Here is a 72,089-nt window from a genome sequence, read left to right as displayed (position 1 = left end):
GGAGAAGAAGCATACTAACGTCCCAAGGGGATCACGCGTGATCATCATCCTCCTCATCATCCTCATCGCCCTCCTCCTCATCATCGTCCATCTCCTCGTCCTCGTCCTCTTCATCGTCGTCTTCGTCTTCAACTTGGCCCTTGCCGTGAGGTGGTGGAGAGGGACGAACAACGCGCTCGGGGATGGAGTCCTCGGAGCTCGACCAAGTAAGCTTGGACTTCCATTCACCGGGAGGTGTGATGTTATCCTCGGAGCCCTCGGAGACGGGAAGTTGCATGTGCCTCATCATTGCCTTTTGGCGTTGGCGGATCTTCTTGTTGTCATGGTGCGCTTGGTACATCCTATCTTCAAGGTCCCTCTTGAAGCAAAAAGACTTCTTGGGGTGAGCGGTGAGCTTGGCGAAGAGGCCCTTGGTCTTGACGGAGTTGGGCACAAAGTCGGAATCATCACTATCGGCTTCCTCTTCTTCCTTGTCCTTGGGGGCATTCTTGCCAAACCTTGGAAGATCATGATTCTTGACAAGGGGGCTCTTCTCCTTATGAATAGTGATATTGGGACGGCATTGATCTAGGAGATCTCCACGGCCCTCTTGATCCCATTTGAGGCAAATAAGCCTCATGATGTAGGGAGCATACTGAGGAAGCTTGCGAAGGAAAGCACAATCACGCATCTCATGCCATATGTAATCCATGACGTCCAGTTTCTTACCGCGGCCCCTCATCTGATCAGTGCGCACAAGAAGGTTCACAAGGAACCCATGCACTTCATCATGGTTGGTGTGCTTGGGGTTGATAGTGCTGCTGTAGATGCGGTTCATGATGTCGTAGACGGGAAGGAGGTGGTAAACACTTCCACATAACATCCTCCCGGGGATGTAGAGGTTGTCCATCTTCTCCTTGGCCATTGGCTTGGCCTAGAGGTGAATCTTGAAGTAGTTGACGTCATCGTCGGGAAGCTCATATCCAATGCCTCTAGCAAATTCCTCCCAAGTAGCCTCCATCACATGCTCCCTAGTCATCCACTTCAAGGTGCGGAAACCACCTTCATCCTCAAGAAACACAACTGTGGCATAGAATTGGCATATTATTTCCTTGGAGTAGTTGTGGGAGAAGGTCATCAAGGGAGTAAGCCCTTGTTCTTCACAAATCTCAAGAGCTGATACGTCTCCAACGTATCTATAATTTCCGATGTTCCATGCTTGTTTTATGACAATACCAACATGTTTTGTTCACACTTTATATCATTTTTATGCGTTTTCCGGAACTAACCTATTAACAAGATGCCGAAGGCCAGCTCGTTGTTTTCGCTGTTTTTGGTTCCGTGAAAGGCTGTTCGGGCAATATTCTCGAATTGGACGAAATCAACGCCAAACCTCCTATTTTTCCCGGAAGGCTCCGTAACACCCGAAGAAGAGTCCGAGAGGGGCCAGGGGGCCACCACACCACATGGCGGCGCGGCCAGACCCGGCCGCGCCGGCCTAGGGTGTGGCGCCCTGTGTGCCCCCCCGCGCCGCCTCTTCGCCTATAAAAGCCCTTTCGACCTAAAAACGCAGTACCAATTGACGAAACTCCGTAAAGACTCCGGGGCGCCGCCGCCATCGCGAAACTCCAATTCGGGGGACAGAACTCGCTTTCGGCACCCCGCCGGACGGGGAATTGCCCCCGAAGCCATCTCCACCGCCGCCATCTTCACCGCCATCTTCACCGCCATCGCCGCCTCCATGATGAGGAGGAGTAATCCATCCCCGAGGCTCGAGGGCTTCGCCGTAGCTATGTGGTTCATCTCTCTCCCATGTACCTCAATACAATAATCTCATGAGCTGCTCTACATGATTGAGATTCATATGAGTTTTGTATCACTACTATCTATGTGCTACTCTAGCAAATGTTATTAAAGTAGTTCTATTCCTCCTGCACGTGTGTAAAGGTGACAGTGTGTGCACCGTGTTAGTACTTGGTTTATGCTATGATCATGATCTCTTGTAGATTGCGAAGTTAACTATTGCTATGATAATATTGATGTGATCTATTCCTCCTACATATGCATGAAGGTGACAAGTGTGCATGCTATGCTAGTACTTGGTTTAGTCTCGTTGATCTATCTTACACTAAAGGTTACTAAAACATGAGCATTATTGTGGAGCTTGTTAACTCCGGCATTGAGGGTTCGTGTAATCCTACGCAATGTGTTCATCATCCAACAAAAGTGTAGAGTATGCATTTATCTATTCTCGTTATGTGATCAATGTTGAGAGTGTCCACTAGTGAAAGTCTAATCCCTAGGCCTTGTTCCTAAATACCGCTGAGTTACTACCGCTTGTTTACTACTGCCGTTACTACTGCCGAGTTACTATTGCTTGTTTACTACCGCTTGTTTACTACCGCTGCGTTACCACGCTTGTTTACTGTCCCGGCGAGCACTTTTCTCGCCGTTGCTACTACTTATTCATACCACCCGTATTTCACTATCTCTTCGCCGAACTAGTGCACCTATTAGGTGTGTTGGGGACACAAGAGACTTCTTGCTTTGTGGTTGCAGGGTTGCATGAGAGGGATATCTTTGACCTCTTCCTCCCCGAGTTCGATAAACCTTGGGTATCCACTTAAGGGAAACTTGCCGCTGTTCTACAAACCTCTCGCTCTTGGAGGCCCAACACTGTCTACAAGAATAGAAGCTCCCGTAGACATCAAGCACTTTTCTCGGCGCCGTTGCCGGGAGGAAAGGTAAAAGGCTCTCATACTACTCGGTCCCGGTAAAGTATTTTTCTCGGCGCTCGTTGTGTGTGTGCTCAAAGCTATTTCCTTTAGATCCTCGCAATTGCATCTTGTTGTTTCTTGTTTACACTAGTTTGGCATAATGTACAAGAGTGAGCTTCTTATTCTATTTCCTGATTTAAAACATGGATTGTTTGATGCGAAAATTAAAAAACCTATGAAATCTTATTTGCATGCCGGTAGTAATATTAGTATGAACGCTTTGAACACCATTGTTGACAATAATATAGAAAGTTCTAAGCTTGGGGAAGCTGGTTTTCATGATATTTTTAGTCCCCCAAGCATTGAGGAGAAAATTTTCTTTGATGATACTTTGCCTCCTATTTATGATGATTATAATGATAGTGGTCTTTTGGTGCCACCTACTATGGAGAGTGAATTTGATTATGATTACAATATGCCTCCTACACTTGATGAGAATAATAATGATAGCTACTTTGTTGAATTTGCTCCCACTACAACTAATAAAACTCGATTATGCTTATGTTGGGAGTAGTAATAATTTTGTGCATGAGACTCATGATAAGAATGTTTCATTTGATAGTTATATTGTTGAGTTTGCTCATGTTGCTACTGAAAGTTATTATGAGAGAGGAAAATATGGTTGTGGAAATTTTCATGTTACTAAAACACCTCTCTATGTGCTGAAATTTTTGATGCTACACTTGTTTTATCTTCCTATGCTTGTTACTTTGCTCTTCATGAACTTGTTTATTTACAAGATTCCCATGCATAGGAAGCATGTTAGACTTAAATGTGTTTTGTATTTGCCTCTTGATGCTCTCTTTTGCTTCAAATACTATTTCTTGCGAGTGCATCATTAAAACCGCCGAGCCCATCTTAATGGCTAAAAAGAAAGAACTTCTTGGGAGATAACCCATGTGTTATTTTGCTACAGTACTTTGTTTTATATTTGTGTCTTGGAAGTTGTTTACTACTGTAGCAACCTCTCCTTATCTTAGTTTTGTGTTTTGTTGTGCCAAGTAAAGTCTTTGATAGTAAAGTAAGTACTAGATTTGGATTACTGCGCAGAAACAGATTTCTTTGCTGTCACGAATCTGGGTCTAATTCTCTGTAGGTAACTCAGAAAATTATGCCAATTTACGTGAGTGATCCTCAGATATGTACGCAACTTTCATTCAATTTGAGCATTTTCATTTGAGCAAGTCTGGTGGCCTAATAAAATCCATCTTTACGGACTGTTCTGTTTTGACAGATTCTGCCTTTTATTTCGCATTGCCTCTTTTGCTATGTTGGATGAATTTCTTTGATCCATTAATGTCCAGTAGCTTTATGCAATGTCCAGAAGTGTTAAGAATGATTGTGTCACCTCTGAACATGTTAATTTTTATTGTCCACTAACCTCTAATGAGTTGTTTCGAGTTTGGTGTGGAGGAAGTTTTCAAGGGTCAAGAGAGGAGGATGATATACTACGATCAAGAAGAGTGAAAAGTCTAAGCTTGGGGATGCCCCGTGGTTCATCCCTGCATATATCAAGAAGACTCAAGCGTCTAAGCTTGGGGATGCCCAAGGCATCCCCTTCTTCATCGACAACATTATCAGTTCCTCCCCGAAACTATATTTTTATTCGGCCACATCTTATGTACTTTACTCTGGAGCGTCTCGTGTGCTTTTGTTTTTGTTTTTGTTTGAATAAATTGGATTACATCATGCTTGTGTGGGAGAGAGACACGCTCCGCTGGTTCATATGAACACATGTGTTCTTAGCTCATAATATTCATGGCGAAGTTTCCTCTTCGTTAAATTGTTATATGGTTGGAATTGGAAAATGATACATGTAGTAATTTGCTATAATGTCTTGGGTAATGTGATACTTGGCAATTGTTGTGCTCATGTTTAAGCTCTTGCATCATATGCTTTGCACCCATTAATGAAGAAATACATAGAGCATGCTAAAATTTGGTTTGCATATTTGGTTTCTCTAAGGTCTAGATAATTTCTAGTTTTGAGTTTGAACAACAAGGAAGACGGTGTAGAGTCTTATAATGTTTACAATATGTCTTTTATGTGAGTTTTGCTGCACCGTTCATCCTTGTGTTTGTTTCAAATAAGCCTTGCTAGCCTAAACCTTGTATCGAGAGGGAATACTTCTCATGCATCCAAAATACTTGAGCCAACCACTATGCCATTTGTGTCCACCATACCTACCTATACTACATGGTATTTTCCCGCCATTCCAAAGTAAATTGCTTGAGTGCTACCTTTAAAATTCCATCATTCACCTTTGCAATATATAGCTCATGGGACAAATAGCTTAAAAACTATTGTGGTGTTGAATATGTAATTATGCACTTTATCTCTTATTAAGTTGCTTGTTGTGCGATAACCATGTTTACTGGGGAACGCCATCAACTCATTGTTGAATTTCATGTGAGTTGCTATGCATGTTCGTCTTGTCTGAAGTAAGGGCGATCTACACCGAGTTGAATGGTTTGAGCATGCATATTGTGAGAGAAGAACATTGGGCCGCTAACTAAAGCCATGATTCATGGTGGAAGTTTCAGCTTTGGACAAATATCCTCAAATCTCTAATGAGAAAAGAATTAATTGTTGTCAAATGCTTAAAGCATTAAAAGAGGAGTCCATTATCTCGTTGTCTATGTTGTCCCTGTATGGATGTCTAAGTTGAGAATAATCAAAAGCGAGAAATCCAAATGCGAGCTTTCTCCTTAGACCTTTGTACAAAGCGCATAGAGGTACCCCTTTGTGAAACTTGGTTAAAGCATATGTATTGCGGTGATAATCCGGTAGTCCAAGCTAATTAGGACAAGGTGCGGGCACTATTAGTACACTATGCATGAGGCTTGCAACTTATAAGATATAATTTACATGATGCATATGCTTTATTACTACCGTTGACAAAATTGTTTCATGTTTTCAAAATAAAAGCTCTAGCACAAATATAGCAATCGATGCTTTTCCTCTTTGAAGGACCATTCTTTTACTTTTATTGTTGAGTCAGTTCACCTATTTCTCTCCACCTCAAGAAGCAAACACTTGTGTGAACTTTGCATTGATTCTTACATATTTGCATATTGCATTTGTTATATTGCTTTGCATTGACAACTATCCATGAGATATACATGTTACAAGTTGAAAGCAACCGCTGAAACTTAATCTTCCATTGTGTTGCTTCAATGTCTCTACTATGAATTTATTGCTTTATGAGTTAACCCTTATGCAAGACTTATTGATGCTTGTCTCGAAAGTACTATTCATGAAAAGTCTTTGCTATATGATTCAATTGTTTACTCATTGCATTTACATTGTTTCGAATCGCTGCATTCATCTCATATGCTTTACAATGGTATGATTACGATTATGTTGGTAGCATGTCACCTCGTAAATTATCTTTTATCGTTTACCTACTCGAGGACGAGTAGGAACTAAGCTTAGGGATGCCGATACGTCTCCAACGTATCTATAATTTCCGATGTTCCATGCTTGTTTTATGACAATACCAACATGTTTTGTTCACACTTTATATCATTTTTATGCGTTTTCCGAACTAACCTATTAACAAGATGCCGAAAGGCCAATTGCTGTTTTCTCGCCGTTTTTGGTTCCGTAAAGGCTGTTCGGCAATATTCTCTGAATTGGACGAAATCAACGCCAAACCTCCTATTTTTCCCGAAGGCTCCGAACACCGAAGAAGAGTCTGAGAGGGGCCAGGGGCCACCACACCACATGGCGGCGCGGCCGACCCCGGCCGCGCCGGCCTAGGGTGTGGCGCCCCGTGTGCCCCCCTCGCGCCGCCTCTTCGCCTATAAAAGCCCTTTCGACCTAAAAACGCAGTACCAATTGACGAAACTCCGCAAAGACTCCAGGGCGCCGCCGCCATCGCGAAACTCCAATTCGGGGACAGAACTCTGTTTCGGCACCCTGCCGGGACGGGGAATTGCCCCCGGAAGCCATCTCCACCGCCATCTTCACCGCCATCTTCACCGCCATCGCTGCCTCCATGATGAGGAGGGAGTAATCCATCCCCGAGGCTGAGGGCTTCGCTGTAGCTATGTGGTTCATCTCTCTCCCATGTACCTCAATAAAATAATCTCATGAGCTGCTTTACATGATTGAGATTCATATGAGTTTTGTATCACTACTATCTATGTGCTACTCTAGCAAAGTTATTAAAGTAGTTCTATTCCTCCTGCACGTGTGTAAAGGTGACAGTGTGTGCACCGTGTTAGTACTTGGTTTATGCTATAATCATGATCTCTTGTAGATTGCGAAGTTAACTATTGCTATGATAATATTGATGTGATCTATTCCTCCTACATATGCATGAAGGTGACAGGGGTGCATGCTATGCTAGTACTTGGTTTAGTCTCGTTGATCTATCTTACACTAAAGGTTACTAAAACATGAGCATTATTGTGGAGCTTGTTAACTCCGGCATTGAGGGTTCGTGTAATCCTACGCAATGTGTTCATCATCCAACAAAAGTGTAGAGTATGCATTTATCTATTCTGTTATGTGATCAATGTTGAGAGTGTCCACTAGTGAAAGTCTAATCCCTAGGCCTTGTTCCTAAATACTGCTGAGTTACTACCGCTTGTTTACTACTGCTGCGTTACTACCGCTGAGTTACTATTGCTTGTTTACTACTCGCTTGTTTACTACCGCTGCGTTACTACGCTTGTTTACCGTCCCGGCGTAGCACTTTTCTCGCCGTTGCTACTACTTATTCATACCACCCGTATTTCACTATCTCTTCGCCGAACTAGTGCACCTATTAGGTGTGTTGGGGACACAAGAGACTTCTTGCTTTGTGGTTGCAGTGGTTGCATGAGAGGGATATCTTTGACCTCTTCCTCCCTGAGTTCGATAAACCTTGGGTATCCACTTAAGGGAAACTTGCTGCTGTTCTACAAACCTCTGCTCTTGGAGGCCCAACACTGTCTACAAGAATAGAAGCTCCCGTAGACATCAAGAGCCTCCCCAAAATATTCAAGGTTGGAGTTGAGCTTGTCCATGCTTATGGAGTATTGGGGGCAACAATTGAATTCCTTAGCCCCATAGACCTCATTGTAGATCCTCTCTTGGTCGGCATGATAGAAGAAAGGATTGGGGCATTGACGAACATTTCTTGGCAATAAATATGGATTGGCTCCTCGTACTTGCAAGAATTGGGCTTTCTGGAGATCGGTCATAGACTTTTGAGGACCCTGGGCGGTCCTCTTTCCCGCTGCTGCTGCTGCATCCCTTTGACGCTTGGCAGTCCTTGTTGTCACAATTTCGTCTTGCTCATCTTCCTCTCGAAGACGACGAGAGGAGGGCTTGACCTTGCCGACACCACAGGGCCTGGATGATCTTGTGAACCGCAAAGGTTTGGGAGGGAATAGGGGGATAAGTGCACAAGCCATGGAATTTAAAGATCAAGGAGGACACTAACAAGCAACATTGGTGAAACTAGTCAAAGCAGTAGTACCGCAATCTGACCCGGTAGTACCACTTGGACCGGTAGTACCGCCTATGAATAAGCGGTACTACCGCTCATGCTCAGCACATCTAGATCGAGATTGAGAACATGGCAAAGAAGTTCATAGTCTCACACATTGTTGCTAGCTAGTATCCTCGTACATGTAGAGCTTCCAAGAGGGTTTCTCCACCACAAACCCCCATCAAACCCTAGCCTATGCATCTAGGGAGTTCAACACACCCTAGAGAGAGAGATTAAGGTTCATACCGGAGGACATGGCGGAGAAGAGGATGGGGAAGCTTCTCCACGGAGGAGATTTGGCCGGGGGCGGCTGGAAAAGGAGATCGGGGCCGATCTCCTCGAGGTCTTGAACTTGGGGGCGCGTTTGACTCGAGGTGGGTGGAGGTGTGTGGTGAATTTGGGGAAGAAACGATCCACCCGGTACCTTAAGTCAAAAACGCAAGCGGTAGTACCGCTCGTAGAAGCGGTAGTACCGCTTACCGATACTTGCCCGGTACCTCGGGCGGTAGTACCGCTCTGGGGCCAGCTTCTGAATTTCGTCAGATTAATGCCCCTAAGCGGTAGTACCGGCCTGAGATCCGGTAGTACCGGCCTCCAAAGTTTAAAGACACTCAGATTTTGGTGTAGACTTGTGCTTTTAGACTGAATTGGCTCAAGAGGTAGATATTGGCTTAGGATTAGATGACGGAACTGTTAAGGTACTACTCAACCAAGCTTGCAAGAATCAAAACATAAAAGCCAAGCTTGGGCGAATCTCCCATGAAGAACATGAAGAAAAGAAAACCAAAAACAAATGGAGAAAAGAAATCAAAAGAAACAAAAGCTCCTCAAGGAGGAGGTTGGTGGCCGAAGCCACCGTGTAAGAGTTTAGTAGTGTGAGGTCGCGTAGATGTACCTAGGACTCACGGCTACAACTCAACATGAAGCTCATTAGTCACTTAATTGACAAATAGCATATGCTTTGGGTTTCTTTATGCATTATGGGGGAGGGATAGCTCAATAAGTTTAAACCGCACTCCCCCTATGTTCATGCGTGCTTTACATCTAGACATGTAGCACAAGAGTGGTATAAGTACCCACTCTTGGCACAATGTCCGGATGAGAAGCACAAAGGTAGAGATGCGAACCTTGACGTTGACCGGTAGAGAATGAGTCCATTGTCTTGTCGGACTCATTAAGGAAGTATTGATACTTTAGGTACTTGGGGTTGTTATACCGTTGGACCCCCTCATATCTTGCTTTTGAGTATGTCTTGTGCTTTTCTCGAGTTATGAAAGAGTCTTGACGCTTTAGCACCCCGGCGAGAATGGACCAAAAGGATAGATTCTTGTGAGGTCCCTTGATCTTCATCATGGTTTAGGTCCTCGCCTTGACCCTCATTGTTGTTGATGCCGAACTTGAGGTTGTGGAAGAGGTGATCTTTCACTTGGTTGTTCAACGGAAGAAGCTTGGCCTTGTGGTGTAGATGGCTCCACATAGGTGGAACTTCGTCCTTCCCCGGCACTCGTAGAAGGTAGATTTTGAGGTCGGCGAGTGCTAACACCCATCCTTCCTACGGTAACCGGGGGAATTGCATCTCCTTTCTCACAAGAAGCACTTCGCCCCTCCAAAGAACTATCATCTTCATCAAAAGAGTCTCATCACACAATACCACAACCACACAATAGACTCATACTCCATCATCATGTTTGAGTGTCTTCAACTAAGGTTTGTCTCTCACTTCCGGCAACCCCATGAAGTTGGGGTAAGAATATGGCTAGGAGTATATGACGGATTCCTTCTTTGCCAAATGAAGACATCCAAGATATTGAGCTTGAACTCCATTCCATTGTTGCTCTTTCTTGCAAGGATCATGGTATAGAACTTGCATTGAACTCGTTTGACAACCTTCATCATGGTTCATTTTCTTCAACGCAATTCCTACAAAACACGATCTCTACACAAGGAAGCATCTTCTATTAGTCCGAGATCGTGGCCTCTTGGAGAGACTAGCTCCACAAGAGAGCCACCACATGTTCATTATAGTAGGTACAAAGACCCAAGCGTGTAAAGCAATGAACGGAGAGAATCATAAAACAAAGGTCTTGACAAGGTAGGACATCATCACCACCTTGTCAAGGCCTAATACCTTTAAGCTTGCTTGTGTTGTCGTCAAGAGAATGGTAGAGATAGATGACTTGATGACGACAACGAATTCCTTGCTTCCGGTTATAAGACTTGTGGCTTCAAAATCAACCACCCAATAAGCACCACCAAAAGCAAGGTCCTTCATGGATCAAGACTTGGAAATAGGAACCCATTTTTCAATGGGCCCTATCATGACGTTCCTCTTTATATTGATCCTTCTTCCTCTTTTGTTCTTCTTTGGATTGATTGCCACTTCTCCTTCATTGCATGAGTCCTCATGGGTTTCAACTCTAGCTTCAATGACTCCTTCCAAGAATTGGGCTTGGATTTGGAGGCTTTCAATTTTGGACTTCAAGCGATTGACTTCATCTTCATGATCCGGGTGAGGGTGTGTTATATCAAACACTTGAACCTCTTTCTCCTTATTCACCCGGAATTGTTCCGATAGAGCTTCTTCAAGAAGAGAATTCCTTTTCAAGAGCAAACTCTTGTGACTTTCCAAGGTGGCAATGTCCTCTTCATGGTTACAACAAATGTGGTCCTTGCTTGAGAGTTGGTATTCTTTTAAAGCTTCATCTTGCATAAGCTTGATCACCATAAGCTTGGCCTTGCTCCTCTTTAGAGATGCAATTTCCTCCTCGTGGTTACAACAAGTGACATTTTCCTTGCTCAAACGAATCCACTCCATCAAGGACTTATTTTGCCTATCATTCACTTCAACTAGCTTGGCCTTGTGTCTCTTTAGAGTGGCAATCTACTCTTCATGGTCAAAACATTGCACCTTTTCTTTACTCAAGCGATAGTACTCATCCAAGGCTTCCTCTTGAGTAGAAATGACTTCCAAGAATTTTGCATTGTGTCTTCTCAAGAAGCAAACTTCGTCAAGGAGCTTGTCACAAGATGAGTTGGGACCTTCATCTTCTTTCTTCTTGTACACTTCTTCTTGAGGACGCCTCTTCATCTCGGATAGAAGTGTGAACCTACTTTCCAAGGATTTGAAGTTGTTGGTGAGAGTTGCAACTTCTTCAAGCAACCATTCATGACTTTCCTCAAGATAGCGCTTCTTCATCTTGAGTTCTTCCACCCAACCAAGTGCATGGTCTCGATCCTTGATGAGTTGGGAGATGAAGGAATTGTTGGAGTTTTCGAGAACAATAGCACTAGCTTCAGGTGACATGCGCATGCACAATTCTTCCTCATGAGCTTGAGAGAGAGAGAGATAATCTCCATTTCCGCCTTCTTCTCGAGCCTCCCTCTTCCCTCAATACGGACTTGAGCCGCATCAAGTGAGTCAAGATTTCCTCAACATGAGTCTTGATATCTCCTAGCATGTTAGTGGTAGGAGCATCCAAACTCGCAATAGAGATAGTATTAGAGGAAGAAGTAGACTCGTAAAGGGATACAACCTCCGATGATACCTTTGCCACAAGACAATGGAAGTTGCTGAAGACGAGGTTCTCATTTGGAGAGTTGAAGAGGGTGATGGAGGGAGTGGAGATGGTGATGGCGTCCACCTCCCCTTCCTCCTTGTTCGAGCCCTTGTCTTTGCGTTCTTCATCTTCATCGGAGGAGTATTCCTCACGGATAATGAAAGCTCTAGGCTTCTTGGTGAAGGAGACCTTGGTGTCACCGGAGTTGGATGAGAACTTGGAGAATCCTCTTGAGAGAGGTTTGAACTTGTACTTTCAGACAAGCCTTCCACCGTTGTCTTCCCTCCTCTCATAGATACAATCCGCAACAAAATGACTTGTGTCGCCGCAATTGTAGCAAGATCTCCCCCTTTGCTCTTCCCTTGGACTCTTGGAGGTGTATATTGACGAGTCATGAGGTGAATATCTTCTTAACCTTGAGCTTCGTGTCTTGTTCCCACTCCAAAAACTCTTGGCGGCAAGTGCCATGTGTTCATGATAGTTGGCCTTGAGATCATCCGGACCCCACTCAATGGGATCCTCATCGCTCTCACTAGCTCCATGCTCTTTCATCTTCAACGCAAGGTTGGGCTTGCGAGTGCTGTGGGCGCGAGCAACAAGATCCTCTGCATTCTTCTTGGAAATGTCCAAAGCGATGACTTCGCTAAGGACTTCATCGGATGTCATAGCACGGAAGGAGGCATTTTGGCGGATGGCCGTCAACTTCACTTCCTCATAAGGGAGGAGAGCGTTGTAGAACTTGCGCTTGATCCAATGGTCATCCACAAACGTTGCTCCAAGATCTTGCATTTGTACGGAGAGAGCGATGAGGCGCCGATACATTTCTTCGGGGGTCTCTCCTTCATTCATGACGAAGTTGTCGGCCATGTTATTCACTTCATCAAAACGAGAGCTTTGGATGCTTTCATTTCCGAGGAAGAGCTTGTCGAGTTTATCCCATGCTTCCTTGGCGGTCTTGAGCGAGCGGATATGAGCGCGATCCTTGGGCGTGACGGCCATGTGGATCATGTTGATGGCGGTAGCGTTGAGTTGGTCATCCACCACTTCTCTCCTAGTCAAGTTCCTTGGGTCTCGTGGTGAGTAGCCTTCCTCGATGATGCGCCAAAGCTCGGTAGACGCGCTGCGCACATGAGATTTCATCAAGAATTGCCAATTCTCAAAGCTATTTGATTCAAGTAAAGGTGGTGAGCCATGAGACAAAATACGAGGCATGGGTATTGGGACATTTATGGTGTAATCACTTGGTGGAGGCACCGTATGATAACCCCCTAATTGTCCCGCAACCGGTGGTTCATCCTTCCCTTTTGATGAAGTGCTAATGTCCTCAAGATCCCCTTCTCGATTTGGCTTTGTCGATTGCGCGACAAAATCAACAAGAGGAAGGGTGTTGACTTGTTGTGGAGGAACATCAACACTTGCCTTAGGATCTATAATGGGGGTTGGTTTGGGAGCAATCAACTCCATCATCATAGCCTTCATGAGATACAATGGATGACTCCAATTTCTTGAGGTCATCCAAAGTAGCCGGAGTGCTATTGACAATTGATGGTGGAGGTGATTGCTCACCGGGAAGGGACCCATTCGCAACCATCTCTTGTTCGGCCATTTCTTAGGCGGTAAAGCCCGAGCAAGAAAACCTTGCTCTGATACCAATTGAATGGATTGTAGCGAACAAGAGGAAGGGTGAATGGGCGCTACACAATTTTTAATTCTTTTTCAGTTTTTAGCAAAGCGGAAGGTAAAGGTGATAGCTTTAGTGGTGGTGATTGTCCTAGTATGATCCTAGGCTAGTGCAACAAGTAAAGGAACCAAGTACAAATAAGAAAGATGAGGAACGAGACAACCGGAGGGCGCGGAGTCGAGGCGAGGATTTGTTTCCCGCGGTTCCTCCCACAAGAGGGAGTACGTCTGCGTTGAGGAGGTGCTAGTCTCACAAAAGAGACTAGACGGACACACCACGAAGGAAGGCCTCACCTTCTTCCTCAAGAGAGCTCCACAAAGGGGCTCCCTTTTCTCCACTAAGGCACCGGTCGAGGCGGTGATTCCATCACAAGGTTGGGGCGAGCTCCACAACACTAGGAGGCTCCCAACACCCTATGGGGCTAGCACAACTCCAAGCTAGCCTCCATAGGAGCACTTCTTCCAAGATCCCACCATAGGAACCCTACCAACAAGTTCCACTAAGGACTACCACGAATTGGTGAAATTTCTCTCGGTAAAACGATAGATCGGGGTCTCCTCCACCACTCCTCAAAGTATGAGCAAGATTGATTGGGTAGGTAGGGAGATCCACTCAGTTTGAGCTCAGCAATAATGGAGGAGAGAGAGAGAGAGAAGAGCTAAATTCGAGTTGGGGAAGAAGGGGCCTTTATATAGGTCCCCTTGAATCCAACCGTTATGTGCAGTTTCTGCCTAAGCGGTACTACCGCTTTGGGAAGCGGTACTACCGCTCTGGATTCGAAATCCCCACAGAACTTGTCCACGTGGACACAAAGCGGTACTACCGCTTGCGGTACCGCTCGAGGTACCGCAATGGTCTCTAGAGCTTACTGGATCCCAAACGGTACCGCAGCGGTACCGAAGCGGTACTGCCGTAACTTAATTTACGGTACTTAAGCGGTACCATAGGCGGTACTACCGCTCTCAAGCGGTACTACCGCCCAAGGTACCGTAAAGGTACCGTAGCCTGTTCTGTGAGACATTTGCGTGAGAAACCTCCAGAGCGGTACTGCTAAGCGGTACCAGTAGGGTAGCGGTACTACCGCCCCTGGTACCGGTAGTACCGCTTTGGTTGAAACTGCTTTTTCCTCTTTTCCTCTCCTACCATGTCACCTCGCGACACACACGCAAAACCAGAAAACCTAAGAGCTACGCTTCAGTCTTCCGATCATAATGTGTTCAGCGAGGGCACCGTACACTTGCAAATCTATCAAAGACAATATTTGTGCACGGTTAAATTCATTCAAGTGTTGTCATCAAACACGCAAAACACGGGATATGGATCTTGCTCTTTCAATAGTTGTGAGCATAAAATAAAATTTTGAGATATGTAGTTCATGTCAACGGTACTCGTAAGGATGGGGGTCCAAGCGTTCTCTTTTTTACTTTGTTTTAGAGATCATATGGGTTATTTGTTTAACATCTTACAAGGTGGATGTCTCATGCCCCTTGGCACACGCAATCACACCTCATGCTATTTTAGTTTGGTTTTACCATAGGCCTTCTTCATATGCATATTATTTCGATCAAGTATTACAAAGGGGTACCTCCATGCCTCCTGTACGAAGTGTCCAAGAAAATTGGATAATCTCCACTTTTGGGGGGCATCCATATCGGGAAGACATGATAACAGATAAATGGACATCCTCTTATAGTGTACATATTTTTTTCTTTTCCTTTTGTTTTATGAAAGGAGATTGAGGATGCCATTGCTGAAAACTTTCACCATGATTATTTTTATGGCTTCCATTAGCGGTCTAATATTTTTCTCTAACATCTATGCATACTTCAGTCTTTTGCATGATATCCCCCATTCATTTGGTACAAGATGATCACCCATAACCAAAATCTTAAACATGACAACAACTTTATTGCAATGTTGAAAGTGTTTCTAATGTTAGCATGGTTCCTACTTAACAACCTCTCAACTTCTCGTCTCGTCAGCTTCCCACATACATGCGACCAGTGAAGACGACACCTAGGGTTCTGGCTCGTGCCTAATTTCTTTGACAAGATTAATGAACCGAGACCATGTTTATTTTTAGCTTGTTAAGAATAACAATTTTAGTGATCCGAGCCTAAACCATTGCAAGTTTTAACGAGCCGAGCCGAGCCTTCACGAACCAGAAGCTGCTAGTCCAGCCCTACATGACACCACCGCCGGTCGCACAGGAGCGCGCACGCCGTATCCCCAACTGGTACCGGAGCTGTCTCTCTCAGAAAGTGTCGCGGCATCTTTCAGACCAAACTGATGAGGCACTACCAATGTGTTGTTTTGTGCGGCTACTCGATCTACCAAAGTTTGTAGTGATCGATCAGCTTTGCTTTACCGCTAGTGGAAAACAAGTTGCTACCAATATATATAGTTCTACTATATCATCCTATAAAGACTATGGATCGAGGGTAATATATCTGTCTTACCAGTTAGCAGTGATCGATCTGTCTGTCATGCATGTATGCTCATTGTCGCTGGAGCCCGGTCGATGCCAGCCACATTTCTAAGTTCTAACAGAAACCCTAAACATATATGCATGTGTAAGTATAGCATCTCTAGCCGCGCGAAAAGACGAGAGACCGATCGAGATCAGGAGCAGATACGGAGAGGAGGCAGGATCCAATTTTGTAATCGCAAGTGCGCGACGTTATCCCATGCGGAAAGCGAACAACTGCGCTTGATAGCTAGCGCGCGAAGTGGAGGCTCCCTTTCGCCGTGGTTAATTCTTTTCGAGGATAAGCTGAGATCGACTGGTCGACATGAACCAACATGCATGTGATGTCTATACGCCGCACGCACGACCAGTGGGATTCATTGGCTACCTTGACTTGAGATAGCTATAAGAGCTTTGCTTTCTCTTGGAAACCTGATAAATCACACCCTTATCTGTCTGTCCACCGAGACATGTACTCCCTTCGATGAAAAATGTAAGACGTATTTTTTTCCACGGTATTTGATGCATGATTTTGACCACTATCATACCAAATTATGTGGATTGAGAATGTGCAAATGGTTTTTTTTTTTTTGCTAGAATGTGTAAATGGTGTTGTTGCATTTATCTTGCAAAACTGTTGCATTTCATATATATTTATATACTAATTTTATAGACATACTATAACTACAAACTACAATCAAAGTTGTAAGTTTTTACCAGCAAAATTAAAGACGTCTTACATCTTAGAAGAGTGAGTACTACCTCCATTTCAATAAATAAGGCTTATATTTTTTATGAAAGTAATAACTATGTAAAGTTTGATCAAATGTTTAGAAAAAAAAATCAACATGTGCAATCCAAAATCAACACTGTTAGATACATCATGAAATACATTTTGATATGATATATATAATATCATAGTTATTGATAATTGTTTCTAAAAGTATCTGTTGTTGAAATATTATAGTAATTCAGTAAACTAGTTGTTACTCTCAGCTAATTGAGCCATTTCACTGGATATTGTTACAACATGGTATAGGCCAAAACCCAAAGCACCATCTTAGATATTCCTTTCGTAAAATAATGCATATAAATTTTGCTAAAAAATCAAACCATGTAAACAGTTGATTCATTTTCATAAGCCTGATCAAACTTCCTCCTTGAAATAGGCTTTCGCGTCGCTATATTAATATAGCAACCACACCATACGATCAACAATAGTTTCAGAACAAAAAAGTGTTGGGCTAGCAACTTCGCCGCCTTCCCCAACCTCGAGCTCACCTTCGCCGCCCATCACAGTACGCGCCGCCATCGCTGCGGACCGGATGGCTCACCGCAGCTGGGATGGCCCCCGTATGGCCTAGATCTGGGGCGGACCGCAGACGCTCAGCCGCACTCTTGCGCCGCGCCACCGCTCCGCCGCATTGCCGAGCGTCTGCCGCGTCGCCGGCGCCGCCGCTTCGTCGCCCCTCGGCCCTGGCCGGACCCTAGAAACCCAAGGTGCACACCCCACCGACAGAGTGTTCCGCACGAGCGCCGGCATGAGAGGGGAAAGGCAAGGGCTTGCGGCTGCCGGCTCCGCAAGGGCCTAGCCTGGCGGCGACTGCCGGAGACAGTAGTGAGGTGGAGGGGAGGGGGGTGGAGAGGAGGTGGGGGTGACAAGAGTCGCGAGAGGGGAAGCGTAACTTCAGCTTGATCAAACTTTACATCATTTGACTTCACGTGAAATTTATATGCCTTTCTTTTAAAAACACCTGTTGTAAAAGCCATCACCAATAAACCTAGCCAAACCTAGCGGCGAAGAGTCCCTACAAGGGTGACATAGTAGCTAGCTATATAGTGAGGGTCACGCAAGGGACACCTTCCTCCCCGACCGAGGAACACGTATCGTGACCGATCGGCGCTTTGGCAGCAGCTTGATCTCCGTGTCTCCGGCCGTGACGAGTGGCGCCGATCGAGCTAGAGCCTGGGCGGCCAGAGAATTCATTCCCCTATAGAGATAAGCTTAGGGCGTATCTTCTGCGCATCATTCAGCTGCGGACGCCAACGGATATGGGTTTCCCGGCACCGCTAGTTTGCTCTAACCAGAAACTTATCTCGGAGCATGTGATCTAAACCTTAAACCCACATAGCGCACAATGTTTATAGTAAGAAAAGGTGCCAAAAAAACAAGCTAGATTGCTTAACAAACTTCCCCCGTTCTGGAGCGTTCAGCAACCTCCACGCACCTCAGCCTCCTCCATAGATCGGTTTCTCCCCTCTGGCCGGCATCGGGCAGAGTGGGAAACCCGATGAAGAGTTTTTAATAAAAGTAAAAAACTACGTTAGGGTTTTGGTTGCCGTCTTATTTTCGTCTTCACGTCAGTGGAGATGGTATTGTCTATAGTAAGTGATTTTTTACCTTCATTTCGACGAGGAGATCTCCTTTCTGAATGGTGGTGTTGGAAGTTTAATTTCTTCTAGGTATGAACCTTTGAATCTTGCTTCGCCAAATCGATTTTGAACTTTTTTCTCTCATGGTTGCTGATGAGGATTTTCTTCCCAATATTCGTTCCGACTGTTGCGTCATCGATAATGGCGATTCGTACTCGCGGCTTCTGGCGATGTCGATCAGGCTCTTCAGTTGCTTTTTCCTGCAATGGTGATGTTGGTACTCTTGCTGATGTTGGTCGATTACTTCAATGGTTATGCGTTTTCACGTAGTCTTAGTATTGTGGCTTAAATTAAAATTATGGGAGAACGTTGAGAATCTTCGTTGGTATTTACAAGTCTGTGGTTTGGTATCTATGTTTTTTTTTCTTCGGCCGTGTTTAGAGAAGTACAAGGTGGTGCTCATTCTTACCCAATACATTGGGCATATAGATGATGTCGAATCTAACTTGACCAATTAAACCAAAAGTTTTTTTTAAAACTTGGCCAGTAAAATGTGTGCACTATATAATAAATAGATATAAAGTCTTAATCACGCACAGACTGCCATGAATTTAGTAATACCCTTATCCAGGCATCCAGCTAGCAAAAAAGCACGCTAGATATGCGCGTCCAAATCAGCTAATAATACAACAATAGCTACCCTAATTGCAAGTTGATACCCGGATCACATAGATAAACTATAGTACTAACCACCATGTATATATGCATATTCCTAAAACAGTAGCGAAACAATACTATCGGCGGTGTCGATCACATGTACTTTCGCATGTGTTTCCACCCTTTGCCGCGCGCGCGCGCCGCTTTCCAGCCGTTCTCCTCGTCGCCACCTCTCGTCTCTCTAGCTATATATCGCACCACACGCTCGCACCATGGCCGGCATGCACAGCGCGCGGAGCCGTCAGCTTCTCACCTCGATCAGCTCCCTAGACGCACACCATGGCTCGAGGAGACGATGCCGCCGCCTGCCGCTGCAGTCTCTCCCTGCTGCCTCCACGCTTCTTCCTCCTCGTCCTCGTCGCCACCCTCACCGGTAAGGCACTGGCCGTGTCCGCGTGCAGCTGCAAGTGCGCGCATGCAGGGAGCGCCGGCGCGCGAGCTGCGTGATATCTTCCATTTGCATGCCTCTGATGTCTGCTCCGCCTCATTTTGCGCAGTGGTTTTGGTGGCGGCGCCGCCGTCTGCGAGGGCGGCCTGGGTGGAGGATTACCCGTCGGGAGTGCCGTGCGGCGTGACGATTCCGGTAGAGCAGTGCGACCCGGGCGACGCGGCCGCCAACAGCGCCTGCATGGACGTGTGCCACTACGGCGGGTGCAGGCGCGGCGGCCGCTGCGTCTCCCTCGGCTTCGCCAGGGGCCGCGGCTGCCATTGCAAGTGCTAGCTCATCGATCCAGGCCGCCGTCTTGAGCTAATTAAAAGTTTCTCTGTTCTTGGAGCACTTTCTTTGCGGCTTTTTTTTCTCTCTGTACTTGAGTTGGTACTTGGTAGCAGAGTAGTACGGTCTTCTAATTGTTTTACGACGAAGAGTAGTATTGAGGTGTTTGCACCTGCACAGTCGGTTGCTTTTGTTTGTACCTGCGGTTTTTTGTGTGTGCATGCACTGCACAGCCTGAGCAATAGCTAAGCATCGGCACTGAGAAAAGAAGCGCCAGGTGCCTTTTGTTCACTCCCTTGCCTTTTGGCTTTCCTTTTTAGCAACCTCATGCTGCCAACTGCGACCTACAATTATCAAACCAACAACCCTATATGTCCTTGTGACTTTCGCTATGATTGTTTTTGGGTTGTTTTTGTAGATGAAGATTTTGGTAATCTTGTCTGCCAGAGGCATACCTTGGCCGTTTGCCCATTATTCTAGTAGTATTTTCCATATGTTCATGTTTTTTTTTCCAAACGATCCACCAGAGGGATCGAATTTTCATTACCAGAAGATAACGAAAATACAGCAGTTCTGAACGATAAAAAACAGAAAGGGGAGGATCGCCGCCTAATGCTAGCGTTCAGGCGAGAACTAAACAAAAAATTTAGGGACAAACACAGGCATAAGGAACCTCTGCCTACTACAAAAGGGATAGTTTCAGATCAACACCAAACAGCTCAGCAAAACATTGCCAGGCAGCAACTCCAATCTCTTTTTCCATCAAAGAGGGCCCCTTCAACGATCTCCAGCAGCATTTCTGTCATCAGGATTCTTGTTCTCCAAGCGAAGAAGACTTCCACGCCCAGCACTTCCATAGGGAACTCCTTCCGTTCCAGCAGCCACATCTAGACGCAGGAGGCCATCAGCACCAGCACGGAGTTCCAGAGCGTCTTGATCACCATGAAGACCTGACCAATATTTCATAAAAACAGCAGCGTAGCTGATTAGTTCAGCAGGTGAACTAATTAACTTTTTCTCAAAACAAGCTCTATTTCTAAGCTTCCAAATGGACCAGCAAATAGCTGCCAGCCCAGCAATCTGGGTATTGCGACTTGCAGGAGCGAATTGGGGAAACCACCAAAAAAAATTGGGAAAAACTCCCAGGGCGGGTGGGAGAGTTGATGGCAGTAGCAACAGTACTCCAAACAAATTTGGCAGCAGAGCAGCCAAAGAAAATATGATTGATGGTTTCATGTTCTTTGCAGAATTGATAGACTGAATCTCCAGACCAATTTCGTTTGAGTAGATTATCTTTTATAGCAATGGCATTATGCCAAATTAACCAAAGCCAGATTTTGATTTTTAGTGGTATCTTGCTCTTCCAGAGATGCTTAAACGATCTGTCCAACCCATTCCTACACATGTGTTTATACACAGACTTCACAGTAAACTCGCCACTTTTTGACCATTTCCACCTGGGGGAATCTTTTTCCTGTGACAAATTGACTTGATTCATCAATTGAATCAGACCAGCCTCCTGGATGATAAGATCAGGTGTCAGCCATCTTCTGTAAGTGAATCTCCAGCCCATACCAGCTGCCTCAGCAATAGTGACACTTTGATTGTTGCAAACATCAAACAGTAACAGAAACATATCTTTGAGAGGACTAATGCTACACCAGGAATCACCCCGTAAGCTAGTTAAAACTCCATTCCCAACTCTCATCCTCCCGCCACGGAGATAAATGTTTCTAACTTGCAACATGTCGGACCAAAGTGGGGAATCCCCGTGTCTATGTTTTGCATAATACACACCTTTGCCTCTCAAGTATTTTGCTCTCATGAAATCCTGCCAAGGACCATTATCATGCTCCAATTTCCACCACCATTTGCACATCAAGCTGATGTTGAATTTGAACAAGTCCTTAACCCCCAAACCACCTTTCTGTTTAGGTCTGCAAATCCATTTCCATCTCACAAAATGATATTTTCTTTTATCAGCACTACCAGCCCAAAAGAAGGATCTGATTGGTTTATCAATCTGCTCTAAATTTGTCTTGTGCAGAATTCTCAAAGACATCTGGTAGACAGCAGTACTGGAAAGACAGGCATCAATCTTAATCAACCTTCCACCAATAGACATAGAATTACCAATCCACCCACTCATTTTTTTTCTTGGTTTTTTCTCCCAGAAACTTCATCTCTGAAACAGAGGTTCTCCTGGAACAAACAGGAGTTCCTAGGTATTTAATGGGCCATGTACCTTTCTGCCAGTTGAACAGCTCAGCATAGAAGTTCTGTTTGTCAACATCTTCCAGGATCATCAACACTTCACTCTTTTCAAAATTGATTTTCAAGCCAGACATAGCCTAAAAAATATACAACAACAATTTCAAATTCACAGCTTGTTGGGAAACATCCTGAATCAGAAGAATGGTGTCATCAGCATACTGAAGAATTGTTGTACCATTAGTAACCAAACTCTCAGCCAATCCTGTGATCAGACCATTGGATTGAGCCAAATGAACCATTTTAGCTAAGCTGTTAGCTGCCATATTAAATGGGAAGGGGCAAAGGGATCAACTTGCCTAACTCCCTTATGGCTAGTAAAATATGGGCCCACTTTGTCATTAACTTTGACACTGAGGGTCCCACCAGCAACAGTTTTTCTAATCCAAGTCAGCCAGTTGCTACTGAATCCTTTTTGTTTACATCATTCAAACAGGAAACCCCAATTTACTTTGTCATATGCTTTCTCAAAATCAATTTTCAACACCACACCTTGTTTCTTTCTGAATTTCTCTTCTCTCAAAATTTCCTGGAGCAGCATAACACCATCTGTGATGTATCTCCCTTTGATGAAGGTTGTTTGACATGGCAGTAGAAGCTTATCCATAACAGGATTTGCTCTAACAGTCAGGGTTTTAGTCACAATCTTAAAGAAAACTTGCAGCAAACAGATTGGTCTAAACTTCTGAATGATATCAGCATCATCAGATTTAGGAATTAAAGTAATAACCCCATAATTGATTCTATCTAGGTCAATCTTGTGTTCAAACAAGTCATTGAAGACATGCATGATGTCAAACTTGATGATTTCCCAGCAAGATTGATAAAACTCAATGGGAAAGCCATCAGGTCCTGGTGCCTTATTTTTCTCCATGTGATCAATAGTATCTTTAATTTCCTCCAAGGAAAAATGCTTATCCATGTCAGCACAGTCAAGATTATCAAGTTTTTCATCATCTGTCCAAACATCATCCCTCAATCTGATACCTGTATCAATCACGGGACCAAATAACTCTTTATAAAAGGCAGTAGCATGTTCCAAAAGAGCAGCATCACCTTGAACAATAGAATCACCTTTTCTCAAGGAGAAAATGGTCCTCTTCCTTTTGCAACCATTAGCTGCTCTATGAAAGAAAGCAGAGTTACTGTCACCCTGAAGGAGCCAGTTTTCTCTTGATCTCTGTCTCCAGAAGGATTCTTCATTATCCTGAACTTTCATCATTTCTTGCTGAAGTAGGGCCTTCCTTTTTCTTTGAGCTAAAGATAAGGGCCCCAACTCCTCTAAATCTTCCAGCTCCTTCAGCTCACTGGAAATGTCTTTTTTTCTTTTTAATATCAGCACCTCTCAAGTTGGCACCCCAACCTTTTAAATATTTCTTAACATTTTTTAACTTTTTCGTCAACCTGTCTAAACTGTCTTTGGCAAACACTTGTTGTTCCCAGCAAATCTTAACTCTATCAAGAAAGTTGTCCTCTGCTAGCCATCTTTTCTCAAATCTGAAGTATCTATTTTTAATCCTGATGTCTAAAGTATCAAGAATTAAAGGATTATGGTCAGACATCTCTCTAACCAGCTTGTGGACGAGAATAAGAGGGAAAAGAATTTCCCAAGAGCTGCTCATCAGAAACCTATCCAGCTTTTCCAAAGTGGGATCAGTGTGATTATTGGACCAAGTGAACTGGCCACCAGCCATATGAATCTCTCTCAAAGCACAAGTGTTGATAATAGAGTTAAAAATATCAGTCCATTTATTATGGCTCATAGCTTTATTTTTCTCATTGGAGAACCTCAGCAAGTTGAAATCTCCCCTACCAAAATTGGTAGAGTTTGATTATTGCGAGATATTACCAAGTTCCACCGTAAACTCTTCCTTGTCACAACTTTGAGCAGCACCATAAACAATGATCAAGCACCACTTCTCATTTAACTCCAGATCGAGCAAGGTCACTTTGATGTGGTATCTGCCCACAGAAGTATCACAAATGGTAAACCTGGATAGCCTAAAACCACCCAGGATACCCCCACTTCTACCAACTGAGCTGATCCACTTCCAGTCAAAATCCCCTCTAGGGTCAATTCTCCTGAGAAAAGCAGGAGAAAAATCTTTTTTGATAGTTTCCTGTAAGCCAATGAAGTCCAACGGTTGTTCTCTTATTAAATCTGCCAAGAAAGCACTCATCCCTTTCTTGCCAATCCCTCTGCAATTCATAGAAGCACCTATCATAAATAATTTGGATTTTTCCTTCTTCTCCTGGTTCCAGCTACAATGCCACTCAAAGGGTGGTCATTGTAAGCCTTCACCTGGGTAGCACATGATTTTGACTGTGCCCCCAAGGTAGCATCACTTGATTTTGACTGTGATCCACCTCTCCCAACCTTGCAAGCTGATTTTTTAGCTCTTCTTTTCCTTCTAGACAGAACAGGAGTGAAATCTTCCCCTTCCTCACATCTATCACTTTCACTCTGATCATTGCCAAGCCCCAACAGCAAGATTTGATTTGTATCTTCACTACTGGTATTAGCAGATGAATCATGCATTGTGGCAATATTATGTCTAGCAATTTCTAGATCTTTCAAATAAATAACTTTTTCAAGATTAAAGGAAGCAGAGCTAACTGCCATTTCTAGGGCCCTATTTAAAATTTCCTCATCATGTAACAAGGCAAAAGAGTTGTGGGTATTTAGATTTGTACCTGGGATGTTCCTGGCTTCAGTGTTCTCCATGGCCCAGACATCAATCCTTGAATTATGAACGCCAAGAGCTTCAATCCTGGAACTCATCCTGTGAGCTTGTTGTTGTTGTTCTCCACCAGAGCTGAGAGGAATATCACCACCTGGAGATTCATTGTCAATAGAAGGGTTATCAACCTGAGAAAGAGGATCTTCTTGTGTATCAGGTTCAGCTTGAGGGCCATCTACTGGAATAACAACAGCTGTTCTTTCATCACGAAGAGAAGGAGCAGCCAAGGCAAGAATTCCTTGTCCCTAAGTCAAGAAAGGAACATCAGAGTCTTGCGAGTTATCACTGCTGCCATAGTCAATCATTTCATCAGAGGGGTCATTATCTTCATTCCTATTTTCAACAATGGGATCAAGAAGGCCCTTGTATTCTTTCTGAATTGTGAAAGCCTTATCACTGTTGGACCTTGCAAGAGAGTTGAGAAACTGCTTGTAGGAATCAGCAGCCTTCTTGGAGGGAGAGCTCACACCAGAGTGTGATGGGAGAGAGGCAAGAGCTTCAACAACCTCCTTATGTACCTCAGGGAGAGGAGTAGATATGTCAGAAGCACAGGACATCTCCATCTCAAACAATTTCCTTTTACTAGAGTCTTTGTTTCTTGGCAGAGGGGAGGCTTGGAGGGAAGACTGCCTATGAGAACCATTGTAGGCACCAGAAACTTTGGGAGGGGCAGATTGAGAGCCAGCATCAGAGTCTTGAAGACCTGTTCTCTGTCTTTTTAGGGAACCATGATCACCTTCATTTCCATGAGTATCAACAGGGATAGCAGATTTGTTGCCAGTATTAGAAGTAGGATCAAACAATTCTCTAGAATATTGAAATTCATAAAAACCTTTCTTGATTTCAGCAATCCTAGAATTAGGAACCAAAGCCAAGTCCTGGCTGCCAATCTTCACCCTCACATATGCAAAATGTCTAAGGTAGTTCTTGTCAAGAGCAATAGGCTTACCAACAAGACTTGCAGCATAGAAAACAGTGGATTTATTCCTAAACTTCATAGGGATGCCTTTTATCCTGAACCAAGCTTCTTGCATACTGGAGATAGGTTCAATGTCGCCAGCCCATTTCTCTAAACTGATAGTAGCCCCAGGCACAGTTCTCATGAACAACTTACCAAAATGAGCGAGTTCTTCAATAGTCTTGGCTGAAGGGAATCTGGTTCTGAACTCAGTAGCTGAAACTTCCTTGGCAAAGAATCTCCAGTTAATTTTCATAGACTCTGCCCAAACATTGAACTCATGCTCTATGTTCCTGCAATTCACTTCCCCTTTTTCCACAGTGATGTGAGCGTAATTGAGCTGCTCAACAGGATAATTGTCTTCTTCTGGAACAGGGATGGAATAGAAACCAGAGCCGAATTCCTCGCTGCCGAAGAAAGGGGCCTTGTAATCCCATGGATCACACTCTTGACAGACAGAAATCTGGTGATCACCACCACAGACAGAGCAGGAGAGATTACCATTAGCTCTACGAGGAGCCTCATTTCTTCTACTTGCAAGAGGCAGGGAGGCAGGAGCTGGCGGAGGTATAGAGGACCCCGCCAACTCCGGCAGAGAAGCCAATGACTGCGAGCTATCAGCAACTGTGGCAGATCTAGGCACAGGCATGACCGGAGGAGCTACCGCAAGCACATCTACAGCTATAGCATTAGACGGTGGCAGAGAGGAGGCTATGGGACTTACATCATCAGATCTGGTGGAAGTAGGGTTGGAAATGGCTCCAGGGGCCATCTCAGAGCGATGAGCCCATCGATCACGAGCACGCAGCTCCTCTTCCTTGCGATTCCTCTCAGCAAGAGCACGATCACGCGCCGCTCTCTCCGAGATACGCGTTGCTTCGCGCTGGCGCTCCTCATCAAGGCGTCTTCGCTCATCAATCCTTCTGCGTTCCTCAAAGCGGATACGCTCCTGATCAGCATGACGCCGCTCTTCTTCACGACGGCGATTCTCATCTTCACGACGCCAATCTTCATCGCGGCGACGCTCATCTTCCCAACGACGCTGCTCGTCTCTTCTATCAGCATCAGATCCAGCCCTTGGCCGGTAACCGAAGTAGTTGTTTCTTCTGTTGGGGGATCTGCGCGCACCGCCAAATCGCCGATCCATCCTCGGGAGGGCAGCGATCTGCGCGAAAGATCTGTTGTCGCCGGCGACCGTCCCAGACCAACGGCGCGGAGGAGGTGGATGTGTGAGATCGGATCTGGGGAAGGGAGGTGATGTGACGAAGACAACCGCACCGGTAGCGAATGAATTAGGGTTGACGCGAAACTGCTCCGCAGCGCATGCTAAAGGTGTCTCGCAATGAACAGTATTGGGCTGAAGCCCAACAGCATCCGCCATGGAAAAGTCCGAGAGAACTCCGGATCCACGACGAGATGGAGCAAACTCGCACCTCCGTGCGATGCGCGATCGAGGACGTTGGGCTCGACCCAAAAAAAATTCGGTCCAACCCACATCCAATCTTCGGGCCAAATAACACTTGAATCCCTCCGATCTACTTGAATCCCTCCGATCTCCCGCGCCGAACCAGAACAGAAATCTGAAACATTGTGATCAGTTTCAGAGATAAGCTTGCGATCTAAATCAAAGAAACGAGAACCAGATGAATCCCAAGACGCGAATCCAGGAGTGCGGATTATGAATCCATCACACACGAAGCGGAGGATTACGGCACGCTCAAATAGCAGTCCCGAATCTCCAAGGGTGACGGCGGCGCTGGGACGCGCGGAAGAGGCGGCGGAGGGTGCCGGCGGCGCGAGGTTGCTTGGGGGCGATGGCGGCACGAGGTTGCTTGGGGGCGACGTCATCTTTCAAAGTTGGCTCCGCTCGCGAGCTTTCTAAATTCCAACGGTGGAAAAAACATCTCCATATGTTCATGTATATTAGTTAGAAAGGTTGGGGCAACCCTACCTAGCGGTCGATCGCCGCATCCTACGCGCGCGGTCGATTTCCGACAGCTCCGCCTTTCCGAGAATGGAAACCGAATCATTTTAGCAATTTCCGTTTCGGGAAAGACCGCGCGAGATTGTGTAAAAATTAAATGCGGCAATGAACAGTATTGGGCTGAAGCCCAACAGCATCCGCCATGGAAAAGTCCGAGAGAACTCCGGATCCACGACGAGATGGAGCAAACTCGCACCTCCGTGCGATGCGCGATCGAGGACGTTGGGCTCGACCCAAAAAAAATTCGGTCCAACCCACATCCAATCTTCGGGCCAAATAACACTTGAATCCCTCCGATCTACTTGAATCCCTCCGATCTCCCGCGCCGAACTGAACGTAAATCGAAACATTGTGATCGGCTTCGTAGATAAGCTTGCGATCTAAATCAAAGAAACGAGAACCAGATGAATCCCAAGACGCGAATCCAGGAGTGCGGATTATGAATCCATCACACACGAAGCGGAGGATTACGGCACGCTCAAATAGCGATCCCGAATCTCCAAGGGTGACGGCGGCGCCGGGACGCGCGGAAGAGGCGGCGGAGGGTGCCGGCGGCGCGAGGTTGCTTGGGGGCGATGGCGGCACGAGGTTGCTTGGGGGCGACGTCATCTTTCAAAGTTGGCTCCGCTCGCGAGCTTTCTAAATTCCAACGGTGGAAAAAACATCTCCATATGTTCATGTATATTAGTTAGAAAGGTTGGGGCAACCCTACCTAGCGGTCGATCGCCGCATCCTACGCGCGCGGTCGATTTCCGACAGCTCCGCCTTTCCGAGAATGGAAACCGAATCATTTTAGCAATTTCCGTTTCGGGAAAGACCGCGCGAGATTGTGTAAAAATTAAATGCAGCGACGCCGGTGGGAATCGAAGCCGCAACCTCGTGGGTGCGCGCGCGAGCAGTAGGTAGACGGAGCTAACCAACCGACCCAGCAACAGTTCGTGTCGTATAAGGAAACTGGCAAATTTTATACTATATTCAATAACTTGGCAACAGTAAAACAAGAACTTGATTAAATTAAATAAACCTATCAAACGAGTCAGATGTCAGATCCAGACCATGCATACAATATTAGACGGAAAATATTTATGTTGAAGTGATCTATTCTAACTAAAAAATTAAAACGTTTTATTTTGAAAATAACTTTGATTTAAAATTCCTTTCACTCATAAATCGGTCAAAACAAGATCTGCCAGTTTCATATTTAGCTCACAATTATCAAACCCTCTACCAGTTATTTATCAACGGTAAATATGAAAAGTTATCAACCCAAAAAGCTAATTTTATTTAGAATATATTTGGGACATTTTTAGCTCTCAAATTTATCAACCCCTCTACTCGTTATTTATCAACGGTAAATGTAAAGAGTTATGAATTCCCAAAAAAAATTTTAATTTATAATATTATGGGAATATTTTTAACTCATAATTTATCAACCGCTCCGACCATTATTTATCAACGATAAATATGAAAAGTTATCGATCCGAAAATCCAATTTTATTTAGAATAATTTTGGAAATATTGTTAGTTCTCAAATTTATCAACCTCTCTTCCCATTATTTATCAATGGTAAATGTGAACCATTATAACAAATAGTTTAGCTCACAATTTATCAACCCCTCCACACGTTATTTATCAATAGTAAATGTGAGGCGTTATCAACACAAAAAGTTTAGCTCACAATTTATCAACCCCTTCACCCGTTATTTATCAATAGTAAATGTGAAGCGTTATGAACACAAATAATTTAGCTCACAATTTATCAACCCCTCCACCCGTTATTTATCACTGGTAAATGTGAGAAAATATCAACCTGAAAAAACTAATTTTATTTAGAATATTCTGGGAATATTTTTAGCTCACAATTTATCAAACCCTCTATTAGTTATTTATCAACGTTAAATATGAAACTTTATCAACCCGAAAACCTAATTTTATTTAGAATATCTTTGGGACACTTTTAGCTCTCAAATTTATAAACCCATCTCCTCGTTATTTATCAACGACAAATGTAAAAAAATACCTCGAGAAGCTAATTTTATTTTCAATATTTTGGCATATTTTTTATGTATCAATGGTAAATGTGAAAAGTTAGAGACCGAAAATTTCATTTAACTTTTTTTTTGCGAACTTTTGTAAGTCACAGAATAGTCAACCATAAGTCCGCCATCTATCGATGATAAAAATATGAAAATTGACCGACCTTAGAAGCTAATTTCATTTGAAATATTTTATATAACATAAAAAAGACGTGGATTATATTGTAAAACATATTAACACTAGTTAATAGTAGTTTATTTGAGTTGCAAGTGGTAGTTCATTTATGTTGCAAGTGAATTTCCCACCCGTTATTTATCCCCCTAAAAACCCATTGACCCGAAAAAGGGAATTATAAAATTTAATCCAAAAAAACATGAATTAGTGTACCAAATAACAAGAAAGGGAATTGTAAAAACGAAAATGGTAAAAGGGAATTGAAACGGCACCATCAAGAATAATCGAGTAACATCTCTTCAACATGCATGCAATTATTGCTTCCCCTCTCCATTGACTAAAACGTGTAACATGCAAGTAGTAGGCTCTCACATGCAAATGTCCCGTCCGCTCGGCTGGGCGGTAGCTAGCTGCTGCTGCGGATGTGGCTTGTGGAGAATCTGACTGCTAGCTAGCTGCTGCTGACGATGTTCTAGCGCAGAGGATTCCAGACTTCGGCCGGCCGGGAGCAGGCGCGATTTATCGTGGAGCGGGTAAGCTCGTGGCGTACTGATGTGGGGACCAAGCGAAATAGGGACAGACTGTCAGCGCAGTTAATGAAAGGCAAAAAGTAGAGCTCCGCGCGGACGCTACGCGTGGAAAATCGACCGCCCGCACGATCGATTGCCAGCAAGGGAATTCGGGTTGTAGGGGGTTATACTAGTGCTGAACTAACAAGAAAATGCAGACTCCTCTTCTGATTCACAAGAAGCAGTCCTTTGCCACCGGTGTTGCCACGCCCTACCAAACCATGCTGTTTATTCCCGACCTGAGAACAATACCCCGTCCCGCAAAACAAGAATTTAAAGCAAAAGGAGGTACTGGATTAAAGCAGAACTAGAGAGAGAGAAAAAAAAACCCTCCCCCAACCCATGCCGCTTGCACCCGCACATATGTACCTGCAGGTTTATCTTGAAGAAGATATATGATCCAACTTGTTATGGCAGACAACTCGGACAGATTACAACTCGATATATCACACTTCACAAGAAGCAAGAGTTACAGGTGAAAAAGATAGCACCACCGCAAATATCTTCCCTCTCTCGCTACCTTTTTGGTTCAAACCCTATACTGTACTGGGAACCTGACATGATAGAAATCTTATTCACACTTTCTGTAAACACTACAAGCTTATCAGGGACATAGCATTGCAAGTTTTTGTCCCCGTAATGGGAGTGAAATGCATCAAGTGGCCGGCACGGGGACCTCCAAACAACCGCACATACCAGGGGTGGCCACTATGCTGGTCCAAATCACCCCGCAAGTACACTGATCATGATGGCTCTATAGTTGATTAGATATCAGCGGAAGAAAAGGCGGAGAGATGCACAACACACTGCAGACAGGATATGCTTCATTTCTTGGATATATGTCACACTCCAGCACTTTTAGTCATCAAGCACAAATGTACACCACCGGACCTGTGTGGATGGATATCTATGAGCAAGGCTGTTCTGGAAGCGGGGGAAAATCCGCAACGTTGCCAATTGTACAGGTGCAAGATTCCGGGCAGGCGTAGGGGATGCAGGTGGCAGAGTAATGTGTTTACAGCTATTGTACAGCGTTTTGGGCTGGCCTGCCGATCAAACGACATTGCTGAGGTAGCAAACTACACCGAACCTGCCCCTTGACATGGAGCAGTTCACCATCAATACCACATCCGTCATGTGTATTTGGACCTGCCTTAAGTCTAACGGATTTTACCTGAAATTAGAACAGCAGTGAGCTAAGGAAATATATACACAAAAAACTTATAAGCGAAATTGTATGGGTGGACAGTACAATGATCATGACAGGTACAAGCAAAACCATGGCAATTTCCACTAACAGCAAGCAATTCAGACATCCAAGATTTGTCTTTCTCTATGCAAGATACCATTAAATGATTTAAGAACATGCAGAAGATCAATAGTGTTTACACACTTCTTTGAAGTTTGAACCATTTTATGAAGTAAACCGCAGTAGTTATGTAGCTAAAGAATATGAATGACAAGAAACATTACTATGGAGCAAGCCAAGACCAAAGCAGTAGTTTATCAGAGTGAATGAAACACCAAAGTAGAATCGGATAGTTTTTTCTGTGGCGGGCAATATTGGATGCTCGAAAAAAGAGAATGAGCCAAGTCATACCTTGAGATATTCCACATGTGGAAGAGAAATGTGTTTTCCGAACTGCAAGAGCACCAAAAATCTTAATAACCTCAGCCTCCCACTTCCACCAACCAACAGCAGATCCAGACAATTGTCATCATATTCAGCCTTGGGAGCAACAACCTGGGAACTTAAACTCTGCACGGTCTTGCATGAATGGTTGCATACCAATACACCAAGATACCGCCCTTTTCTAACGACCCATCTTTCATCTAAGCTTGGCACTAGTTCCTTAGTCAGACCAAGCTCAATGTCATCAGATGGACCATGTAGCTCAATAGGAGTTTCGGATTCCCAGTTAGGTTGATTATTATCCCATTTAGGCTCCATATCCCACTTGGGTCCTGTATCCCACGCAGGTCCAGGATCTGAAACTGTGGACGATGTGTCTTCTTTATCATGGGCTGTGGTACCCCTAGAAGACTTGGTCTCATTTGTAGCAGTTAAACCAGGCCATGCCTTTTCTGTCCTTGACTTTGATTTAGATCTACGCCAGCTGGGAGTCGATGCCTGAGGGTGGAGCAATTCTTCTGGTTCTTTGAAAGTACTTGTCCTCCCTAAAGACTGGCGTTTTGACTTCGGATCAAGCGCACGTATAAGTTCAGAGGGTTCATTATTGGCACGTGGACTAGAAACCTCCGGCTCACCCCCAGACATTATGCTTGCAGACATGATTGAATCGATGCTAGATAAACTTGAGGCACGTGGTAAACCTTCAGCTCTCGACCTCTGAACTACATCATCATAGAGGTCTGATGCATCAACCTTTTCTAGCCCCTCCACAGTTTTACGCTCAGCACCATCAGCATCCGATATTGGAAGATACTCCAGTTCAAAACTGTACTTGGGCAAGCACAGGAATTTAAGAAAACCAGCTACAATGTAACGGAGAGGACCAAAACGCTTCTGGTATTTCTCTGAAAGTTCAAGAACTGCAAATAGATAAATGGAAACTCACTTTAGTTCAAGAAGCTAATTGATAACCAAACAGAGAAAATATTCAGAAATGGCAATTATGTGGTACCATCGCTAACAAAACCGAAATATGAGACAGTTGTGCCAAAATGAGTAGTCCCACTCTGAATCCATTCAACGGAAAAAACATCAATAGGTGTAAAACCTCCCTGCAACAAACATATCTCAATCAATAATATATTCTTTTGACCAAATATCATATCGAACAGAATAAGTTGATGATTGTCAATGAAATTGCTAAAAAACATAAACTAATAATATCCACATTAAACAGTTCAAACAGTATAGGGTGGCATCTGTTAGATGAAACATGCAGCCAATAACAAACATCACATACTTAGCATATTTTCACTTTACATATATATAATACATCAACTTCTTTCCCTACATAGTAACCTAAGTTTTACTAGAGCAAAAAAAGAAGATTCAAATGGATGGTCCAAAGTGACCATTTTTTATATATGGTGCAGAAGTCCTTTCAACAAAACTGGCATTCCTTACAATCAACGTCTAGAATACACCAGACTTGACTACAATCATCTCTGATGAAGTGTTAAATAGCAGCCAGCATCAACAAAGGCATGTGACACAAACACGATGAGGTTTGGCAACTAGCTGATATTGAGAAGCCCTGCGCAAAATTTGCTAACGCTAGCCACTCCACCATACAAAGCAAAATCACTGAAGCAACAATGTGGCACAGAAGTTGAGGTTTTGTGATATATCTGCCTCACTAGTTGTGGTTTTGCGTGATTTACTCAAGAACATAAGGTGTTCTACCCAGCATGAAAAGTAACATTTAGGTTCTCCAGTAACTCGAATATTTGTAATGCAATAACAACAAGCTATATGCAAACATGCAAAGAGGAGTAAAACATATTCAGAATATCGTCAGTAAAGCATAACCAACAGAATGTTGCTTACCCTGACAATCGACAATGCTGCAGATATTGGATCTTTAACACCCAAGACTGTCCAAACAAGTGAGTTGTCAGACCCTGCAGGTATTATACCAATTGGAACAGAAACTGCCTCATTTTGATCATCTCTGCACAGAAGACCATTAAGCACCTGCAGAATAAGTTGAATGCTACATCAGGACCTGTAGTTTGCATACAAATATCTTCTTTGATAACAGGAAGACGAGTTCAGAAAACTAGCAAACAAACAGGTTCCTCAATTGTTCATGACAATTTACAAGCTTCAGTTGTAGCAAACATACAGGGCCCTAAAATGTAACTTTGTATTTAGCAAGTCAGTAGTACTGCTTAATTTTAAAAAATATTTTGTTTATCCCAAAACCAAGTAACTTTGTTTAATGAACACAAAATTGTCGTGGCATAACAAAAGCGGAATATGGTATATGTGGACTTTTAACCTCCCTAGATAAGTTCCATGAACCTAGTAGTTCCCAATCGAGTAGGTAAACTTGGGGAGCTAACAAGGTTGATAACAAAATAAAGGTGCAGAATTAATTTTGGAGTACTATGTCAACATCTTGGTCATTGCTATTACAAATAAGAGTGGAGATATATTATATTCTATGAGTTTGTGCTTTGAGATGCACAGTATGGACTATGCAAGCACTGTATTCTCCCTGTCTGGCCAAAAGTAATAATGTGCTCTCCAATCAACCCATATTTACAAAATCGGGATGCACTAGAAATATTTTTTGTAGTTAATATACCAGATGCACTAGAGAAAAAACTGATAAGACAGAGGCCAACAAAAAAGGATATGCATAGAATTGATATAGACTAACCTCATTAACAATTCCATCTCCACCGACACATACAATTCCTAGCGAGTACAGGAAAAAAGTGATTCAGAATTTCAGATGATCAATGTAAAATACAGAGAGAAGATGTAAAGATGAATATACCATCTGGACATGTACTAAAATCAATAGTTGATACAAGAGATTTTGCATGACCGGCATGTGTAGTTTTGACCACTTCCATCTTGAAACCTGCAAGCTGTCTCTAACACTTATTATTATTAAACCAAACACGAGTACTTGAGGTAATGAAAATAAGCGGTGTGTGTAAACAAGCATGTCTGTATAACTTTTTTGTATAACTGAATGGCACTTCTAGGCGTCAAACATTAGAAGAAAGGCCATCCTCTGGTAAATTTAGCAACTTGGAACTGACATGAAGTCAATAATAATTCTCGAAGGCATGTCACATGGAGCCGCAAGATAACACCAAGGTCTTGAAGGTAAGACAGTGGCAGGGTATACTATCTAGAGATATATATATAAACGTTGAATAGAAATTCAAATATTCCATCACACACACCTATATGATAACACCAAGGTCCCGATTCAATGAGATCACTGAGAAGAGGTTCTAATGATATTAACACAGTAACCACTGGTGGAATATTTAGTTACAATATTATAGATCCTGTTAAGGTCTTAAGAAATCCTTCTATTAATATGACACCCAGCTTCTAAAGAAGACCAATAGAGTTTTTTTCTTACATAATGTTGCACAATTCAGAGTCAAAACAAATCATATACATAAAGAAGCTCATCTCAGTAAGATACTGACACCATAAACATTATTATGGCGGTGTATTTACTATAAATGAATTTGTGTTTAACAAATGGACTAGAAAACTATACATGACTCTGTCTATTTACCCAAAGTTAACGTTCATATTTCGCCAAGTTTATGAGAATTGTGATGCGACGATCTCACTAAGCCAACATGTCACAGATCGAAATGTTAAAAGAATTGTGATCCGAAGTGTTGACCACCTTTGAACATGAGTGACATCCTGCTAATCAAATTTTGAAGCCATTCCGCAGGCATGCTTATAAGCTGAATTATTTTATTATCCTATTAGGCAACCAAACCAAGTAGGTGTGATAGAGATAAGGCACATGCTTCTACTTAGTCAGACATACCTTAAATATAGGCTCCACTTTCCCATGGAAAACTTTGCTAGATCTGCCATGTCCAGATCGAGGATTCAGGATCACAAGTATCTTTGGTGGAGACCGACATTTAACATAAGGATCAAGCATGGCATCAAATGGAATGAGTTCAGACGAATGCTTCTTGCTAGATGCCATGGGGTGTGGTAACAGATTAACATAGCATTGTTGATCTGCAAAACCATTAATCCACCGAAAGGCCTCATGTGGAGTAGTGGATAGGAAACGCAAGTCCTTTTGATTTCTTCTAGGCTTCATAAAACAGGAAAGTCCATTGGATCTTTTTTCAAGAGGGCATGCATGCACAGTGAAATGCCGGAGCCCAGAATTGTATGACACCTGTGGGTAAAAAAGTTATTAGCATTGAAGTGATATATGCTTGCAGTGAAACTCTTAAACACACAAATGCAAGTGGTTAACTGAAGTCAATGAGCTAACAACTTACAGATACAATGTCCTCAAGCTTCAGGATGTTAGAACCCCATACTAAGGCTTCAGTGGTGAGCCTAGCATCAAAGCAATTGCCACTAGAGCTTGATCCAGATTGTTCGCCTGAAACGCTTTTACCTTTGTTATCTAATGTAAGCTTCCCAGAACAAACTTCGTATCCTAATAAATCGGACTTCTCATCTTCAATTCGGTTATCATGCGTGATTGCCTTCTCTGGATCCTTGATTGTGTCTTCTGTATTCTTTTGCTTTAAGAATTTAGCGTTGCTTGTTTCAGGAAATACAGGGGGAGAGTCTTGCTCTGTTGCAGTTGGAGATCGCCTGCTATTCGTACGACGAAGCACTTTATGGATGAGTCCCCTTGGTGAAGTAAGATTCTGCTCGTGATGGTCAGACTTCTGCATCTCCGTCTTCTAAGAAAAACCCAGTGCAAGAATAACACTGGAACTACATGTTAAGGAAAGCCTACAACGTCAAAGGCATCATTCTCCAAAGCTCATGGGTAGACAGTTATGACTGAGCCTGCAAAATACACGTAACAGAACATCAAACAGATTATAATAACAATATAACAGATATGTGATTTAATATGAAGTATAAGTGACTGGCAATAATTGATACAAAGTGCACTGAACTCGGAGACTCAGAAAGTACACAGCCTAGCTACCTAGTGATGGGTTTTACATACCAATCTATAAGGATCTGAAGAAATTACCCCACTAAAACATGCTAGTAATTGATGAATGAGGATTGAGGATATGTATGTTATACCATAACTGGTCCTTTAGGTGAGAGCTTCTACTGAAGTCAGTAGGCACAATGTGTCAGTAATCTCTCTGAACTATGCCAGGTATACAAATATTGGTAAATGGAAATGGATCACTGCATAGGATAACTTAGCGTCTGACATTCAGTCTTGTTGTGATGTACTCACCAGATTTGCATGGTGCCCAATGCAGTGCATTCTTACATCACAGTAACATACTGACACTAGCCAGTCAACTGGGATTATGAAGAAGAAAAAAAGGTAACATATAGCATTTGCATGCTCCTGGTTTGATCAACGAAGCGTGGAGCCATGGAAATTTATAATCCTATCTTAAGTGTCATGATTGATGAGCACAGTACTGCAAGTTATGCAGCATGTCTAGAAAGGGAGGGCTAAAAAGAGTTGGGGAATGCTTCTAAGGATCTCTAACCAATAGATAGTGACTAAGGAAAAGACTACAAAGCAACCTAAGGCGACATCATGTTAGGTACAACATGGGCAGGTTATTAAAAATATAGAGAAAAAGTGAAAAACTTTGTCTACCTAACTTGAGCTATCTGGAGTCAAAAGTTTTCCATTGGAAGGTACCAAGCAACTTCTAACAAAGTGTGAGCTTCAAAGGTGTGACTAACAGCTCTGGTACAGGACAGACAGCTGAACTTGAACCAATTGCAACCAGAATTTAAATGTTACAGTTCAAAACTCACACAAGTAAGGAAAAAAATCCTCTGCTCACCATACAGCTTTGCGCTATAAACTCGTGGAAATACAGAATTCCACATGGCAGGAGCGAAAGGATTTTCCCACACCACAAGCAGTAGTACCTCATGATTTCGTAACTTGATTGAAATTGAAGAGCTCCATAGTCTTACTGAATAAAACTACCTTAATTTTCCCAATTCGACCATGCAGGCATTAAAAGGGGCGGATCTAGATGGGCACACCGATAATTTTTGGAGGTGAGTGAGGTTTAACTAATCACTGGATGAGAAAAGGCTCGTACCTCAAGAACCAATGGCCAAAATTGCGCAAGGGGTCCAGACACAGCAGGGACGGGGCGAGGTGGAACGGGAACGGCGATGGCGGCGACGCGCGTGGAAGGCGGAGGGAGCGAGGCGTCGAGGGGTGACGACGGCGGCAGCTCTAGGGCACAGCGGTCCGGTTGGAGAGAGCCGAGCTTGGGTAGGTCAGGACTCGGGAGAGGAAGAAGAAGAAGAGGAAAGAATGGTGTACAGGGCGGTGGAGAGGAAACCGTGGAGCAGGTGTATTTTGACTTTCGATGCCTAGAGAGCACCTATTTTTTTATTAAAAGAAAATGCCACAGTAGATTATTCAGACTGGATTTCCCTTTTCAGAACCAAAAAATATATTTTAAGGAAAGATAGGAGTTTTTTTTTTGACAGAAAGGAAAGATAGGAGTTTGTGGGTAGTAGTGTACATATGTAGATAGACACTTAGAAAAGAGGTCTCCTTAGAAAACATGAAAGAATATGCAAGGTCTTCTTTTTCCACCTCATGTGTCAACAACATGGGCCCCAAACATAAAGAATAACAGATAGTCAAAGTAAAGTTTTGCAAAGTTTGACAAAATACTTTAGAAAAAATATTAACATCATAATATACTGTAGTAGTAGAACCGTCGGATAATATATTTCAAATTATATACATTTTGCATTATGAATGTTGATAATATAAAAAACGCCACATGCATTGGGATGGGAGTAGTAAGATTTTTTGTAATCAGGCTTCAGATGATTGATCTTGGAGGGGTGTAATCAATTCGATCTCCCGGGCCAATCCGAGGACGCCTACGAAAAGGTTGTTTAGATTTACGAAAAGACGACTTCACTCCAGTCGCAAGCCTAGCCTTAGGCATCCCCATGCCATTAATCATGCACCATCTTAGGCCGGGTGTATATATTGTAAAAGTTTGGCTAAGCACAAGGACGATTTTGTACACTTAGGTCAAGTTACCAAATTAAGCTTTTGTGTACAATAATAGTGTTATCATTAGAGTCATAGGAGTCACCTCCACACATTTTTCAACAAAAATCGGCATTGTCACTTTGCAGTTATGATGCCACAACGCATGATTTTTGTTGAGATATCTGATGGGAGTAGCGAGAGTAACAAAAAGGAAAATCAAAATACATTCAAGACAGGAAGAAGACATGACAAAGTACAACCTAGAGCTAACTATTTCTTTTTCTCTATCTCTATCTCTATCTCTATTTCTATCTCGATCTCTATCTCTATCTCTATCTCTATGGAGGTGGCAATTCGGTTCATAGGAGCAAATGCTCTCATTATATAAAATAATTAAAAAACAATTTTAAAAATGTTAAAAAATTCTGATATAAATTTGTTGGTGTACATCTTGACATTCTATGTTAGTGCACAAATTTTCGTGGAGAAACAACATTTTATATGTCGTGTACAAAAAAGAAAAAAAATATCCTGTACGTAGTCGTGTTATAGCATCAAAACTTGTCTTTTTTACATGAGCCACAATTGATTTTAGTTTTTTTTTGAAAACTTGTATACCAACATAAAATATCTAGATGTACATGTAAAAAGTTTAGTTTAGAATTTTTTGACACTTTAAAATATGGATTCACATAATAATGGGAGCATATGCTCCTATGAGCCAAAGTGCATTTCCCTATCTCTATCTCTATCTCTATCTCTTCTCTATCTCTATCTATACTATCTCTATCTCTATCTCTATATCTATATCTATATCTATATCTCCCACTAGCTTTTTCCTTCGGTCGAAACTTTCGTCAATCACAAGGACGCGACTAGTGGACACCCGAGTGATTGTTTGTATATCCCAGCACTCACCCTATAAAAGGAAAAGTCCTAGCTGCTCTTTACCCCACGTCCAAAAAAGGAAACTTTTGGATAGACCGAAAATCACTCAAAGCACCACACATGTATTTAACTTTCATGCGTAAAACATTTAAAAAGTCAAAACTTTTAAACCGTATGCCGCAATTGTGATCCGTTTTCATTGTTGGGCCTCTCGCGACGAGATCTTCGAAACTAGATCTCATTTGTATATATTTCGATAACATTTTTTCTAAAAGCAACTTAGTGTTATTAAAAAGCAACTTCGTACAAAGAGTTGTTTACAGTTTTTTTGGTATATTTTATAGCCAAATTAGTTTCCGAGGTACTAAGCAACAACGGCCAATAGCTCCATTGTACTAAGACCCGCAACTTCGCACTGCTAGTAGCCAACCATATTTTTTTAATATCATTGGTAACTTTTTTTTAACTGGAACATCTCTGTTCCATTAAACTGGCTCAGCTAACTCAGTGGCCACCAAAACAATTACATTGTCCGGTACTGACTCCACCCACCAAACTGTAGGCATAGTCTGATTAGCACTCATAGCTGCTAATGCATGGCCTACTTTATTACAAAGCCTCGGACAGTAAGATACTTCAAATAAAATAAAATTCAGCGATGCAAAAGATCGGATCTCACGAAACAGAATTCCTTCATTGGTAATTTGGTTTCTGAGGTAAACAATAGCAGCAATAAAAATACAACTTAATAGAAAACCGTGCGGAACTTAGGTGCATCTGTAGCCAATTTCACGATAATGCCATGCCACTTCACAACAATGTTGCTAGCTAACTTAGTACTACTAGTGGGCCTAGGCATGACTATATTCAAGTTCACGATGATGTTGCATAGTATATTCACCTTAATGGTGCTAGCCAAGTTAGTACTAGTGATACACAACTTATGTGTGGTGCTAGTCGGACTTAACATTAGTGGTATCCAACTTAGGTGTGTTGCTAGCCAACTTAATACTAATGGAGGCAACTTAGGTGTAATGGTAGACATCCACCAATGTAGGCGACTTACACGGGATACATCTAGAACTTTGTAGCCGGTGCAATTTAATTTAGTTTGTATAAGTAACATGAATCATGTGATAAAAGCAACTTATCGTGTGTATAAAATGAACAAATGAAAAAAGCTACCCATAATTATACTACATAGGAATAAAAATGCAACTGTGTATGTTCCATCTACAATTAGGTTGAAGAATGGATACAACTAAACCTTGTAGTTGTTGCAACTTAACATAATGATGGATACAACTAAACCATGTAGTTATTGCAACTTAACATAATAATGGATGCAACTAAACCTTACAACTCTTACAACTTAGCCTCATAATGAATGCAACTAAACCATGTAGCAGTTGCAACTTAACCAAATAATGGATGCAACTAAACCCTGTAATTGTTGCAACTAAACCTAATAATGGATGCAAGCAAACCATGTAGTCGTTGCAACTTAACCTAATAGTCCAACTCAATGGGAAGGAAATTTAAGAAAAGCCTTCGCTGAAGACAAAAAGGCTTCTCCAAAAGGTATTCAGTCTAAGTTTGTCCGTGTGCATTATTATACTACTGTTGTAATCTTCTTGTAATGATAAGACTAGCCGCAAAAACTTAAAAATGAACGGAGCTTACATATATTTATTTTCCTTGATTCCATCTTTGCTGAAAATTATTTTGCTATTGTTTTGACCGTCCATGTTTTGACCCTAGCCGCCTCTATCTCCGATGAGGTCTTCTACATCGGTGCCTCCCCTCCTCGCAGTCTCCATTTCGATTCTGCGAACAAATGTGACCGGTGGGACTGGAAAGTTACTTCACAACCCAGAATTTTGGTATAGCTACATGTTTAAAATTTCACATGTATATGCGATGTGGCTCTGCCCAATCTTATTCTTGGGGCAATATTTCTCATTTTCCCTGCTTAACATAATAGATATTCAAAATACTGGCACTTGACTATTGTGAGCCATGTCAGCAAAAAGTTATTAAAATTATGTTTATGTACTTTTTCATGAGAAGCCATCTGGTACTATTTTCACCTTACATATGTTTCGTCAAAAAGAGAGAAGTTTGATTGGACACTTGTAAGATAGTCTTCTATTTACGAACATGGAGGGTATTATATAGAAAACAATAATTAACTAACCTAGGCGTTGAGTAACAGATTTATGGCTCATTAATTAGCAGATCATCTTCTATGTAACTAGAGTGTGCTTAGCTATGTGCAGTGGTGAAGTGGAAATAGTCAAGTAATATGAAGGTTGGTTGTAATGCATGCAGAGTTGTGAATGTATTAGTTAGATCAACTTTGTTTGAACATGAAAATGTAGTCCAGTATTATGGAACTGAGAAGGTATATTCATCAATCCTTTTGATGTTGCTTGATATGTATTCTGATTATATAATTTTTTAATTTTTTAATTTATATAATCATTATTTGCGTACGTTAGAACTGATATTTAAAACTAAAATGCAGGAAGAATCAAAACTCGATATTTTTATTGAGCTTGTTACACGAGGTTCTCTTTCGTCTCTCTATAAGCAGTATAAACTGCGAGATTCACAAGTCTCTACATGGATGAAGGTCTGGATTGGAGGTGTGTACTATTCAGGTACATGTTCTGGATGTAGGAGAGTTTCCAGGTATGCAGGCTGATTCCTGGATTTACATGTCTTTTGTTGCAAGAAAATTTGGTCACATTTTTATTTGTTTACTATGGCTGGAGAAAATAAGAGATGTACCTAGAAAACCAGACATGCTCATGTCCGTTCTTGGTATGTTTCAGCAGAGATTATTGTCATGGATTTGCTTAATCGGCCAATATATGCAGAAACGATGCCAGCTTGTCGTGTGGTGCTCGGTGAAGTTGGCTGCTAATGCCTCGGTATTGTAGCAACGCTGGATGAGTTCCTTGTCAGTTAGACCAGGATACAAAGCACCCATTTACCTATTTCTATGAAATCATTTATGATTAACTTTGTTAATACTGTGTCCATGACTTCTCGTGACCGATAATGTTTTTCCTGTAGATGATTTGAGGCCTGAAGGGCGTGCTAATTGGCATATGAAAGCCGGGCATGTGGTATGGTTTCAAGCGTTTTCTCACAGTTTTCTTTTTTTAGCCACTGGTAAACTACATCAACGTGAGCTTGCAGCCAATACTAGAAGAGGTAAGGCCTAGCTAGCCTTTGGACGGATCTAAGTTTTATCATGTTCCTTACACATCTTTTCTTCGGAAAAAACCGATTAGGGCATGGCTAACGGGTAGCTTCAACTTGTTGCCCCGCAGGTCCAGCTAGGTTCGGTTGTCAGAAGGGAGGCTCGGTTGTTGCTCTGCAGGTGTCAGTGTCTCCCCAGCAGGAGGCGAACTCTTGGGCAGAGAAAGTGAGGAGAGAAGAAAAAAGATGAGAGAGAAAGAGAGGAAAGAACGCCTTCCTTTGAGGGAGGATGACGATGTAATGGTCCACCCCATGGTGGCTTCAGCTGTTGGGGTTGGATGAAAAAATAATGGACGCATGCTTCACCTTCCCATACCTAGGTGTTAGGCTCGGGAGCAGCGGCTGATGCTGCTTCCATTGCTCATGCCCTTAATTAGCTGTTCTGTTTGCTCTTTCCCATGAACTCAAGTCGTTCTTATGCTTGGCTTTTGCTGTGACCAGCTCCCTTGAGCACAATAAATAGTTCAAAATATGTCTTCTATGAGTTCATTAGTAGGATAGGAACACGAGTGAGTTAATATCCGATGTTTTGACCCTTCACTGGCTTCTCCGATTGAAAAATATAGAAGCATGTGAGAATAGCCAAAAGAGTATATATCTCTATAGTTAGGGCATGGCCAATGCATAGCCCCAGCTTACTTCCCCAGCAGTGCCAGCTAGGTTCGGATGCCACCCTGGATGTCCTGCTATTGCTTGCAGGTGACAGGTGATGCTTGCAGAGGAGGCGGGATCTTCGTCGGAGAAAGCCAGGAGAGAGAAGAAAAAAGATGAGAAAGCAAGAAGAGACTGTGCTGCTCGGGCGTCTAAAGTTTAGGTAAAAGTAGGAAAGAGATGTCAAAGGAATCAGCAAAAGTAGAAAATGTAGGCCCACAGGAGCTAGAGATGCATTGGGTGTTATCACCAGAATTTGACCGGATCAGAGGTGGGCCGCGATTGGGAGATGGACTTGAAGAATATACATAGAAGAAAGACATGAATCGGCCTTATATGCAAAGTTTGGGCTAGTTTGCCCGTGTATACGTAATATAGTAGGATACGTGTCGGATTAGATGAAGTTTGGGCTCGTGCCCGGTTGGGATTATTCCCACGTTAGAAAGTCTACGGACTATAAATATGTATCTAGGGTTTATGAAATAAACAACAATCACGTTCACCACAAACCAATCTAGGCGCATCGCCAACTCCCCCGTCTCGAGGGTTTCTTCCGGGTAAGCATCATGCGATCTAGGCAGCACACGTTTATTCGTCTCTCATGCGTTGCTCGTGCTGAAGCCTTTTTGATGGCGAGCAACGTAGTTATCATAGATGTTTTAGGGTTAGCATTGTTCATCGTATCATATGCTATCGTCGTGCGACCCTTAGGCATCTAGCCGCCCTTACACCTATCTTGGGTGTAAGGGCGGCACCCGCTTGATCATTATTTAGTAGATCCGATCCGTTATGATTGCTCCTTGTTCTTCAAGGATTAGTTTAATATCTGCATGGTTAGGCCTTACAAACGGGTTGAAGGATCCGGTGGCGCGTAGGGTGTAGTTTGCTAGCCCTAGACAGGATGTTCCGAGGATCAACTTCGTGTTGGTTTTTAGGCCTTGTCTAGGGTCGGTTTACGATCACCGTGCGTGGCCGCCGAGCTCAATCACGAGTAGGATGTTCCGATTATGCGGTGAAAACCCTAAATCGTAGTAGGTCGTTTTAGCTTTATCTTGATCAAGCAGGACCACCATCCGATCGTACACCTCGTACGCATCATGGGTGGATCGGCTCTTTGAGCCGATTCAAAGGACAACCCGAGAGCCGATCGAGGCTCGTATTTAACGTTTACGTGTATGCCATGCAGGAAACTAAGCGAGGCATCATCCAACACCTTCCGACCAGGTATAGGTCAGGTGGCACGCCCTTGCATCAACATCGGACGTGCGTGCCGAAGGCTTTGCGGGCCGTCGCTCGGAGGGACCAGGGCCAGCCGCAGTCCTGGGAGATTCCCGGCTCTACGGTGTTGCCTGTCGCTGCCCGCCGGTGGGTTTCTGACCGCAACACATTCTGGCACGCTCGGTGGGATGATCTTCAACATCAACCGCATCGCCATCTACATCTGAGATGGCGGAAGGCACTCCAGTCAAGTACGAGGACCTGACCGAGGAGCTCAAGAAGAAGCATGACGAGATCAAAGCGGTCCTCGAAGCCGACCTCATCGGCTCTTTTCACAGAACCCGCTCGCATGGCATCAGGTGGAAAGGGTTCTCACCTGAAGGCGCGCTCGATGGAGTGGACCTGTCCACCCCGTCAGAAGAACGCACCAGGTCTCTGCGTCAGGAGATTAACTTCATGGTGGCTCATTCGCTGCACCGCCATTCTGAGAGCCTGGTGAACACTTTGGAGCGTGTCGCTCTGCGCGTGATCCAGGAAATCATGAGCCATCAATACTCTCTGTCAGGACCAGCTCTGGGGACTCACCAAGGAGAGATGCCACTCCAGTCCCGTCCACCGCTGCCGTTCGCATTGGCAGCACCAGAAGTGCCGAATTCACCGGCATCCGTCGTTAACATGGTGGAGCGCACTTACCCTGGAGGGTGCCAGCCAAGATTCTCGTTCAACATCAACATGATAGGGCTCGGGCACCACCCTGGTAAGGGCAGAGACGAGGGCAGCTGCTCTCACAGCGAAGACAAGGAGGAAGTTGTTCCACGCGATCGGCCCCGACACCTCCAAAAAATCCTGGTTACAATCAAGATGAAGGCCGATTCCAGCGATCGGCCCGCTTTATCCGTACCACACGCTCTCCCTGTATTTGGTGTCGACCTTACAGGTGACGGAAAGCTAGGATATGGGTTTACATTGGCTGATGAGCTAGAAGAAGTCGACATCGGTCCTTGGGATAAGCCGCGACCAACTTTTATCAGCAAGAAGTTAGATCCACATCTTAGGGGTCAGATGATAGCTCTGCTAAAAGAATACCCAGATTGCTTTGCATGGGATTACACAGAGATGCATGGGTTGGACAGGAGCATCATTGAACATCGGCTTCCCCTTAAGAAAGGGTTTCGGCCGTTCCAACAACGAGCACGTCAGATGAAGGCCAAAATTCTGGAAGAGGTCAAGAAAGAGATCGAGAAGATGTTGGCCGCCGGGTTCATCAGGCCGTGCAGGTATGCTGAATGGATCTCCAGTATCGTTCCTGTAGAAAAGAAAGACGGCCGATGGCGTATGGCCATCGATTTCCGAGATCTTAACAGAGCCACTCCAAAAGATGAGTACCCGATGCCTGTGGCAGAAACATTGATCAATGCAACTGCTGGCCACAAGGTGTTGAGCTTCATGGATGGCAATGCCGGCTATAACCAGATCTTCATGGCTCCAGAAGATATACACAAGACCGCATTCAGAGTACCAGGGGCAGTCGGCTTGTTTGAATATGTGGTCATGACCTTTGGGTTGAAGAATGCTGGTGCAACATACCAAAGAGCCATGAATTATATATTTCACGATCTGATCGGCAAGTTGGTGGAAATCTACATTGATGACGTGGTAGTCAAGTCTATCTCCATGGAGGGACACTTGGATGATTTGCGACGCATCCTAGACCGAACTCGGAAGTTCGGATCGAGAATGAATCCAAAGAAGTGTGCCTTTGGTGTGACGGCCGGTCGGTTCCTAGGTTTTCTGGTTCATGAACGGGGAATTGAGATCGGCCTGAAGAGTCAGGAGGCAGTGCGTACCATGCAGCCGCCCACCACGAAGAAAGAGCTCCAACGTCTTATCGGCAAGATCAACTTCGTCCGACGATTCATCTCTAACCTGTCAGGGCGAATTGAGCCGTTCATGGCGCTGGTGAAGATTAAATCTGATGACGAGTTTCAGCGGGGGCAGAACGGCAGCGGGCGTTTGACGAGATTAAGCGGTATCCGACAACACCGCCTGTGCTAGTTCCACCCCAACAAGACGAGGCCGTTCTATATCTACTTATCGATAGGCGACACGTCCATCACTTCGGTGGTGGTGCAACTCTATGAGGGCGTTGAAAAGGTCGTTTTCTACCTCGGCGAGAAGGATGTTGGACGCGGAGACAAGGTATCCTGAGGTCGAGAAGCTTTGCCTTTGCACTGTTCTTCACCTGCACCAAGCTTCATCACATCCTTTTGACGGCAGAGATCATCGTCATATGCAAGTCAGACGTTGTCAAGCACATGCTGTCGGCCCCTGTTTTGAAAGGCCGGCTTGGTAAGTGGATGTTTGCATTGACGGAGTTCGATCTTCGGTATCGACTGCGAAAGCAGTCAAGGGACAAGCGTTGGCCGATCTTATAGCTGAACGGATTAATACTAATATAGCAGCACTATCTGTACGTGCGTGGGCTATGTTCTTCGATGGATCGGCTTGTGACGATGGTTGTGGCATCGGCATTCTACTCGTGTCGCCTCGGGGGGCAACATATTCTTTCGCCATCAGGCTATCTACCCCTTGCACCAACAATGTTGCTGAGTATGAGGGCGAGTGCGCAAGGGAATGGAGCTGCTTTTGGAAGCCGGGCGGAGGCGAGTGGAACTTTTTGGAGACTCGAAGTTGGTGATCTCTCAACTCACGGACGAATACAAGTGCGAGAGTGAGTCACTTTTTCCGTATTGGGTGGAGTGTCGTGAGCTGATGACACATTTTCGGTACATCAACTTCAATTGGGTCCCAAGGGCTCAGAATACCGACGCCAATGATCTCGCACAGATGGCGTCAGGATACAAGGACATACCAGACGGGTCGGAAGTTCGGGTGCGGTTCCTGGAACAGGATGATTGGAGAGCCGATATCTTCAATTATTTGAAGGATTCGGCTCGGGGGCACCCAAAAGGATAAGATACAAGGCTATGAAATATGTCCTTATAGGAGATGACATGTTCTACGGGACGTTGGAAGGGTTACTACTCAAATGCACGGGACCAAGCGAGTCTAATCGGCTCTTACATGAGGTGCATGAAGGCGCTCGTGGAACTCACCAATCGGCCCATAAGATGAAGTGGTTAATTAGGCGATCAGGATTTTATTGGCCTACCATGCTGGAAGACTGCTTCAACTACTACAAGGGATGCCAAGCGTGTCAGATGTTCGGAAAAATCCAGATGGTGCCCGCATCAGCAATGAACCCCATCATCAAACCTTGGCCATTTCGAGGTTGGGGCATGGATATGATCGGCAAAATACATCCTCCGTCAAGCAAGAACCACGAGTGGATTCTGGCCATTACAGATTATTTCACCAAATGGGTGGAGGCCGTTCCCATGAAGAAAGTAAAATCGGAAGATGTTATCCAATTTGTCAAAGAACATGTCATTCATAGGTTCGGGATTCCCCAAACCATCACGACCGATGGAGGTTCGGTCTTTGTCTCTAAAGAATTCGGACGATTCTGCGATGACATGGGGATTAAGCTGATCCGATCATCTCCATACCATGCTCAAGCCAACGGGCAAGCCGAAGCATCCAATCAAAGCCTGATCAAGCTGATTAAGAGGAAGATTGAGGAGAACCCCAGGGTGTGGCATGAGACGCCGTCGGAGGCTTTGTGGGCCTATCGCATGTCATGCCATGGAGCTATAAAGACTTCGCCGTACCGGCTTGTCTATGGGCGGGAGGCCGTATTACCTTGGGAAATTACGGCTGGATCGAGACGTGTCACGTTTCGAGAATGACTCGACGCTCGAGGAATATGCAACCACGATGAGTGACACTATTGAGGATGCAACGGAACTTAGACTTTGATCGTTAGAGAAGATTAAGGAGAACAAAGCCAGGGTGGCTCGGGCATACAATAAGAAGGTGAGACCAAAGGAGTTTCAAGTTGGTGATCTAGTATGGGAAGCCGTGTTGCCACTAGGAACCAGGGGATAAAACATACGGCAAATGGTCTCCTAATTGGCACGGTCCTTACAAAGTCATCCGGGTTACGAAGGGCAATGCCTACATGCTTGAACAGTTGGATGGTGTGAAGTTCCCAGTGGCCGTCAATGGCCAACATCTCAAGAAGTATTTCCCAAGCATGTGGGAGGATGGGCAGTGAGATATGGAGGCCGACTCTAAATCGGCCAGTAAAAAAAAATCACAGCCGATGCGCAAACATCGACTTGAGAAAACATGTAGAGACAACAATATGCGTACAGCCGATGCACGGGTATCGACTTCAGAATAATAAAAGCCGATGCATTGCCATCGACTCTAGAGGAACAAGCTCAATTAAGCAGGTTCAAACCAGAAATCATGATATTTGGGATGAGTCTCCTAGTGGTTGCTGAGGAGTTCAATCTGCACGTTTAAGATTGGAGGATGGTTTGGACATGAGCTAGACCTGTTGGACCGTGTGGATAGGCAGCGGCTTGACCTCAAATCGCGTTTATAGTACAAGCCGATGCCCTGCCATCGGCTCTCTGTACAGCGACTTCGTTCGACGATCGGCAAAGTTGACAAGAAAGCAAGATTAATTGGGGAATATTCTCTTTATTAATAGTGGGATTTCTTACAAAGAAAGAGCCGATTGCTCGGGGAAGAAAGAACAAAAGCCGACTACTACTACTAGTCCCTAATCTAAGGGCCGTTGCTGCCCTCGTCGTCGTCATCGCTGCCACCGGCGCAGCTGCTGATAGGCTCCTCATCGCTAGTCCCGTAGCCTTCTACAGGAGCCTCGTCTTCCTCATCGTCGTCATCGCTGTCGTCGTCCCACCAGGCGCGGAGGCGCTTCGCCGGTGGGTAACCTTCGAGGGAGTCGTCGTCGTCCTCCTCCGCCTCTTCCTCGGAGGAGGTGAAGTCGTCCCGGGAGAAGCGGTCGTCCTCGCTCTCCGCCTCCTCCTCCCCGTCGACGAGGAATTGAAGGTCGTCCTCTCCGTCGGTCAAGGATTTGTCATCCTCGGACCAGATGGAGGAATCGTGTTCCTCCTTGTCCCACGTCGTTGGGGCGAGGATGTCGTGCGCCGCCAACGAGCCCCACTCTGGCGTCGGCTCACGGAAGGGAGATGATACATAGGAGAGGTTTGAGGAGGCAAAAGAGGAGGAGGAAGAAGAAGACATGGCTACGGAGGAATGGGGGGTTTTTTGCCGATGGCTAGTACGGAGCAGGAGGGTGAAGGGGCGAACTGCTCGACGCGGCTAAATAATGGGATATTGGGGAGAGTTAATGCTACAACAGTTTCCGAGGAAATGGTGCCAAAGAATTGTCGAATCGCGCATAGAAGTCAAGAAGGCAAGGCATCATGATGAAGGATACTGCAGCGGTTACGCTTCTGCTACGACATGACCCAACGAAGAAAAAGCGGAGTGATTTTGGAAATGTTATTTCCAAAACCAGGGGGGCATGTGTTATCACCAGAATTTGACCGGATCAGAGGTGGGCCGCGATTGGGAGATGGACTTGAAGAATATACATAGAAGAAAGACATGAATCGGCCTTATATGCAAAGTTTGGGCTAGTTTGCCCGTGTATCTGTAATATAGTAGGATACGTGTCGGATTAGATGAAGTTTGGGCTCGTGCCCGGTTGGGATTATTCCCACGTTAGAAAGTCTACGGACTATAAATATGTATCTAGGGTTTATGAAATAAACAACAATCACGTTCACCACAAACCAATCTAGGCGCACCGCCAACTCCCCCGTCTCGAGGGTTTCTTCCGGGTAAGCATCATGCTGCCTAGATCGCATCTTGCGATCTAGGCAGCACACGTTTATTCGTCTCTCATGCGTTGCTCGTGCTGAAGCCTTTTTGATGGCGAGCAACTTAGTTATCATAGATGTTTTAGGGTTAGCATTGTTCATCGTATCATATGCTATCGTCGTGCGACCCTTAGGCATCTAGCCGCCCTTACACCTATCTTGGGTGTAAGGGCGGCACCCACTTGATCATTATTTAGTAGATCCGATCCGTTATGATTGCTCCTTGTTCTTCAAGGATTAGTTTAATATCTGCATGGTTAGGCCTTACAAACGGGTTGAAGGATCCGGTGGCGCGTAGGGTGTAGTTTGCTAGCCCTAGACAGGATGTTTCGAGGATCAACTTCGTGTTGGTTTTTAGGCCTTGTCTAGGGTCGGTTTACGATCACCGTGCGTGGCCGCCAGGCTCAATCACAAGTAGGATGTTCCGATTATGCGGTCAAAACCCTAAATAGTAGTAGGTCGTTTTAGCTTTATCTTGATCAAGCAGGACCACCATCTGATCGTACACCTCGTACGCATCATGGGTGGATCGTCTCTTTGAGCCGATTCACAGGACAACCTGAGAGCCGATCGAGGCTCGTATTTAACGTTTACGTGTATGCCATGCAGGAAACTAAGCGAGGCATCATCCAACACCTTCACGACCAGGTATAGGTCGGGTGGCACGCCCTTGCATCAGCATCGGACGTGCGTGCCGAAGGCTTTGCGGGCCGTCGCTCGGAGGGACCAGGGCCAGCCGCAGTCCTGGGAGATTCCCGGCTCTACGGTATTGCCCGTCGCTGCCCGCCGGTGGGTTTCTGACCGCAACATTGGGTGCTTTTCTTTTTCTACCATAGCCTTGCTGACAAATACCTACGTGTTAGGCTTGGGGAAGCGAGTTGCTATGCTACCGGTGTCTATGCCCTTAATAGCTTGACATAGCTGAATTAACTTATCATTTTATTATTCTAATTTTTTCCATCGCCAAAGATTCAAATGCATGCTTTTGTTAGATTTACTTTCTTTTATGAGATTCTAGAATGTGTCACTGTTGTTGGCTGCATTATCTAATATTGCATCTGCTACAAGTTTGAAATAGCATTCAATCAAAATTGATCAAAAGCATATATATGCATCCGACACACTAATTCCTAACTTGGCCAAAACATGAGGCGCACTGTTCCCTTCTCTGTTAACTTCAGAAATAACACAATCTGGAAAAGAGAACGGTGAATCCTTTATATCTTCTACATGCCCGACACAAGCAGATTTGTCAGAGGCATTTAGCTGAACAATGGAAGATTCATAATCATTTTCTGGAGGCCCAACATAGACAAGGACGGTGAAACATGTTCCTTAACTACTTCCAAGTGAATATATATAAATACAACTACATGGCACAATATAAATAAAACTTCAAGTGACAGGAGACAGGTTTGACTGCCCATATGGCGGTAGAAACAACATGCACGAGGCTGCTAGGGATCAAAACAAAAAATGGAAGAAAGACCTTAATGCTAAGACAGACAATACCCCAAACAATGACGGAAGAAGATTAGAGGTTGCAGAAGTTGAAGCATTGTTGGTGCAGTAGCTACCCTTTTGGTTGTTGCATGGAGTTGCTTGCGATGGGTAGATGATAGTTAAGTTTGGCATTGTTGTATGGACTTGAGTTTTTTTGAACAGCTTGTTTCGCATTGTTGTATGGACTTGAGTTGTGGGTAGACGATAGTTAATCTTCGCATTGTTGTATGGTCTCAGAGTTTTTTTTAACAGCTTGTTTCGCATTGTCGTATGGACTCGAGTTGTTTGGGACGGCTCGATCATCATTTACTTGGTTGTGTATGGCATACTGCTGGGATTTGTATGTCTTCTCTCAACCTATGCAAATAGGGACATAGACGATGACAATTGCCTTTGCTAAAATAGTACCATCAGTCTACTTATTTGTGTGACCATCTCATACGTACTTATAATCAATTAAAGTCCCACTAATTATATTATGCAAAGATGACTTACATGGTGGAAAATCTTTAGGCCGTGCAAAAAAGACAAAAAAAAAACAAATGCTGGTTCACCTTACTTATGATGCCCAACAAAGTGAGATCACCTTGCTTCATTTTTTTTCCATGGGCAACGCGGGCATTTTACTATCACAAAGAAAAAGTTGAATTTGATTGGAGAGAAAATAAAAGGAAAAAACAATTTTGGCAATGAAAACCCTGTCATGGTGCCAGCAAGTTGACGTTACTGACGTCTTATATTTACCTTGGGCTAGATCTGCTTTGGCTGTGCCAACGCAGCACGCTAACCAAACGGATAAACCCAACAGCTGATTATACAAACGTGACCAGCTTTTCCTCGTACAAACAGCTGCTCGGACCCTAGATGAATTCTGAATTTGGCAGATCAAGCCTAACTTATCCGGCATTCTTTTGTCGGACACTAAGTAAACGATGAAGTTGGGCTTCGACATGGGCCTCCTTTTATGGGCATGTATTATGCCTTAGGTAAACTTTTTTTTTCTGTTGTGTAAAGTAAAGCTTCTTTTAAGTATGCTGTCAGGATCTTTTGGAAGGCAAACAAAACATAAAAATGAGAGAAAAAAGGGAAATTCACTTTCGGTCTTGGCTTCATACGCACCAAAAAGTGAAAAAATATTCACGTTACATCTTGACATTATATGTGCGCACCTCAAGTTTCGCGGAAAATCGATACTCTTTTATCACGTGTAAAAAAAGGTAAAGAAAAGTCTCGTGAAGATCTTTCTTTTACACTTTTCCTAACTAACAGCTAGCTGTTTTATAATTGGTGCACAGACAGATTTTGAACGGTTAGATGTCTGTCGTCCTTTCACGGCAGCGCCCTGTGCCATTCCGTCTCATTTCTTTGTGTCATGTCGGCTGAGTCAATTTTGCTTTTCCATTTCGTTCTGAAGCCACCGCTCTGTCCGCCTGTCATCTTCGTTTGGAGGGGAGGTGGTAGCCATGGGGGAGATGCCCTGTCTACAGTGTCGCCGCAGCCTGCTCGACCGGTGTCGGACGGAGTCCGGCTTTGCGAACCGGGGAGACCACCGACGGAGAGAGCGGTGACCCTGACGGAGATGAAGAGAGCCGCGGCTCGCAGCCCTCGTCGAAATACGGCGAAAAGATCGACGATTCTCCAGCGTGGAAAGCATGCGCGCCACCGGTGAGATGGGTAATCCTCTGATCTTCTGCATCTGTTGCTATGTTCTCTGATTTCCTTCTATTTAGCTCGTTGCGTGATGGTTTTTGTTGGGTCATATCGCTGTAGGATTGTCGCCGCGAGATCTGAGAACTCAGTAATCTATTTTTGGGCTGGGGGTAGCTCGTATTTTGGAGGGAGCGGATGTAGTTGGAGAACTCGGATTTTTGCATTAGGGAGTTGGTGTTTGAGAAATCAAGAACTGTAGTTGGAGAGTTCGTCCTCATTCGGTTCAGTCTTCCATCTGCTGGTGTTTGAGCTCTCTGTTAGTTAGGTTGTGGTTTTATTTCAGAGGTCAATTCTAGATTTTGTAAGTTGTATGTAGTTAAATTCTCCATTCCCCAGCCTCGTGGGGTTTTCACTTGTAGACAGACAGATTTCGAAGTGTGGGCATTCTGCAACTTCAATTTTTGTGTATTACTTGATGCTGATACCTTTTGATGCACGTAAGAGTGTGTTTGATTTTCAGAAGTAGGGGAAACCTGTCTTTGTGATATGTTTAGAACATAGGTATGTAGTTAAAGTGAGCGGACACATCATGATGATAATGGTATATGAGGACTGAAGGTGCTTGCCTGAACCTGGGTGTTCTTGTGTTTGTTTTAGCTAGATGAGCTATTAGTCATTCCCATACAGGACATTATTTGGTATAGGATACATCTGATTATAACAGTGGGGATGACGGAGTGTTCATGTTGGGTTTATGTGGATTGGCAAATCATTTTCTTATGGATGCCATTTGCCTTTTTTGTTCTATCATCCTGTACAACGACAATGGCAGGGAGGGTCACTTCATGAGGATTTATACTTTTTAATCGCCATTTGATAATGGCTGGCGAATTTATTCAACATGGAAATGTCAACTCATTTTCTTTTCATCATGTTATTTTGTATTTACCCCATCACAGGTTATTCCTTTTCTCTTGATTGTTTTTTCTTCCATGTAGGCGTTGAGCATTTCAAGGAGGAACCAAGATCTTGATGAAACATTATTTTGGGTCATTCAGTAAAGAGTTCCTCATTTGTTATTCAATTTTGTTGTGCGCTTTAAGATGTGAATTGAAGAGGAATTTTACTTAGTTTTGCAAGGAGGCCCGCTTTTGGGTTGAGGTTTGTAGTAAAATGACAGTCAAGCATAACTTGGGTTCACCAATTGATGGATATGAAATCATATTTGATAGAAAAGATGACGCAAATTCCATTTTCTCTAAGTTTGATCGGGATTAATTTTTTTCCGGTATGTTTCTTAACTTCATTTGCTTTGGTGTATTTATTCATTTCATTTTCTTCGGTCACATCATTTTAATTACTCGATTATGTCATTCACTTCAGTATTGTTCTTCAGCCCCTTCCTTTATCATAGTCTTCGGTTCTATCACAGTCTTTGGTTCCTCCTTTTTATATTTATTCAGTTTCTTCGTACTTAATTTTGGTGTTCCTCCGGTCTATTTCCACTTCGATTACTTTCTTGAGCCATTTTTTCTAGTCTGGTCATGTGACTGTTCTGGTTTCTTTGCCACTCCTTGGTTCCGCCATTTTTCATTTACCTCATTATCTTAGTTATATGTTTTTGTTCGGTCCATAGTCATGTAGAATTTTGTTCTTTAGTCCTTTGTTTCTTTCTTCATCTTCACTCTCATTCTCTCTACAGTCCTAGTCTTTGGTTTCTCCTTTTTATCATTCTTTCTTAGTCTTTCAGTTTCATGTTTGTTCTTCAGCTATTTCATTCACTATCATTATTTATTTAATCTCACTTCCTGTTTAGTCACGGTTTGTCTTAGTCCCTAGTTTTTCAGTTTCTCACTCAACTTTTACTTCATAGTTTCAGTCCTTATTTCAGAGTTTCAGCTACTCATTTCTTAGCTTTTTATTGTATTTTGTAGTTCTTTAGTTCTTCCAAGTTTCAATAATTTGTATTTTTCTCATTTCTTTAGTTGTTCAGTAATTTTCCTCTTTCTTATTCCTCTCAATCTTGTTCTCCCTTCAGATCCTTTTTTCTTGCGTCTCTCAGTCTGTCTTTTTTAGTCTCTTCACAAGCATTAGTATTTTTTTTCTTCAGTAGTGGACCAGTTTCATTTATGAGTTTTACTGTTTTATTAATTTTGTCGTTGAGTTCTTAAGTTTCTCATTATGAGCATCGACCTTGTCTGATTCCCTCAATTATCTTTCGGTTTATCTATTTCTCTTGAGTCATCATTTCTTTGCTCATTTCATGTCATTTCAGTTTTTTTGTTTTGTTGTTCTTTAGTTCTTCAGTAATTTTCTTCTTTCTTATTCATACCAAGCTTGTTCTTCCTTTAGATCCTTGTTTCTTGCGTCCCTCGGTTTCTCTTTCTTTCAGTCCTCAGTTTCTTTAGTGTCCCAATTTCTTTAGTACCTCAGTTTTCTAAGGCAGAAACAACACATAAGTTTTAGTTTAGTTCAGTCATTAGTTTATTTTTCTCAGTTTATCGTATTCAGTAACTTAGTGTGTCCATGTTATTCTCCAGTTTAGTTCTTCATATCTTATTTATCTTCAGTCCTTCTTAGTCTCTTTTATTTTCATTCAATCATTTTATCAGTTTCTAATTTTTTTCTCTTATTATTGTGATCTTCAGTATTTCTTAGTCTCTTTTGTTTTCGTTAGTCTTCGTACTAGTATTCCTTAGTCGTTCCTTGTTCTTTGTTTTGTCCTCAGCTTGTTGCAAGTTCTGTTTCAGCTTTGCTTTTCAGTTAGAAAGTATTTTGCATCACTATCAAGTATCAATAGGGCTTGGGATTACTAATTCTCCAAACATTGGTGGGATGTATCCATGGAATGCAGTGAATGGTGGCACTTTCAGAGCTGTGTGGGAGGTAGTGTTATACCAATATTCAGCCATAGGTAACCATGATGCTCATTTCTTTGGTTCTTGGAAAGCAACGCATCTCAGATAGCCAGATAGCCTTCTGGACATTGGTTCACTCTTTCGGTTTGTCCATCACTTTATGGATGCACTACTCAATTTAAGCTTGACTCCTATTAACTTGAATATGTCTTGCCACATGTGGCTAGTAAAAATCATGCCCCTATCAGTCACAATGCTTAGTGGAGGATCTTGAGTACATTTTCCATTAAGACTTTGAGTACAGGAAACAATAAAAGATAGATAGACACACGGGCACTATACAAAGAATAGCAGAGAAAGAGACTCAATACAAAGAATGACATAGAGAGAGAGAGAGACTCGCCAGGGAACAACAAGACTTCAGTTCCATGTATATCATTTTGCAGTCTCATTTTCCATGTCTCATCTTCTATGCTTAGCCACTCAGTCTTAATTATGTGCTCATTCTTACTTGCTCAGTTCTATGTTTTCTCATTTCTTCACTCTGGGTATCTCAGTCCTTACATACGATTTCTCTTATCAGTAATATATTTCCCCGGCTCCATGTTATATCAGTTTTACATTTTCTTAGTCACATTATTTTCTCGGTTTTATCAATTCCTATTTTTATTTTGTCCCATGATTTCTCGGTCCTAATTGTAGCTTAGTTCTTAAACATTAATGTTTGTTTGATGTCCATCATTCATGTCTACTCTTTAATCATTTTTTTGCATTAGAATTTTTGAATTGATGCAAACACATATGTGATTCTTTTTTTTTGTTGTGTATCAGCAATTCCCTCAAGGTGTTTAGAGAATAGGGAGCTGGAGGTTGAAGATACAAATGATATGTATTATTATACTAATTTCTATCTTGACATCTTCTTTCTTTGTTTTTGTACTTATTGTACTTTGTCCCCTGCTCATGTTTTTTGATTGTTTATTTTTTGTTTATTCACTCCATGGTTCAGTTCTTCAGCGGTTTAGAGTTTGTCTGATGATCAGAAGTACCCATACAATGAGAACATGCTCGCTCGCCACTTCGGTCTAGAAGCTGCTTTTGTTGACTGCTATGAACTCGAAGCAGGCTGGATGAGATGATGTTCTACATAGACATTTCATGCTCTCTCACTGTATCATTTCACATGATGTAAACAAGCCAACTGGTAAATTCTAATGGAGGTGTAGAAAGTAAAGTTTTCATGTGCGTGTTTCTATTTTTCACGCGGGAAACAATATCTAAGCTACTTTGTACTTGAATTCAATATCTGTAGCAACTTGAACTTGTAATCTATCTTACTTTTAGTTTAGAAAAAGCAAGGTTTTTTCTGGGGGCGGGGGTGTTTTTTGGTGGATAATGTGAACATATTTGGTTGTATGCTTCTTTACTTAGCTTGGGCTTAGCTTCGTTCATTACACAGGCTAAATTGGTCGTTTCCATTTCTGTTACCGAGGACTCAAAATACGGGCCGAAAACTGAGTGCTTACAAGAAATGAGAAGCCGAGAGAGGCTAAAAAACTGTCTGTTTTACAAGACGCGAACAGACAGTTTTAATCATTTGTTTCTGTTGTACAGTTGTCAGCCTCTAATTGGATGAAAAAAACTGTCCGTTGCCGAATTAAAAAACAGACAGCTGTTCGTTAGTCAATTCTTTTAGCACCAAATTTTGTCCTTTTTACACATGACACCAAAAAGTATCATTTGTTTGTGAAACGTCTTTGCGAGCATATAGGACGTCGAGATGTAAGCACGATATTTTAGTCGGAAATTTTTGACAACCAAAAATTTGTTTTAAAATAATCAATTAAAAACAAGGAGCATATGCTCCTGGGTTGCAAAAATGCCTTGGCCATTTAAATGAGTCTAAAAAATTTCTCTATTATTTTGCCAAAATTTATATATGTTCAGTGTTGAGGGCATCATTAACTCTCAACCATTTTTTCCATCGATAAAGTTGGTGTTGTACAAGACAAAACAATGTAGATCAGACTTTGGCCAATTACAATAGCACAAGCAAAGCTAAAATAGAATAACAGGTGAATCCACTCTTAATTAGTTGAATCTGGTACTTTTATTAATGATAATTTTATACTAACTAAGTCGTTGCATCTTAGCATATGGAGATGGAACATTGCAATGTACAAGAAGAACCATGGGCGGACCCAAGAAGGCCTGAGTGGGGGAGCACTCAAATTTCTGAATTGCTACAAAATCTAAGAAGATTTATACGAAAATCTTTGAATCATTCAATTTTATTAGGAACGTATGAAGTATTATTAAGTATATGCCAATGACTTATATCTAGTAACGGAGGGAGAGAGTATATTTTTTTTTGTCAATCATTCGAGTTGAATGAGGTTCAAATATGCAACTAGTTTAGCTACCAAGATATCATGTGATCGTTCTTACGACAAGCTAATATTGGTATGATAGCTATAGTGTGGAGCCTTCTTTATCATCAAGCAACACCGTGGCTGAGTTGGAGTAGTCGTCGCCATATTTAAGTTGCGCCACTGAAGAAGGGAAATTGAATAAGAGGGTCGTTTTGACTTCAAGGGCAAGCCCTGCCCAATACGATAATTATTGGGTATGGCAACAATAAATATGAAGATCTCCGGAAAACCTCAAATGTAGCCCGGGCTACATCTAGCCCGGTTTTGTTTTCCTTTTTCAAACTTCAAAATTTTTGATTTCAAAGTTTCAGAAAATTTTGAAAAAAATGTAAACATAGAGAATGTTGAAATCTATCAATGTGTAAATTTCAGATTGAAATACATCATATATTGCCCTCAGTAAAAATAACAAAATCTCACAAAATGACAAAATCTAGATTTTAATATACTGTTCATTACTATTCACCAATGCTAAAATCAAGATTTGTTCTTTTTGCTAAGCCCAAAATACAACATATTTCAATCTTAAAATTTACACACTTGAAGATTACAATATTATCTACATTACAGTATTATTTTCTAATTTTTTAACATGTTTAAATTGAAATTACATGTTCAAAAAGTGGCCTACATGTAGCTCGAGCTACAAAAGTTCGTTCTATCCCTAAAAAACTAAATATGAAGATTAGTGTCTTCCTAATGGGTTTAGGACAGTTAGTGGCAAATGTTTAGGGGACTGACATTTATAATAAATGGATACAAGTGTACAGTAACATGAAGTTGGTTTAACCATATGAATGTTGATCCCTTAAAATGAAGTGAGGAAGGTATGGCTTCAAGTTGAAGACTCCGTAGGGCCTATGAAGACTCAAGACCAAAAGTTGAACACTAGGGGCTAGTTGTTTAGTAGTTATAGTGCCTCAAAGAGTTGTATAAAAAGGCACACTATAAGAGGAATATGATACCTAAGTAAAGAATGTGAAACTTGAGTAAGTGTTCAAATATGATCATTTTTAAAGCAATATTTTGGAAAGCTTTAAGGAGACTGAAAGCAGAATGACCAGAAGAACTAGGTTGAACATGTGGTATAATCGGCTGGGTATAACCAATGTTGAGCCCAATACTATTGCACACAGCTGTTGTCGGTCTCACGAGTGACGAGTCAGAGCACGTTGTCCTTGAAGATTGCTATAGGTGTCTGATGCTTCCTCACATAATACTTTGTTGAAGCACTAGAAGAGCGACTATTGTGCTGCTTCGAGACAAATCAGTTCTGCACCAACAAATAATTTCTAGGTTCACCTATATAAGGACCCGAATCCCTCGAGGTAGGGTTGACGACTTCGAGAAAATTTCTAGATATGAGACCCTATTCCTTTGTCGTGCAAAGTTTCCCCTCTCTTATGTTCTTGAGAAATCTTTGAGAGGTAAAATAAGTGAGATTAGTTGACAAGCAAGTGCACATTCCATTCTTTGAGATCTACTTGTACCTCTTGGATATTTGGCATCTCCTGGATGACTAGGCATTTGTGGTTAAGGATCCACTGGATCCGTCGCAACATTTTTGTGAAGGTTTGGTGATCACCTCAAGATCAACCCCGAGTGATTGAGCTAGTTCTGATCAATTTGAGCTTGTAAAGAAGTATGCTAAATCCGAGGAATATGGTGCACTCATGCCGACCGTATCCAAATGAGGACGTAGAGTTGCATAAACAATTTGAACTTCGAAAATTACATCTGATGTATTCGTCTCCCTTTTGCAATTCATACTTTTCTTATTTACTATTCTTCTTGCGTGTTGCTTTAAGATAATAGTTGTTCTATTTATATCCCGCTACTTCATTGTTATCTCTGTTGCATCTATCGTTTGTTTGAAGCATATGTTAATTGCTCATATTTAATCACATATGTTGATATTTCAGGGAGGCTTCCTTAGTCAGCTTTTTCAACTTGTTTGATGACCTTCGTGTTGGATTACCCTGACTACAAAGTTATAGTTGTTGTATCTTCATTCGGGCGGTGGCGATGACCTCGGATGGGCAGCCGGTTGTAAAGATCTTTATCAGGCCGGGTCTTGTTTTCCTTCCCTGGAGCTCACCATCAAAATATATTGAAACTGCCGGTATTTTGTGTGAAGGGTCAATTGTTTGCAATGGGAAGCTAAGGCTTCTTAGGAGGTTGTTCTTTGGTAAAATCGAAGTTCCTCGCTCGATAAGGAGTGATGACAATGACACTGGTTGGCGTTTGTGTAGGTAGCCAGGCTAACCGCTCTCGAGGAGGTCGTGTTCTAGACAGTCGACGAGGTGTCTATATAGGTTTATGACCAGTTTATCGCTAATTAATTGACCGACGCCTACTAATTTGTTAATAATACAATATTGCCCTTTTGTTAAGAAAAACTTATCATGCTTACCATGTTCTATATATATCAAGAATTCGGAAATTTTTTTTTCTACTCCATCCGGACCCAACTTCCTAAACCTAGCATGGGAGGTCGAACAGCCTCATTGGGTGAGTTCAAACTTCTACGTATGTTGTCAAACGAGCTGCCGCGAAGTAAAGTACTATAAAAGCTACTTCCTTGGTCCATAGTAAGTGTCATGATTTTAGTTAGTAGCTAAAATTATGGTACTTATTATGGATCTAACAGACTACCTACACGTAGAAATTAGTGATAAAATTAGAACCAAGTCAGAAATAGAAACTATCGCACGCTGTACATTTTGCCAGTAGCTCATTGTAAAATTTGTTTGATACGTATAAAAATAAGAGTCCATGGAAATTCCATCATGCAGTTTGTTTGTGTAGGTGGTCTGAGGCCTCAACATACACTTGGATTCGTGGTGTACCGAGAAAGAGCGCTACAAGGTTTATCAAGATATGGATGATTGTGACCTCAGACCAAAGATAAGAGATCCTCACAAGAGAGGTGATGAAAAGTATATATGGGTGGATGATTTTAAGTCCCAACTATGAAATAAAATAAATTTTAAATACTCTTACATAGGAGACAAAAGAAAAAACATGGGTGCAGCCCATGAGACCATTGTACCCTTGCGGAAAATATATATAGGACTTCTTGTATTTAATTCATATACTTATCAGACAACATCCTGTGAACACCATCACATCAAATGCAAATTAAAAAATCATTAATTAGTTCAGTATCAAACCGGCAACTACCTGTCATTTGGGATTGACCATGATTAGGAAAGCATTTCCGTAACCTTAGATTGCTTGACAGGTAATTCTAACTGATTCCAACTAGTTGCTGCAAACTCAAGCCAGCCACACACCTGTTGCTCACTATCACGGCAACACTGTACCACAATGCAATAACCAAATTTCACATACATTAGCAGTAGTTCAAATTCATTGATGAGGTCGATTAGGGAATATATTCCACAATGCCCATGAAAGAAAAGAAAAAGACATATACTCTATCCTCTAATGACATTCCCGAGACACATGGCGCGCCCTCGTCGTCCTATCTTATAGCTCACGGACAGCGAGATATATTCTACTACTACTATTCTAAAGCATACATGTCGCCTACACTACAAGTCAAAAATTCGTAGAATCGTCAGTAGCAGTCCACCAGTAACCACGCTATCGCTGCCCATCGCCCTCCACGTGCACGCTCAAATCTTGGCGTGTCATCAGGTTAAGCTAAAGTAATGACGCCGCCGAATCTAATTCAAATTTTACAGTAATTTAAATAACCCAACCGTACTAAGATTCGAATAAGTATTTTAAAATTGTAAAATGTTCGTTCTAAGAGCATCTTTAGTCGCGTCCCCTAAAGCATACCCCCAAACCGCTCCGGATTGAGCTTGGGAGACGTGTTTCGTTCGTGCCGCGTTTGGGAGCGTCCCCAAAACGCCGCCCCCAAACTTTAAAAATACTTTTTTTGACATTGTTATTTCAATTTCCACAAACTAATACATAATTGGGAACGTGGACACGAAGGCATAATTTGGAACATGGTTTTCCACAAACTAATATATAGTTTGAACCATGGTGGACACAAATATAAAATATTGTAAAAAAACTAAACCTAACTAGGCCGTGCATCGAAGGTTTTGTGTGTTCGCTTCCAAGAAAGAACACTCGAGGGCACACTCAGTCACCCAAACTGGAAAATCCAGCGGGAGACGGTGCCCTTGTTGGTTCTACCGACGAAGAACAGACAGAGACCTCTGTGCACGTATTCGCTGCGAAGAAACAACACTCTTCATCAGTCGTCCTCCTCGTCGGTGCTGTCGTCGTGGTAGTCCCGGCGGCAGCGCGTCTCGTTGAAGACCTTGACGCTCATGTCCCTATCGCCAAAGTAGGAGAACAGGAGGACGAAGCCGGCTTCGAGGCTGTGGTGGCGCGCGAACTTCTCGCAGCCGATGTGGAGGTACATCTTGCCACACGCGTCGTAGATCACGTCGACGATCCACCGGTAGTAGCCGCACGAAGCCTCCCGTAGATGCATCGTGCCCGAGCGGTCGTCGCCGACGATGTAGGCGGCGAAGGAGTCCGGCAGCCTCTGGATGCCGCGTGGGTCATCCTTGAGGACGAGGACGAACTCGAACAGCACGCCCGCCTCCACGTCCATCTCCGACGATAAAGACGACGGCCTGGCAGGCGACGGCGAGCGTGCACCTCTACCGCGGCCGCGGCCACGACCACAACCACGACCGCGAGCTCGGCCTCCGCCTCTCCCAGCCATGGCGTTGACTCTTGTTGAGATGGTGGCGGCTAGGGTTGGGGAGAGAGGCGCTAGGGTGTGTGTGAGAGGGACGATGAGAGGCGGCCCTTTTTATAGGCCGAAGGGAGGCGGGGAGCGGTGGCGCTCATTAACGCCGGCACGCAGAGCTAGGCGCGACGAGACGCGTAGTTGCGCCTCTACGGGAACTGCACCGTCGCTGCGAGCCAATAACTTCCGTCGCGAGGTAGGCGACAGTTAGGTTAAAATTTATTGTGCCGCTGACGGGTCGGGCCCGCATCCTTCGCCTCGCTTTTCGGTCCGTCTGGCGTCCCCGGTGCGTCCCTTGTGGAACGGGGATGGACTCAGAGCGCCGAACACCGTATCGGGGCGCGCTGGATAAAAAACGGGTTTAACGACGCGGTTGGAAGCGTTTTTTTGTCCGACGCGAATAAATAGGTTTGGGGAACTATGGGAGATTTGTATTGGACTGGTGATGGACTGGTGCTATTACAACCGCAGGTGAGGTGAGGGCAGCCAACCACCGGGGAAGTGTCCATCCCTGAAACATCGCCACGTCCCGCCACCCCCCACAAATGTCCGTGGCCACCGGCGGCGGCGGCGTCCCCCGTGTCCAATGCCCAAGCCCCACCAAGCCTCGCCGCCGCCGACGCCGCTCCCGCTCTCGCTCGCCATCCTCCCGCCGCGGACCTGCCCGCTCGCCGCCGCGCTCCTGGCGCTGCTCTCGCTCCTCCTCGCCACCGCGCTCTGGCTCGCGCTCGTGCTCTCCCCGGCCCAGGCCTCCCTGGCATCCTCCTCCTCCTCCGCGCTGTCGTACGCCGCGGCGGCAGCGGATGAGGCGCTCTCCACCGCCGACGCGTCCTCCCCGCTCTCGCTGGGCCACATCGTGTTCGGGATCGCGGGCTCGGCGCACCTCTGGCCGCGCCGCCGCGAGTACGTGCGCCTCTGGTGGGACCCATCCTCCATGCGCGGCCACGTCTGGCTCGACGCCGCCGGCGCGCCGGGGCCCAGCGCGCCCGGGGAGGGCTCGCTCCCGCCGATCCGGGTGTCCGAGGACACCGCCCGCTTCCGGTACACCAACCCGACGGGCCACCCCTCGGGGCTCCGGATCGCGCGCATCGCTGCCGAGGCCGTGCGGCTGGTGGGTGGCGGCGGGGCCGCGCGGTGGGTGGTGCTCGTGGACGACGACACCGTGCTGTCCCCGGACAACCTGGTGGCCGTGCTCGGGAAATACGACTGGAGGGAGATGGTCTACGTCGGGGCCCCGTCCGAGAGCCACTCCGCCAACACCTATTTCAGCCACGGCATGGCCTTCGGAGGCGGCGGCGTCGCGCTCAGCTTCCCGCTCGCCGCGGCGCTAGCGCGGACGCTCGACGTCTGCATCGAGAGGTACCCCAGGCTCTATGGGAGCGACGACCGACTCCATGCTTGCATTACCGAGCTCGGCGTGCCCCTTTCCCGGGAGTATGGATTCCATCAGGTATGGACCTTATCCTTCAACGTCTGTTCGGCATTTCAACTTTCGTTTGCCATTTTCAGCGCTTACCTTGTTGTTTAGGTCTCTTAGCCTTTCGTAGTATGTAGATTAGTAGATTCTGTTTATAAACTGGTTCTCAGCGACATGAATTCGAGGACAGTGCCCTCTTCCACACAAACATACCATGCATGAATTAGTGCAATGCAACTTGCTGTTCGTGCTGACTGAAAGTAACGCGTGGTGATTGCTGAGGAATTCGCCCCACTGCAGAGCTTGCATCAGATCCTGATGCGCTGTTTTGAACTTTACTATGTGTGTCATGCTTGATTCGTTGTGACAGAAAGAAAGCTGGTCCTTCCTCTGGTACCACCGAATCTGTGCCCCGTGTTGGTATCTCACTGGTTGTAGTGCACGAACAAAAGTAGGTCCTTGCCAGAGTGTTTATATGATAGAAAAGCAAGTTTGGTTGGCCTTGAATGTTATTATTTTCCTTTGCTAAGATTTGCTTTGCTATTTACTTGTTTTACAGTAGGAGTATTATTATCTTTGTATATATCTCTGTTGAACAGGCACTGCATCATTAAAAAACATAACAGCTGATTAACAAAAGATGTTCTGTTTGCTGTGAACGTCATCCTTTAACTGCATATATTCTTTTTTCGGTTGAATAATTTATGTGGATTTGGAATTTTGAATGCATCCCTTCTAACCTCATCAGTCTGTTTTATGTACTTCTGCCCCTGGTGTCATAATCAGTGGGATATCAGAGGCAATGCCCATGGTATATTGGCTGCTCATCCAATCGCTCCTTTCGTCAGCATCCACCATGTGGAGTTTGTGGATCCTATATATCCGGGTTTAAACTCTCTTGAGAGCTTGGAGCTCTTTACAAAGGCTATGAAAACAGAACCCATGAGCTTCTTGCAGCGTTCAGTTTGCTATGATGTAAAACAGAAGCTTACATTTGCCATCTCTCTGGGTTATGTTGTTCAAGTGTACCCCAGTGTTCTTCTTCCTCCTGAATTGGAGCGATCCGAGCGGACCTACATTGCTTTTAATAGGATGAGCCAGAGAACTGAATTCGATTTTGACACTAAGGAAATTCAGAAATCTATGTGCAAGAAGCCAGTCTTATTTTTCTTGAAGGATGTTTGGAAGGATGGGAACATAACGAGAGGCTCTTATATAAGATCAACCAATCGGGATGACCTCAAAAGGAAGGTGTTCTGTTTCAGGTCATCTCCCTTACCTGACATAGATGAGATTCAAGTTTCTGCGTCCCCTTTAAGCAAAAGATGGCATCTGGTTCGTTCTAATATTACTAGCGAAATCTCCTGTATTCTTTCAACCTTTACAATTGCTAATTATCATTCTGCTGATATACAGGCACCAAGAAGATTATGTAGTGCTATGAAAGGATCTATTAATGGTACTCTGTTTATGTTTGTTCGGCAATGTGGACGTGGAGCGTTTGGATCAGCTTCTGATTCTCTTGATTGATGAAAACAGAGATGTATATTTTCTGTCCAGATGATACCTGGAAGATGTAGTTATCATCCTACATTCTTTGGATCAAGTGTCCTCGGGGCTCTTTTTCTGCCTCAAGCACTTGGCAGTAATCGGCTGCTTGTTATACTTGGTAGTTATTGAAGGTAGTTTCTGTATTTTCTTCGATACAATGTGAAATAGATTCTTAGTGTTAATCATGATAAATCTCATTTTGCTAAATCATAAGGCACTTCGGGAAAAAATTGGAATGTTTCTTTAGGCTACTATTACGCCTTGCTCAACCATGGTTGATCTATCATGTATGTGGTACAGACTTACTAATGTTTCTTGACCTTTTTTTGCCTACATTTCGTCAAGTGCAGTGAATAGATAAACTGAACAAGCATGATGCATGTCGTAGTACTATTAGCACCTTCAAATGTTCAGTCTACAGGTTCGCAAATAAATATTAACACTAATTACCTGCACCCCTAATTTCCCACTGCAGTTTCCCTAATTTACTATGAACAACGTCATGTGCATAATATGTTTATTATGGCATTCTTAGTGTTCTCTGTTGCGGGCAACACTTCTACAATCACACTCAAACAGTTGCATCTTTGTATCCTTTTCATATCGATACTAACAGGAGCGATTTCATCCTTGTTCGTGTATTCACAGTTGGTTAGCCAACAGGCAGTTAGACATCTGTACTAATTATCAGATGATCCGTATTGTCAGTTATAGTGGATAAGATTCTTGATTACAATGAATAAGACAACTTCATTTTGATACCATCCTGGTGTCTACAAAGGACTGTCTTAAAAAAAAAAGCTGCTCAACTTTTACTACTCCCTCTGTTCTTTTTTAATTGACTCAGATTTAGTACAACTTTGTACTAAATTTGAGTCAATTAAAAAGGAACGGAGGGAGTAGATACAAATGTATCTATAACTTGTGAAAATTTCTCTGTATCTAGATAAAGTTGACCAGCTTTTTTAGGGGCGGAGGGAGGAGGTTTGTGTTTCGGAAGCCATGTAGCTCTTTTTTTTAACTCTCAGAATTCGGATTCAAAGTTTAAAAAAAATCCGAAACAAAATTCTAGAGGTAGCCAATGATGTATTCAACAATGGTGTAAAATCCTAATGCAAACTGATTTGTATTCTAGGCTACATGAAATTGATAAAATCTGACAAATTTTATAGTTTTGAAATATGCACTATTCACTATAATATTTGTCATTTTTGTGTAGCCTACAATATGAAGTAGTTTATATTGAGATTTTACACCATTTTAGTATACATCATTGGCTATCTCTAGAATTTTGTTTCGGCTTTTTTATAACTTTTAAATATGAATTATGAGTGTTTGCAAATAAAGGGCTATGTGTAGCTTGGCCATCGTTTTAAGTTTTCCACGGAGGGAGTACTTATATACCAGGATGTTTATTCGAAAGTAGCTAGAGGAATCCGGGTCCTGGTTTATTTAAAAGCAAAAAAAAAAATCTATTTCAAAGTTTCAAAATAAATTGACATAAGTTTTTGCATGTACACATTATTTTGATACTTACTCATGCAAATTTTCGGCGAATGGATGACAAAGTGGATTTTCAGCGATGAGGGCAGCGAAGCGGAGAGTTATGTCGAAATGTCCGCTTCCGAACATGTCTAGAGACAAGGCATTGCTGGTAGGAAAAGGTTCTTCTGTGGCGCACCATTTTGAAATTCTGTAGGTGCGAATTTATGCCACAAAAATTTGAATTCTGTGGCGCACGGATCCATGCGCCACGGATCCGTGCGCCACAGAAAAGTGACATTTCTATGGGGCACCAGGAAGGCATGCGCCACAGAAAACATTTTGTGACACACCCTGCGGTGGTGCGCCACAATTTCTTTTTTTGAATTAAAAAAATGGCGGCCAGATCTAGATCTGGGGCCGCCGGATATTTTTTTCGAAATTTTCCCGAGGCTGTCGGAGGTGGGTGGGTGAGGTGGGGCGGGTGGAGGAGGAGGCCGGCCGGAGGTCGTTGGTGGGTGGGTGGTGGAGGAGGAGGAGGCCGGCCGGAGGTTGTTGGTGGGTGGGTGGTGGTGGAGGAGAAGGAGGCCGGCCGGAGGTAGGGGAGGAGAGGGTCACCGAAGGAGGAGGTGGTGGTGGTCATCGGTGGAGGAGAAGGAGGTCGCCGGAGAAAGAGAAGGTGGTCGCCATAGGAGGAGGAGGAGGTGGTGGACATCGGGTGTGGAAGATTAGGAGGAGGAGGAGGAAAGATAGAGGAAGATAGGCGCCGCCGAAATTTACATTTCAGACTAAACATTCCGTGACGCATGGGCATATGGTGCGCCACACAAAAAATAAATTTTTTTATTTTTGCAAGAAAAAATCTTGACTTTGCCGTAATTTTTTACTCTTTTCGAATTTACCGATTCTAAAAATTGGCTAACCGGTTAATTCGGATGCATAATTTTCTCCCGGTCATTTGATATATTCTTCCGGTCATTTTGATATATTGTGTGTTTTTTTCGAGTTCGTATGAAACCAGCAATCCAGTTTAAAGATTTCATCATTTTTTTTGCAAAATACATCAAAATTCATGTTTTACAATTTTCCCTACAAGTATACCACTTAATATAAGTACAATTTAAAGGATTTTTTGGAAGCTTTTATAATTTTCTGTGGTTTTTTGAAAACTAAAAAGGGGATTCGAGGGAGGCGTGGACGGTTGGAAAATCTTCTGTGGCGCATGGAGCTCCATGCGCTGTTCCACATGCGCCCATGCGCTGTTCCACATGTGCCACAGAAAACCAACATTTATGTGGCGCATGAAGTTCTATGCGCCATAGAAATACTTAGAATTGGTCAACCAAATAATTGGCCACGGCCCAACTAGATTTGGCGTATGGAGAGTTGGTGCGCCATAGAAATGTCAAATTCTGTGGCGCATGGAGGTTGGTGTATCACCGAAATGCAATAATTTAGTGGCGCACGTACTTGGGTGCGCCACAGATTTTTTTTTGTGGCGCATGGTTATTTGGTGCGCCACAAAAAGGCATTCCATCTATAGCTAGTTTCCTACTAATACGTGTTTCTCCCATTGGAGAACGAGTGAGTTATCTTTGAGCGGCTTTAATAATCACTAGACCATGGAGGCGCGCTTTGTCGCGCCCGTCATTCTGAAGGTAATAATAATAAATAAAGATAATGATAATAAAAATATGAAAAGAAATACATACGGTACATCTAAAGAAATCTCAGTCCCACATAATTGATGTAATTTGGTAACAAAATCTACATTTAGTTGTACATGGACTATGTTTTGATTTTTAAAGTCGCAAATTTAAATGGAGCATACTTATGCGTCCTACAGTTTCTTTATTGTCTTGTTAAGTCTGTTGATTACTCAAAGAATAGTGTACACCTGACATGTAAAGTAAACCCGTTTTAAAAAAGGAGGGGAGTTCCAGAACATGGATGTATTGTTTCGAGTACGTAAGCACAACTAAGAAGATAAACATGAATAAAGGAAACTTTGCACAAGAAAATATCACCTCTACCAAAAACAATATAAAGTATACACATATGTTTCTACTGTAGTTCTTGAGTGGCAAACTGCAACTTGGTCAGAACAAAGAGTTTTATGCATGACCGTGATACCAAGTTACCAAGCAGCATGATAAATCAGCATATCATTGCAGCTCGTTAGATTTCAGAATGCTTAAAATAAGCCCAAACTACAATAAATAGTCTGAAAAAGGAAAGGAATAGAAAATGAACACAAAGAACAATAAATAGTCTGAACATGGAAAGGAATACTTGTAACTGGACATGCTTTAATGGAAGGCTCCTTGTTGATCTGATGACACCTCGTCCTTTCTTCTCTTGTCACAGTATCAGTTTCCATAAAAACAAGCCAGCTTATCCTTACTCGGACAAAACAAATTCCTAACAGCAATTGGAACAAGTAATTCCTGAGTAAGAGAAAAAAGGGACATATTTGATGGGTTTAATTTCTCAATCTACCAAACTGCTCCCAAAATAGCTCCATCCTCGATATCTCGCAAGGATGTGAAGCATTGTATCATATGAATATGCTAATCCACACTATTAATTTATGAAAGGAAGACGATAAATTACGTTCTCAGTAGCTAACGCTAAATAAAATTACCTCGATGAAGCTAAAGATTACTTACGAGAAGCTTCATACAAAATTCAGTAAGCACATAATACATGAAACTAATGCCTATTTAAATGAGGATTATGAGATATTGGATTGCTTTGTATTTATAAAATTTCTAATGTATGAATTGTTGAACAGTAGAAATGAATGGGTCTTTTATGCTTTAAATTCTCTTAGAGGCTCATGTCATCGAAACTCTCGTACACTCCACCATATGAAGCGAAAAACTCCATACTGTCACCTTTGTTCTGCCTGTTGCAATTATGATATGAAGCACAAAGTATGAAATCTACAGTACATGATAGACAGCTTCAGATAACCGGCCATATCAGCAGCGCCTTCCAGTTTTCAGTCCAACGGCATCTACACAAATCGAGTCCATAGATCTGCAAGACAGCAGGAGTTATAAGAATGAGATTTAGTTAATATTAGTAACACTGGTTGGGCTGAACGTCGACGATCCTGGGGAGTCAGTTGATAAACAAATTCCAGACCAGAGAATGTGGCACGTATGCTATCCTGAATTCCTAATCAACATGCTAGCAGAGATGGACAATCAACATGATCGAGGAGTCGGTAGAAGAATCAGGGAAGACATTAACGGGATGTACAAGAGAAAAACGTATGTAGCTGAATAAATCGCACGTGCAGTCAAAGATCAATTCACGATCACATACAAGTGATTAATGCAGAAATTAGAAAAGGAAAAAAAAAAAACCAGATTTTGTTCTCGAAACTCGGGCCTCAATATCCAATGAATGGAATGACTAACCATAGGAAGTGT

At 43.3% G+C, this 72,089-nt stretch overlaps 3 protein-coding genes across 3 annotated transcripts; 2 read left to right on the top strand and 1 right to left on the bottom strand.

Moving 5' to 3' along the window:
* Window positions 1–19,312: 19,312 nt before the first annotated feature.
* LOC124647617 lies at window positions 19,313–19,754 on the top strand. Its single transcript, XM_047187531.1, has 2 exons — window positions 19,313–19,406; window positions 19,531–19,754. Exons 1-2 carry the CDS (start codon window positions 19,313–19,315, stop codon window positions 19,752–19,754), a joined length of 318 nt encoding a protein of 105 aa, XP_047043487.1.
* Window positions 19,755–30,911: 11,157 nt separating this feature from the next.
* LOC124705952 (sphingoid long-chain bases kinase 1-like) lies at window positions 30,912–38,464 on the bottom strand. Its single transcript, XM_047237636.1, has 9 exons — window positions 38,244–38,464; window positions 36,468–36,993; window positions 35,993–36,361; window positions 34,961–35,054; window positions 34,841–34,878; window positions 34,003–34,149; window positions 33,128–33,227; window positions 32,083–33,035; window positions 30,912–31,656 (listed from the first exon to the last, which is right to left on the bottom strand). The coding sequence occupies exons 2-9, from the start codon at window positions 36,873–36,875 to the stop codon at window positions 31,504–31,506; spliced, it is 2,262 nt and encodes a 753-aa protein (XP_047093592.1). The 5' UTR covers window positions 36,876–36,993; window positions 38,244–38,464; the 3' UTR covers window positions 30,912–31,503.
* Window positions 38,465–64,785: 26,321 nt separating this feature from the next.
* LOC124647616 lies at window positions 64,786–67,500 on the top strand. The gene is made up of 3 exons (XM_047187530.1): window positions 64,786–65,649; window positions 66,403–66,951; window positions 67,033–67,500. Exons 1-3 carry the CDS (start codon window positions 64,786–64,788, stop codon window positions 67,144–67,146), a joined length of 1,527 nt encoding a protein of 508 aa, XP_047043486.1. The 3' UTR covers window positions 67,147–67,500.
* The last annotated feature ends 4,589 nt before the right edge of the window (window positions 67,501–72,089 follow it).

This window comes from Lolium rigidum, chromosome 4 (genome assembly GCF_022539505.1).
Source record: "Lolium rigidum isolate FL_2022 chromosome 4, APGP_CSIRO_Lrig_0.1, whole genome shotgun sequence".
Classification (NCBI taxonomy): Eukaryota; Viridiplantae; Streptophyta; class Magnoliopsida; order Poales; family Poaceae; genus Lolium; species Lolium rigidum.
The sequence above is the reverse complement of the archived record's forward strand: the minus strand, read 5'-3'. Positions and strand labels throughout refer to the sequence as shown.

Excerpts from the sequence above, each read along its gene's own strand:
- LOC124647617 (XM_047187531.1), top strand. The coding sequence starts at position 19,313 with ATGGCTCGAGGAGACGATGCCGCCGCCTGCCGCTGCAGTCTCTCCCTG. Across the intron at positions 19,407-19,530 it reads CCTCGTCGCCACCCTCACCG|TGGTTTTGGTGGCGGCGCCG; the intron begins GTAAGGCACTGG and ends CATTTTGCGCAG.
- LOC124705952 (XM_047237636.1), bottom strand. The coding sequence starts at position 36,875 with ATGCAGAAGTCTGACCATCACGAGCAGAATCTTACTTCACCAAGGGGA. Across the intron at positions 35,055-35,992 it reads AAGTGGAGCCTATATTTAAG|CTTGCAGGTTTCAAGATGGA; the intron begins GTATGTCTGACT and ends TGTTAGAGACAG. Across the intron at positions 33,228-34,002 it reads CAGCATTGTCGATTGTCAGG|GGAGGTTTTACACCTATTGA; the intron begins GTAAGCAACATT and ends TGTTTGTTGCAG.
- LOC124647616 (XM_047187530.1), top strand. The coding sequence starts at position 64,786 with ATGCCCAAGCCCCACCAAGCCTCGCCGCCGCCGACGCCGCTCCCGCTC. Across the intron at positions 65,650-66,402 it reads GGGAGTATGGATTCCATCAG|TGGGATATCAGAGGCAATGC; the intron begins GTATGGACCTTA and ends TGTCATAATCAG. Across the intron at positions 66,952-67,032 it reads TAAGCAAAAGATGGCATCTG|GCACCAAGAAGATTATGTAG; the intron begins GTTCGTTCTAAT and ends GCTGATATACAG.